Source organism: Eptesicus fuscus, chromosome 8, assembly GCF_027574615.1.
Source record: "Eptesicus fuscus isolate TK198812 chromosome 8, DD_ASM_mEF_20220401, whole genome shotgun sequence".
In the NCBI taxonomy this organism is placed as follows: Eukaryota; Metazoa; Chordata; class Mammalia; order Chiroptera; family Vespertilionidae; genus Eptesicus; species Eptesicus fuscus.
This window is the reverse complement of record NC_072480.1, coordinates 102897594-102967561: the sequence shown is the minus strand read 5'-3', so window position 1 is coordinate 102967561 and position 69968 is coordinate 102897594. Positions and strand designations below refer to the sequence as shown.

Genomic DNA, 69968 nt, shown 5'->3' with positions numbered 1-69968 from the left:
ACGTGTGTGCATGTGTGGATGTGTGTGCTTGTGTGTAGGTGGCATGTGTGCACGTTGTGTGTTTGTGTGTGTGGTGTGTGTGAACATGTATGTGGTGTGTGTGCAGGTATGTGTGCGTATGTGTAGGGTGTGTGTGTGTGCAGGTGTGCCTGTGTGTGAATCACTCACATGGCTTGCACACTCTCCTAACCCTCTTGGATTTATCTGTTGTCATAACAAACCTGCGTCTTCTTCGTGAGGCTGTTTCTCGCTGTCAGGCCTGTTAATCTTAGATTTACTTCTTCCTGATGCGACGCCGTCTGTGAACTGGCATGCTCTCCTGCATTTCATGAGACAATGTCTTCTTCAAATACGACACAAGCCTACCTCCTGCTACTGACATCCTTCTCCCGAGAAAGCCACAGGATAACATGCAAACTACATACCACTTGGTATGGTGTCTTCTCTGGTCCGTGTCTCCCCCGCACTTCGGTGGGACTTGGACACCTTCATGCCATATTGGTATTAGGGACATTTCAAGATTAGTGCCTTACCTAGAATGAAGTGTGACCTGTGGACATTGTAAGTCAGTCACAGGCTGGGCGGGCAGAGTCAGGGACCCTCCCCCACCTCCGTGCCAGCTCACTCACCTCTGGGCCTCAGGACTGGCCACGGTCCCTCACCCGGCACCGCGTTCCTTTCCTGGCTGGTTATGGGCCCTGGGCACCCCAGCTCCATTTCCACAGTGAAGACCGGCAGAGGTAGTTCTGCCAAATCCAGTGACCTGACTGCCTTCTGTGCTGGCTGGTGTGCGTTGGCTGGTGTGTGTTGGTTGGTGTGTGTTGGCTGGTGTGCGTTGGCTGGTGTGCATTTGTTGGTGTGTGTTTGTTGGTGTGCGTTTGTTGGTGTGTGTTGGCTGGTGTGTGTTTGCTGGTGTGTGTTGGCTGGTGTGCGTTGGCTGGTGTGTGTTTGTTGGTGTGTGTTGGCTGGTGTGTGTTGGCTGGTGTGTGTTTGTTGGTGTGTGTTGGCTGGTGTGCGTTTGTTGGTGTGTGTTTGTTGGTGTGTGTTGGCTGGTGTGCCTTTGTTGGTGTGTGTTTGTTGGTGTGTGTTGGCTGGTGTGTGTTGGCTGGTGTGTGTTGGCTGGTGTGCGTTGGCTGGTGTGTGTTTGTTGGTGTGTGTTGGCTGGTGTGTGTTGGCTGGTGTGCATTTGTTGGTGTGTGTTGGCTGGTGTGCGTTGGCTGGTGTGTGTTGGCTGGTGTGCGTTGGCTGGTGTGTGTTGGCTGGTGTGTGTTTGTTGGTGTGTGTTGGTTGGTGTGTGTTTGTTGGTGTGTGTTTGCTGGTGTGCATTTGTTGGTGTGCGTTGGCTGGTGTGTGTTGGCTGGTGTGCGTTGGCTGGTGTGTGTTGGCTGGTGTGCGTTGGCTGGTGTGTGTTGGCTGGTGTGTGTTGGCTGGTGTGTGTTGGTTGGTGTGTGTTGGCTGGTGTGTGTTGGCTGGTGTGCATTTGTTGGTGTGTGTTGGCTGGTGTGTGTTGGTTGGTGTGTGTTGGCTGGTGTGTGTTGGCTGGTGTGCGTTGGCTGGTGTGCATTTGTTGGTGTGTATTTGTTGGTGTGCGTTTGTTGGTGTGTGTTTGTTGGTGTGCGTTGGCTGGTGTGTGTTTGTTGGTGTGTGTTGGCTGGTGTGCGTTGGCTGGTGTGCGTTGGCTGGTGTGTGTTGGCTGGTGTGTGTTGGCTGGTGTGCGTTTGTTGGTGTGCATTTGTTGGTGTGTGTTGGCTGGTGTGCATTTGTTGGTGTGTGTTGGCTGGTGTGCGTTGGCTGGTGTGTGTTGGCTGGTGTGCGTTGGCTGGTGTGTGTTGGCTGGTGTGCATTTGTTGGTGTGTGTTGGCTGGTGTGCGTTGGCTGGTGTGCATTTGTTGGTGTGCGTTGGCTGGTGTGCGTTTGTTGGTGTGCGTTTGTTGGTGTGTGTTGGCTGGTGTGTGTTGGCTGGTGTGCGTTTGTTGGTGTGTGTTGGCTGGTGTGCATTTGTTGGTGTGCGTTTGTTGGTGTACATTTGTTGGTGTGTGTTGGCTGGTGTGCATTTGTTGGTGTGTGTTGGCTGGTGTGCGTTGGCTGGTGTGCGTTGGCTGGTGTGTGTTGGCTGGTGTGCGTTGGCTGGTGTGTGTTGGTTGGTGTGCGTTGGCTGGTGTGTGTTGGTTGGTGTGTGTTTGTTGGTGTGTGTTGGTTGGTGTGTGTTGGCTGGTGTGCGTTTGTTGGTGTGCGTTGGCTGGTGTGCGTTTGTTGGTGTGCATTTGTTGGTGTGTGTTGGCTGGTGTGCGTTTGTTGGTGTGCATTTGTTGGTGTGTGTTGGCTGGTGTGTGTTGGCTGGTGTGCGTTGGCTGGTGTGCGTTGGCTGGTGTGCGTTTGCTGGTGTGTGTTGGCTGGTGTGCGTTGGCTGGTGTGCATTTGTTGGTGTGTATTTGTTGGTGTGCGTTTGTTGGTGTGTGTTTGTTGGTGTGCGTTTGTTGGTGTTTGTTGGTGTGTGTTGGCTGGTGTGTGTTTGTTGGTGTGTGTTTGTTGGTGTGCGTTTGTTGGTGTGTGTTTGTTGGTGTGCGTTGGCTGGTGTGTGTTTGTTGGTGTGTGTTTGTTGGTGTGCGTTTGTTGGTGTGTGTTTGTTGGTGTGCGTTGGCTGGTGTGCGTTGGCTGGTGTGCGTTTGTAGGTGTGCGTTTGTTGGTGTGCTTTTGTTGGTGTGTGTTGGCTGGTGTGTGTTGGCTGGTGTGTGTTTGTAGGTGTGCGTTTGTTGGTGTGTGTTTGTTGGTGTGTGTTTGTTGGTGTGTGTTTGTTGGTGTGTGTTGGCTGGTGTGTGTTTGTAGGTGTGCGTTTGTTGGTGTGCGTTGGCTGGTGTGTGTTTGTTGGTGTGTGTTTGTTGGTGTGTGTTTGTTGGTGTGCGTTTGTTGGTGTGCGTTTGCTGGTGTGTGTTGGCTGGTGTGCGTTGGCTGGTGTGTGTTGGCTGGTGTGTGTTTGTTGGTGTGCATTTGTTGGTGTGTGTTGGCTGGTGTGTGTTGGCTGGTGTGCGTTGGCTGGTGTGTGTTGGCTGGTGTGTGTTGGTTGGTGTGCGTTTGTTGGTGTGTGTTGGCTGGTGTGTGTTTGTAGGTGTGCGTTTGTTGGTGTGCGTTTGTTGGTGTGTGTTGGCTGGTGTGCGTTGGCTGGTGTATGTGTCTGTTTAGGAGCAGCCCAGCTGCAGGGTCTTTGTGAAGTTCCTCCTATTTAACTGGCATCTGGCTGTGTAAGTGACTCCCCCGCCTTGAGTTGTGGTTGGAATAGTGATGCATTTGTAGTGAAAGGCACGTGGAGTTGCGCCCATCGCTCACCAGCTGTGTGGCTTGTGCCTTGTGGTTGTGAGAATGGACAGCTTTGACCTGGAGCTTTCTGTGATGTTCGGTCGTGGGCTGCTAAGACCGGGTAACAGGGTGGCCTTCACTCTGTCCTGGGTGCCCAGGGGAGGCGCAGGGACTGAGGCTCCCTCCCAGGCCAGGCCTTCCCCGGCACAGGCACCCCAGGCCCGGGCTCAGCCGTCTCTGGGCCAGGCCCGCCCCACCGGGGACTCGGTTTGGGGTGCTGCCCTTCCGGAGGGTGGCGAGGTGCTGTGCCTGCCCTCTGTCCTCCACACAGGCCACCCGACACTACAGTTCACCGACAGGTGGTCCCAGGTCTCCACAGGCCGTGAGGTCGCTCCCCGGGGCACACCAGGCCCTGTGGGGACATAGTTTCGTCATCATGACGATGGAGGGGAAGCCACTCCTGGGGTGAAGCCTAGTTGGTGGAGACCACGGATGCTGCTGAGCAGCTCATGGTTTCTCCTGCTGTTTGGTTCTTGTCACACACGTGAAATCCACATGTCCTATTGCTGCATATTGTATAGTGTGTGCATGTGTGTGCACATGCATGTGTGTGCACACATGTGTGCATGCATGTGCATGCATGTGCACGTGTGCGCTTTAAACTGGTGCTGTCTCCCTGGAGATGTCTTCTCGCTGCAGCTCATACCTGTTCCCTGATTGCCAACATTGGAGACATAGTATCTTGGCGAGTGGGGGGCAGACCCACCCTGTTTAGATGCCACCCTGTAGCAAGTGGAAAGTTAGGGCACACTCACCCCCTAAGCCCACAGTCTCCCTTCCCCGAATCGCCGGTGCGGCTGAGGGTCAGCCGCGCGGCTCCGGGTTCAGAATGTTCTGCATGACAAGGTGTGGCGAGTCCCGTATGTTCCGTGTTTCCGCTCTGAGTGCGGCCCCTTCCTTGGCTCACTGCCTGTGTTTTGCGTGTTCTTTTTCAATCTCTTGCCATCACCCGCACCGTTTCCCATGTCCTCCTCTCTCTCTCCCAGGATACATGTTCCCTGCACGGCCTCCCGGGAACCCCTCCTGCCCACCCGTTGGCAGGCGCCCCGCCTCGCACCCACCTGAAGGAGAACGGAGACCAGGCCGGAGGGCTGGGTCGGCAGAGGGAGGGAGCAGCCAGCTCTTCGGTCGGGTAAAGAGTTTATTTTACTTCAAGATGGTGAGCGAGGAAGGGTTCAGTATTCGTTCTGATGCGTTTTCTCTGCATACACAGTGTGGTTTTCACAGCATTTTGCGTGGTGGGTTTTTATAAATAACTTCTTATTCCCATTCCTCTCTTGGCAACTTCCCATTAGTTCGGAGCCTGATAATCTGCGTGGCGACAGGACATTAATTGGGTTATGCTGATAATGCATTATTCATGCAGCTCCTTTGAAAGGAGAGTGGAATTCATAAATAGCACCCATTTATTAAAAGGAGGCTGTGTACACAAAACCAAACACAAAACATTTTTAAATAAAATTATTGGAAACCAAACGCTGGTCCCATTTTCTTTTCTTCTGGGAAGAAAACATTTCGTTGCCAGTCAGTCCTTGTTCTTCCCACGTCATTTCTAGCAGGTTCTAATGTCACTACACTTACTAATAGTAAATGCTGTCCTAGCTTTGTATCTTGAATGTTTAAGCCAAGTCAGTGTAACTTAATATATTGTCTCCTAAAGTTTGAACATTATAGCTCAGTTATGGTTTCTACCTTTTCTTTTTTTAAATAAACTTTTTATTGTTGGTAGTATTACAGATATCGTCCCCTTTATCCCCTCCTACCCCCTTTCCCCCATCCTCCCAGCCCCTACCCCCCCCCCCATGTCTTCCCTCCCCTATCTCCTGCGTCCGGGGGCCGTGCAGATGCGTATGTAAGTGCTCTGGCTTACCTCTACCTTTTCCACTGCATTCAAAGTACACGTGGCCCAAGATTTTGAAGGCGGGGTCTGATTTTTAATGGCAGCTGGTGGTTAGAAATCACAGTGTGAGCCCAGCCGGTGTGGCTCAGTGGTTGAGTGTCGACCTATGAACCATGAGGTCACAGTTCGTTTCCCGCTCAGGGCACCCGCCCGGGTTGCGGGCTCGATCCCCAGTAGGGGGCATGCAGGAGGCAGCCGATCCATGACTCTCTCTCTTTATGGATGCTTCCATCTCCCTCTCCCTCTCCTTTCCTCTCTGACATCAATAAAAATATATATTTTTAAAATGTTTTTAAAAAAAGGAATGGAAGCGCGAAGCTCAGGAGAGACCCCTAGGTGAGGCCGGGCGTGGGGCTCCACAGCGCACGTGTGGATCCCGGTCGGAAAGGCGTGTGTGACTCACAGGCCGCCGGAGGGTCCCGCCACGTGCCGTCACAGTTGGCCTCCCGTGCCTGGCACGCCCCCACGGGGACGATCGTTGCGATGGTGGCTGAGAGATGCCCCTCTCTCTGTGGACAGGGAGGTCACAGGAGGCCTCGGTGGCTCCGGGGTGGAGGGTGGCAGGCAGTGCTCAGATGTGGGTGCCGTGGGGCAGCGGGCAGCGCTCGGATGTGGGTGCCGTGGGGCAGCGCTCAGATGTGGGTGCAGTGGGGCAGCGGGCATGGACCACGGGCCCAGCAGCTCGCCCACGGGAGGAGGAACAGCAAAGGGCAGGGCTGTCCTGGTTGCTCAGGCGGCCGTAGCAAAACGCCACCACCCGGCGGCTCTTCAAGGACAGATTCAGCCTCACCCTCGTGGCTGGGAGCCCCAGATGGAGGTGCAGGGGTCAGGTCTGGGGGCCTCAGATGGAGGTGCAGGGGTCAGGTCTGGGAGCCCCAGATGGAGGTGCAGGGGTCAGGTCTGGGAGCCCCAGATGGAGGTGCAGGGGTCAGGTCTGGGGGCCCCAGATAGAGGTGCAGGGGTCAGGTCTGGGGGCCCCAGATGGAGGTGCAGGGGTCAGGTCTGGGGGCCCCAGATGGAGGTGCAGGGGTCAGGTCTGGGGGCCCCAGATGGAGGTGCAGGGGTCAGGTCTGGGGGCCTCAGATGGAGGTGCAGGGGTCAGGTCTGGGGGCCTCAGATGGAGGTGCAGGGGTCAGGTCTGGAAGCCCCAGATGGAGGTGCAGGGGTCAGGTCTGGGGGCCCCAGATGGAGGTGCAGGGGTCAGGTCTGGGGGCCCCAGATGGAGGTGCAGGGGTCAGGTCTGGGGGCCTCAGATGGAGGTGCAGGGGTCAGGTCTGGGGGCCCCAGATGGAGGTCACGGCCCCGAGAGGGCAGAGGACGGCGGCCTCCAGGCCGCGGGGAAGGCTGGCCGGGCGCAGCGGGAAAGCAGATTTCGTGGGTTCCTCAAGGTGCCGCCGGCTGGGCAGGGAGAGGGGAGGGGTGGGCAGCAGGGAGAGCGCTGGCGCTGGGGCGGGGTCTGTGCTGGAAGGGAACCGGAAGGGGAGACGGAAACCACTGGGGAGCCTCGGGGGCCGCCGGGGCCTTCGGAGGTTGGGGATTTGGGCACAGCTTGGGGGTGTCTTTAGCTTTTTCAAAAGGGGGACAGTTACAGAGAAATAGGAGGCAGGTTCCTCACGTCTAAGTGGGGGGGAGGACGGTGTCACCATCTGCGGCCGTCACACCAGGGTGTCCGGCCCTCCCTCCGGGGCTCTCAGCCACGTCTCCTATGAAACCTCCTCCCCCCTCCTCACTCCTGCGAGGGCCGCGCTCACTCCCACGCGAGCTCTCGGCCGCCGGGCCGTGAGGAAACAGCCTCTCCTGGGCACAGCCTGGCTTGTGGGGTGCCCCTCGCTGAGCAGTGGAGCGGACGCCCCGCACCGCGCTCCGTGCACACGGGCACAGATGAGAATCGCGCACCGCGGTGTCTGCCTCCGGGCCGCGCACAGCCCTTCTCACGCTGTCCTCCCCGTCTGGGTCTGAAACAGCCCACGTCCACGCACCTGCACCCACGGCCCGGGCAGCCTCGGGTTCCTCCGGTTCCGCAGCCACGGCGTCCGTGCGCCAGCACTGCCTTCGGTCTTCCGGAAGCAAATCCACAGGAAAGCTGTCTGTACAGACACGTAGAGGCTGCGTTCACCCTTGGCACTGCCCGCTGAGCCACACGCAGAGGCCACGCCGTGGAAACAGTGAACACCCTACACGGAGACAGACTGGGAGACGTGAACAAACTGAAAACATCGAAGGCACTTCTGGCGCATTTCCCGTCCTAAGGAGGAGTTGAAACCCACGAAATAGGACACGTGCCCGGGCTGCGGACTCAGTCCCTAGTGGGGTGCATGCAGGAGGCAGCGCCAATCTACGTTATGCTCTCACACCAACGTTTCTCTCTCTCCCTCTCCCTGCCTCTCGCTCTAAACACTCAATAAAAAAATATATTAAAAAATAAAATAACCCATTTACCACCATGAAAAGAGAGATAGAAACTAAAGCTACCCCTTTAAGACATGTAGGCAAGAGGAGACGAAAAGCCACCAGCTGGAAAGGGCAGCTGCCTCCCTCCGAGCGACGTGTGGAAAGGAGAACACGCGTCTGAGTCACAGCCCAGGAAGGGGGGACCTGCGCGAGAGGGGGGTGGCCCCCGGGCCTGAGGGAACCCTGCTTAGAGAACCGTGGTCGGGCCACGGGATGGTGCTCCAGGGATGTGAGTGGAGGGGGCATGAGGAATGAGGGGCCCACCTTATGGATAATGGGATGGGAAATGGCCCGGGATGGAAGCCGCATGTAGAGCCGCAGCGGGAAACAGCCCGCGTGCCCATCAGCAGATGAGGGGGGCTGAGGGGGACTGTGGGACATCGACACCATGGAACACTATGCAGCTTAAAAAAGAAGGGTCTCTGGCCCTTTAAGACAGCATGGAGGACCTGGAGAGCATCGTGTTAAGTGAGAAAAGCTAGTCAGAGGAAGACAAGTATCACATGATCTCACTGGTATGTGGAATCCAATGAACAAAGTGAACTGATGAACAAAATAGATCCAGAGGCATGGAAGCAGGGAACAGACTGTTGGACCTCAGAGGGAAGACAGGGGAGGGTGGGAAGAGATCAACCAATGAGCTTGTATGCATGACCCAGGGGCACAGACAACAGGGTGGTGAAGGCCTTGGGGGGGGGGGGGCGGGGCTAGAGGGAGTTAATGGGGAAAAGGGGGGAAATGTGTAATATTTTCAACAATAAAGACTTTTAAAAAATAAAACACAAATATATCGTTAAATTACACAATAAAAATAAATAAAGCCAATCACCTGGCCCCTGAGTTAACTAACTCGCTTTCTGGGGTTACTACGTGGACAATGATGTCAGAGCGCCCCCTGGTAGCCCGGGTTAACCGGCCTCCTGCCCCTCCTGGCAGCTGGGTGTCCATTCGCCCAGGGCCCCTGCGCGCTCACGAGACACGGGTGCAGCAAGCTGCCCGATAGACCCTGTGGCCTCCAACCTGTAGGAGCCGTGCAGACGCGTCCTATTCCCCAAGCCCAGTGACTGATGGCTGCTGTCTCCTCCTCCCTCCTTCCCATCCATCAAAACCTTAAAATGAAATGAAAATCCAGCCGCCTCATCAGAGAGTTTCTAATGAGTTACCCAGACCCCACCCTCCGGCACCTTCCACCTTCCGTCTTCAAGCCACGCTTGACTCCTGGGGACGACAGGCCGACGGCGTGATGGGTGACACTCGGGACAGAACAAGGTAGGAAATCGGCCCTGAGATGCCAGACCTAAGCCTGGGCATCATGGGACTGTGCATCCCAGGAGGGAATGTTCTAGAACAAGTCGACTCACCTGGAAGGATAGCGAGATGGTTCTCCTGGCCCGTGCTCCCAGCCGCACAGACTCACCCCTGAGCCTTCATCCCCACGGTCCTGTGTGACCGGGACGCACCTCCCACGTGCCCTGGGGGACCCCAGGCTCCCCTGAAGCTCACGGTGGCCCCGGCCAGGGGCACCCACAGACCCGGGGCAGACAGACAATATGGCCAAGGCCTCGAGGATCCTCACAGAAAACCCACAACACAGAGACATGACGCTCCCAGCGGGAGAGTTTGCTCATCCGTGTGTTTTGTTCTGAGTGAGATCCCGTGAGAGTGATCAGAAGGTCAGAGGGCCGTCGGATACTGAAGAGCATTCGTTATCGAAAGCGTTTACAGAAACAGGAGAGGGTGGTTAGCGCATAAAGAAGGACGTGTGATCGAAAGACTAAAAGCATCTGACAAAAATACAGATGCCAGTCGAGCTACTGATGCTGGAATCCGAGTGGAGGCGGCGAGAGGTGGGGCCTGTGTTGCTTCTTCCAGGACCATCACGAGTCCTTTCGCGATGGGAGGTGGGCAGCGGTCCCTGGTACGAAGAGGGCGGAGCTAAAACAACCAGCCTCGTTTCCTGGTGGCAATCTCCTCTTCAGAAAGTTCAAGACGAGCTCAACTGAAGCTGTCATGCTGTTTCAGAAAGAAAACAGGGAATGGTCTGCAGGTGAGTTTTAATGGAGAGGGATGAACAACATACCGTGACGTGAAGAAGTAATTCTGCCCTGACCGGTGTGGCTCAGTGGACAGAGCGTCAGCCTGCGGACTGGAAGGTCCCAGGTTCGATTCCGGTCAAGGGCGTGCGGGAGGCGGCTGATCGATGTTTCTCTCTCGTCGATGTTTCTAACTCTCTGCCCCTCTCCCTTCCTCTCTGTGAAAAATCAATAAAATATATTTTTTTAAAAAGAAGTAACCCTGAGTTTGACATGACTGCACCTGTTCCCTCTGGGGAAGGCCGGGCCTGGGTGGGCGGCCCCAGTTCCCGCTCACCCCGTTCACGCTGGAACTGGACGCGGGTTGGAATGTGGAACGTCCTCATCAACGCGAAGATGGCCGTGCGGGACGTGGCCCGGGGCTGCTGTGGGTGCAGCCACCACGCCCCGGGCTGACTTCAAAGCAGAGCCCGCCCCTGGCCCGCGACCCCACCGGGACGCGCCACCGCCACAGGACGGGGTTCAGCAGGCGTGACGCACGGATGTTTGAAACAGGCGCCCCTGACCGTTCAGTCAGGGCTCACGCACCTCTTTCCCTTCGACCGCCCTTAACACGTGACCGCCGCCAAGGCGGCAGCCGTCCGCGCACGAGTCACGGCGTGCCTGCTGTTGGTCAGGTCAGCGGAAGCGTGTCTCTGGGGTGAAGCGGGATGTGGGGCATAGTTCATGTGCAGTGAGATGTTGAGATGTACGAGCCTGAAACCCCGCTGCAGGAGTTTGTGGGGCCCTGAAGGTAACCATAGCAACAGCAGCAAACCTCACACCCCCGAACTAGACTCATGCCGACCCCACGCCAGGCCGAGGACAGGGGCCGTGGCAGGCGCTCAGACGCCCCGGGCGCTGTCCCGTGCAGCAGGCACGTCTCTGACGGGGGGACGGGCAGGGGAGGCGAGAAAAGCAGCCACTGCCGAGCGGCAGAGAAGCAGCAGGAGACGAACCAGACGTGGCATCGAGTGCTGGGAAAGAGCCACGGGAAGAAATGCCACGTTTAGAGACAAGGGGTGAGGACCACGGCGGGCTCTGCGTCCGGAACCCTATGGCCAACAAGACAGCGAAGCTACGTTTCTTAAAATTGATGTGAGAGAGAGGGAGGGGGGGAGGGAGGGAGGGAGGGAGGGAGGGGGCTGAACATTGGTGTGAGGGAGAATCACGGATCAGCTGCCTCCTGCACGCCCTCCACTGGGGACGGAGCTGCAAACCGGGCCTGTGCCCGGACCGGGAATCGAACCAGCGACCTGTTGGTGCATGGGACAATGCTCTACCACTGAGCCACACCGGCCAGGGCACTAAGTTACAAGTTGAATGTACTGTGCGAATAAAAGCCATTGCCCCAAAGTCTAGGCCCAGACGAAAAGGAAAAATATTTTAAAAGGAGAGAATTCACGTCCAGGGGAAGGAAGCCTCGTCTGTAAGAAACGTTAGCGGACGCTCTGGGCTGACGGACGAGCCTCCTGAAACGTGCGTCTCCCCAGGGAAACGCAGGCGCGGAAATGGATTGCATAAAAGTAAAATTAAAGTTACTACAGCTCTCACTTTGAAATGCTCTCAAAGACCACTCTCCCAAGCCGAAACTAGTAGCGACAGCTCGTGTGTGTGTGTGTGTGTGTGTGTGTGTCTGTGTGTGTGTGTGTATGTCTGTATGTCTGTGTGTGTGTGTTGTGTGTGTGTATGTGTGTATGTATGTGTGTGTGTGTGTATGTGTGTGTATGTGTGTTGTGTGTGTGTATGTCTCTATGTCTGTGTGTGTGTGTGTGTGTGTATGTGTATGTGTGTGTATGTGTATGTCTGTGTGTGTGTGTGTGTATGTCTGTATGTCTGTGTGTGTATGTGTATGTGTGTATGTCTGTGTGTGTGTGTGTGTAGTAGAGGGAGTGAGAAGATAGTGAGACACTGGGAGGGAGAGGGTGGGGATGTTGTGGTAAAGTCTTGGCAGGGGACTGGGAGGGCCCAAATAATTCACAATGGATATTGTCGCCCGAGCGATCGACCGAAAAAGTAGGTAAATACAACATGTGCCAACAGCAGGTCCCTCAAGAAGAGAGAATGGATTCAAAGCTAATGTTTAATTAAAATAAGAAAAGGAGGAAAGAATAAGATAGATCAACAACATCAAACAATAAAAAAATGATTGATTTTAAAACAAGCATCTGAGCAATCCCAATGCGTGAGAATGGAGTAGACACGCCACTAAAGTAAAGCCAGGTTGGGTGACAAAAAGACTGCATGCTGCTTCCAAAGCCACTCTAAATGCAAAGAGAGGGTAACGGGGGTGAGGAAGCGGGACGTCACTGCACACGGGCTGGGGGCTGAGGCCTGGAGGTGCTGTCTTATTAACAGCAGAATAAGGTCAGAGCCAGGGTTCGTTAGAATGTGTGTATGAGTGTGAGAATGTGTGTGTGAGAGTGATAATCTGTGTGTGTGAGAGAGTATGTGTGTGTGTGTGAGTGTGAGAATGTGTGTGTGTGTGTGTGTGTTAGAATGTGTGTGTGAGTGTGAGAATGTGTGTGTGTATGTGTGTATATGTGTGTGTGAGAATGTGTGTGAATGTTAGAATGTGAGTGTGAGAATGAGTGTGTGTGAGAGTGAGAATGTGTGAGTGTGAGAGAATATGTGTGTGTGAGAATGTGTGTGAGAGTGTGAGTGTGTGTGTGTGTGTGTGTGAGAGAGAGAATGTGTGTGTGAATGTTAGAATGTGTGAGTGTGAGAATGGGTGTGTGTTAGAATGTATCTGTGTGTATGAGTGTGAGAATGGGCGTGTGTTTGGATGAAGAGAGAAGGGAAGGGAGGGGCGAGAAGAGGAAGCACATTTCTGAGTCTGAACCTGGTTCTGAGTCTGTGACCTCTCTCACTGTCACGGTAACTTTGACGCCTGTAAAATGACAACAGAACATAAAGTCACAGATGGAGGGAACCGTCAGAAGGACCGTCTAACCCAGCACGCACAGCCCACTCGGCGCCTCCCCGGCGGTGACGGGATCGGTGACGGCCCCGCGGAGCAGCGTGCCGAGTGACGGAGCAGCAGGCCGGCTGGTCATCTGATGGAGCGGGGAGGGCTCTAAGGCCGACGTGAAGACCATCGACGGCAGAGGTTCCATCTGGGCATTAAAAACGCAGCCGCTAAGAGGGGCAAATACTGCTCCTGGTGAGCCGCCTGTCGGGCGGTTTTGAGCTTCTGTCTCGCTGGCCTTGGACACACATGTGAGTGGACACCCGGCGTTTCCTCTGTGGCCAGGCTGCGTGTTTCCCGGCTTCTCTCCCAGCACACCCACGTGTCCTCCACCTCGGCCGCCCCCGTGTTCGCTGCTTATTTGCAAGCAGAGGGCGCGTCTCGGCTGAGTGTGACCTTACCCCCTCCGATGGGCCATTGTGTCTCCTCGCTCTCCATTTCCTTCTGTTTGCGATGCGACGTGAAGGAAGCCCGGATCCGTTATTTACAGGAAATCAGCGCCTTTGTCCGGGCGCAGCGGGAGGCCCGGGAGAGACTCAGCCATGCGCATGTCTCTGATCGCACAGGCACGTCTTCATCGGCGGGGCGGCCAGGGGAAGCAGCACCCTCGGAACCTAAAGCAAACCTCGCCTCTGACCCTCTGGGCTGAGCAGAGGTACAGAAGCTCCCACACCTCACGCCCCGGGAGCCCCGCTTCTGTGGAGAGGCCGGCGGAGCTCTGGCCCCGAAGCCCCGGGCGGCTGCGTCCTGCCAGCTTTCCGGCCGGGAAAGCGGGTGTGGGTGTCCTCCGACGTCAGGCCCTCGGGCGCCCACAGTCGGGCATGCGACGAGTGAGGAGAAACGGAAGGTCCTTGCCGAAGCCATCACAGAAGAGCAGACACGCCGCGTGCACACCTGCAGACCGTCCTGGCCACGGGGCAGGAAGAGGGAAAAGCTGGAACAGCCGCGTGAGCAGAGCTTTCACCGGTCAGAGACCGCCTGAGAGCCGGACAGGTGCCTAGGGGAGGGTGTGAGCACGGGCAGGGCTCCCCGACCCCTTTTCCTAGGAATCACCCAGGTGTCACCCCAGGCCCCGGGCGTCCGCCGCGGTGAGCACCGGAACAGAGGTCCCTGCGCGGGCTTGCTGGCGAAGGTCAGTCTTCACCATGTCTGCAGTGGCCACGGGAAGTTACACAGAGACACCAGGCCAACAGCAAACACGGACGCCCCAACTCCCCACCTCCCGAACCTAGCTGACAGGGAAGTGGTGCTCGGACTTCCGGGGCCCACGCCGCTCTGCATGTTTGGAAACACGTCTCAGAATGCTTCACACCTTTGCTCTCACATGGATGATGTTCTAAAATGGGTCTCTTCTTTACACAGACTTGTTAACGTGCCCTCATCGGAGGCCTCCATGGGTCATACATCGTAGATAAGAATGCAGTGTGGGCCGAAACCGGTGTGGCTCAGTGGATAGAGCATCGATCTGTGGACTGAAAGGTCCCAGGTTCGATTCCGGTCAAGGGCATGTACATTGGTTGCGGGTACATCCCCGGTAGGGGGTGTGCAAGAGGCAGCTGGTCGATGTTTCTCTCTCATCGGTGTTTCTAGCTCTCTGTCCCTCTCCTGTCCTCTCTGTAAAAAGTCAATAAAGTATATTAAAAAAAAAAAAAAAGAATGTGGTGTGTGTACACAGAAAAGGAACGCCTCGTCCGTGGGCACAAGAAACGTACAATTAGGAGAAATGAGACACGGAAATGATTACAATAGAACAGTGGTCAGCAAGCAGCTCTTTGGCCCCTTGAGTGTGGCTCTTCCACAAAACACCACGGCCTGGGCGAGTCTATGTTGAAGAAGTGGCGTTAGAAGAAGTTTAACTTGAAAAAATTTGGCTCTCAAAAGAAATCTTAATCGTTGTCCTGTTGATATTTGGCTCTATGGACTGATGAGTTTGCCGACCACTGTGCATGACCCAGCTAGTGATGAACCCCACTTCCGATTCTTGTCTCCAGTAAAAAGCCAACATCATCGTGTGGTGGAGAGAACGTTTCTGTGTGAGCTCTCAGATAGAAATCGCCATCTATGATCCACTATACATACACTGGAGGCCCGGTGCACAAATCCGTGCACAGGTGGAGTCCCTCAGCGTGGCCTGCGGGGATTGGGCCGAAACTGGCAGTCCAACGCCGCCTGCCGCTCCTGCCTGCCCGCGCTCCCGCTCATCCCGGCCCCACTGCGCCTGCTGCAGGCTCGCGCCCAGTCAGTCCTGATCGGGAGAGGCTCGTGCCGCCATAGTGGTGCTCGCCAGCCATGAGCCCTGCGTCTGGCGCCCGTCCCGAGGTGGGGAGGTGGTCCAGGAGGCAACCAGCCCTCTGGGCGGGCAGTGGGACTCCCTCGCCAGCCCAGGGTCCGGATCCATCCTGCTGATGGTCGCACCAGTTGTCGGGAGCCACCTGGCGGCCACTTTTATATCCTTTCTTCCTTGCAAAGCGTCTAGGGAGGGGAAGCGGCCATGATGCCCGAGGTCGACTTCCAGGAGGCCAGCGGCACTGTTGGGATCGTGCCGGCGACGCCAGTCTGTCAGTGCCTGGCCCGTTCTCCGGAGATTGGACCTGCAGGACTACTGAGGGAGTGAGTGGCTGCTGCCTGGCTGCTGGGCCACCAGGAAGGCGCTCAGCTGAGCAGCACTCCTGCTGTGGGAGCACACTGACCACCAGGGGGCAGCTCCTGCATTGAGTGTCTGCCCCTGGTGGTCAGGGTGCATCATAGCGACCAGTCAACCGGTCATTCCGTCATTCGGTCGCTTAGGCTTTTATATATAGACTAGAGGCCCATTGCTCAAAGATTCGTGCAATAGGCCTTCCTTCCCCTGGCTGACGGCACCCGGGACCCAGGCCTTCGCTCTGGCCGCCGCCTTCCGTCTTCACTTTGGCCGGAGCCTTCTGTCTTCTCTGCTTTGGCTGGAGCACCGCTCCTGTGGCTCCCTCCGCCCCCGCCCTCCTCCTCATAGCAGGCGTCCTGCCCCACCCAGCTGCTTCGAGCCTGCGTATGCAAATTAACCCGCCATGTTTGTTGGGTTAATTTGCATATTCGCTCCTGATTGGCTGGTGGGCATTGCGGCGGTATGGTCAATTTGCATATTCTCTTTTATTAGTGTAGATAGGCCAATAGGACACACCGACACATTAGAGCTCTCCTTAGAGGATGGCAGTGTTGTCTACCCCTGAAGCTAACGTTCTACTGGCCAAGGGACGTGGCTTGTGACCGTGAGTTAGACATCCACCCTCTAACACTGTCCTCACCTGCTTTCTGGGCACCAGCTCCTCCCGGCTCTCCTCCGGGCACACGGCTTCCACCAGGAACCCCCGCGGCCACGGTCTTCTTTCCCTCGCCTCTGCATGTTGCATTGCTCAGCTTCCTCATCAGAACCCCTCTCTTTCCTGCTGGTCTCTGTGTCCTCGGCGATCTGACCCAGCTCCATGGTGTCTGCGGCCACCTGCATGTGAGCACCAGGACCTGTGACTCCAGCAGGGACTCCGAGCGCCTGTGGTCTCCCGTCCGCACGGTGCTGCCAGGGGCTACGCCTCATGAACGTCGTCCTCCGTGCAGCACCCAGAGCCTCCTGACCTGCCCTCCCTCAGGCAGAGAACGGGTCTGCACACCCAGCCCCCGAGGCCTGAGCCACTTCCTCAGCTAACATTCCCCAAACGTGTGCACTGAACAACGCAGATAACGTCGCCCACCGCTGGGCTTAGGTCTGTGGTTGGCAGGTGCTGGCAGCGGGTGCTGTTTTGAGTCTTTCCCGTCTCCCATGGAGGTCGGTGTCTTCTGTGCTCCTCCAGCCCCTCTCCCAGCCCCTCTCCCATCCCCTCTCCCATCCCCTCTCCCGGCCCCTCTCCCAGCTCACCATCTCCACAGACCGCCTTCCATCGGAGTCCCGGCCTCTGTGGGGGCAGAGACAGGCCGCGTCCCCTCTCCCTCGTTCTGTCTATCTATCTCCTTCTCTGTCTCGCTCCCTCTCTCCCTTCTCAGTGGACGTGGCTCTCCACTTGCTGAGTTTTTTAAATGTTAAGAAAAAAATCACTTGCACAAAAAAGGCAGAAACTTGACTTTTTATATGTAAACGTGTTGATTGACAAAAACATCTGGAGCTGACCCAGGCAGTGGGACGGCTCCTTCCCTTTGTTAACCGGAGGAGAGCACCACCCCTGGGAGAACACTCACCGGAGGGACGGCTCAGCGGACGGGAAGCCGGAGCATCGCTGTCTCCTGACCCGGGGCGGCATCAGCTGCTGTGGGAACTCGGCTGCTCTGGTCCTTTCTGCCCCGCGCACTTCATCCCCGCCGCGACCCGGCCCACGGGGAGGCCGGAACCGAACCTCAGCCGATGCTCATGGCCCTTCTCGGTGCCGTCCAGTCCGGCTGCTCCTGGAACGGCCTCTGTCACGCAGGTTAACGGTTTCCCACGGGCCTCCGCCTGGCCGCCAGGGGGGAGATTTGGACCGGAACCGGGCCTTGAACTCCGGGCCGGTCCTGTTCGCTGTGAGAGGGGACAGCCCAGCACGGCCGGTCACGGAGACAGACACGGGGTGCGCAGGGGGCAGGGCGCAGGGCCGGCTGTCTCCGGGGGCCTCTCCCCGCTCCAGGGGAGGGCTGAGCAGTGACCTTCAGCCCGTGACCCACGACCCCGCAGAGCAGACGCGGGTCGGACACGGCCTCTCCGCCTCCTCTGCGCCCGCGGGGAGGTGTCCCCGGGCCACCGCCGCCAGCTCCTCGGACCCACTGCTGGGGTCAGCGACTGCGTCACGGCGCTCCTGGCGTCACGGCGCTCCTGGCGTCACGGCGCTCCTGGCGTCACGGCGCTCCTGGCGTCACGGCGCTCCTGGCGTCACGGCGCTCCTGGCGTCACGGCGCTCCTGGCGTCACGGCGCTCCTGGCGTCACGGCGCTCCTGGCGTCACGGCGCTCCTGGCGTCACGGCGCTCCTGGCGTCACGGCGCTCCTGGCGTCACGGCGCTCCTGGCGTCACGGCGCTCCTGGCGTCACGGCGCTCCTGGCGTCACGGCGCTCCTGGCGTCACGGCGCTCCTGGCGTCACGGCGCTCCTGGCGTCACGGCGCTCCTGGCGTCACGGCGCTCCTGGCGTCACGGCGCTCCTGGCGTCACGGCGCTCCTGGCGTCACGGCGCTCCTGGCGTCACGGCGCTCCTGGCGTCACGGCGCTGCTTGCGTCACGGCGCTGCTTGCGTCACGGCGCTGCTTGCGTCACGGCGCTGCTGGCGTCACGGCGCTGCTTGCGTCACGGCGCTGCTGGCGTCACGGCGCTGCTTGCGTCACGGCGCTCCTTGCGTCACGGCGCTCCGGGCTGGGCGGGTGCCATCGCCTTCCGCCTGCAGACACCCCGGCTCTGCACGCGGGAGCCCCACGGCGCCCAGCAGCTGGGGACGCCCTGAGCCCCTGTGCCCTGTGGGGGGAGGGTGAGGGTGTGGCTCTGGGGCGGAGGGGTCCCCTCCGGGGCTGGGGGTTTGGGGGGGGGAGCCTGTCACCCCGCACTGTGTGGGCGGAGAAGGCAGCAGGCCGGGGCAGGGCCGCCAGGTTCCCAGGGGAAACTGAGGGCTCAGCGCTATTTCTGCGTTTGCTTTTTTTCCTTTTAAATAATTTAAAGGCTCATTTAATTCTGATTTTTAAAGCCAGTTTTGGGTCCGAGTTCCATTTCCATCCAGGTCTGCCCATCGCCCCCTCGCGTGTTCCAGCCGCCACGTCTCTCCTGGAACCCGGACTCGGCCGCTTCCCGCTCCGGCGCCCCGCGCTGGAGGCCCCTGGGGTCCGGCCCGGGACACGGCCTTTGACCCCGAGGCCAGGGCCCCGCCCGGCCGTCCGCACCCCGCGAGGCCGCCGCGCTCACCCTCCAGGCACCTGCCCGGCCTGTCCATCTCCTCCATCACGTTCTCTGGGTTTTAGACTTCCATTCCCCTCCTCGTTTCTTGAACTTCCACTGCTGCTTGGCACCCCTCCCGGGCGCCCTCCCTCTGGGGTGCCCTCCACCCGAAGGAGCGCAGGCGGGGCGCCAGGCCGGCCACACGTGTGCCGGGGCCGTGGCGGGCAGGGACGGGGCGAACGGGCTTCAGAGGCCATGGGAGAAGTTCAGTTAATGAGAAGGAAGACGCTCAGCGACGCGGCCCATGGAGTGTGGCCTCCGTCCGCATCCCAGAGGCGGTCTGCCCGGTCAGCCTGGACGGGGCTGCAGCTGTGAACGGCGCTCCTCGCTCAGAGCCGGGCGCAGCGCACACCCAGCCGGACGGGCGCCCAGGGCCAGGGCCTCCAGAGCCTCGGGGAGCTCCACCGGGACGCACACCCAGCGCTCCGTGGGGCAGGCGCGCCATCTAGTGGCGAGTGCGGGATCTTTTCTTTCCTTTTTCACGTGAAAGGGAATTCTGAATGGGGATGTGGCTGCCTCAAAACCAGTTAATTCCAATCTTCTACTGATATGTCGAATAGCAATATCGAACAGTAACAGCAATCCCGAGCAAACCGTGGGACACGTAGGTTCCGGGCACCCAGCCCTGGGCGAGGCCCCCCGAGGAGACCAGCCCTGCCGGGAGGGCCGGGCGCACCCGAGTCCTCTGGGGAAGGACAGGTGTGTGCACCTGAAGGCAGGTACCTCAGTGCGGCCTCAGTGCGTCCCTGTGTTCCCCGCGGTGCTCAGGGCCCTGGGAAGCCGCCCGCCCACTCCCCACGCTGGCACCCCCTTTCCCACGGCCAAGCCCGCAGCCATCCCAAACCTCTCCTCGAGGGATGTGGAGGACCGTGCGCCTGTTTTGTTTTGGGTTGTTTGTTTGTTTTATAATCTTTATTTTTTTAATATACACTGAGTGGCCAGATTATCATGATCTCTGAATGCATAATAATATATATATATTAGAGGCCCGGTGCATGAATTCGTGCATGGGTGGGGTCCGGCCAGCCTGGCCAGGGGGAGGGGACATGGGCGGTTGGCCGGCCTGCCTGCTGGTCGAACTCCTGGTGGAGGGGACAATTTGCATATTAGCCTTTTATTATACAGGATGTACACTGAGTGGCCAGATTATTATGCGTTCAGAGGTCATAATCTGGCCATTGTATATTTTTATTGATTTCAGAGAGGAAGGGAGAGGGAGAGAGAGAAACATCCATGATGAGAGAGAATCGTGGATTGGCTGCCTCTCGCACGCCCCCTACTGGGGATCGAGCCCGAAACCCAGGCATGTGCCCTGACTGGAATCAAACCCGGGACTCTTTGGTCCGCAGGCCGACGCTCTGTCCGCTGAGCCACACCGGCCAGGGCCGTACTCCTTGTTGTTGAAAGCATTACAGATGTCCCTTTTTCCCCCCACTGACCCTCCAGCCCGCGCCGCCCCGCCCAGGCCCTCCCCCAGGTGTTACTCTGTTGGGAGGTACACAGACAATAGACGCAGATGAAGCAGATGCAGCAGCAGATGAACTGGTGATAGTCACACTCAGAGCCAGGCCCCGTGCTCTGCGTCTGGAAGTAGTCAACGTCCCGGCAAATGAAAATAACACTCGAGAGCACACACCGCACCCACCCCCCCGCCCTCCGCTCTGAGAACGTGCTGTGATTGGGCTCCTCGTCCAGTCTAAGTTCCTATTGCCTCCTGGAAACCACTGTTCAGTCATATGTTCACCTGGTACCTGAGCACCGGGGCCTCCTCCCAGGACGGCCAGGCGGCGGGCAGGCGGCTCCTCTCGTCCGATTTGCAGAAGCAGCGTCAGAGGCTGGCGTGACCTCGGGGCAGGGAGCCCGTGGGGCTGTGTGACCTCGGGGCAGGGAGCCTGTGGGGCTGGGGTGACCTCGGGGCAGGGAGCCTGTGGGGCTGTGTGACCTCGGGGCGGGGAGCCCGTGGGGCTGTGTGACCTCGGGGCAGGGAGCCCGTGGGGCTGGGGTGACCTCGGGGCAGGGAGCCTGTGGGGCTGGGGTGACCTCGGGGCAGGGAGCCCGTGGGGCTGGGGTGACCTCGGGGCAGGGAGCCCGTGGGGCTGGGGTGACCTCGGGGCAGGGAGCCCGTGGGGCTGGCGTGACCTCGGGGCAGGGAGCCTGTGGGGCTGTGTGACCTCGGGGCAGGGAGCCTGTGGGGCTGTGTGACCTCGGGGCAGGGAGCCCGTGGGGCTGGGGTGACCTCGGGGCAGGGAGCCTGTGGGCCCGGGTCCGGCCGGGGCTGGGCACAGCCTACTCCTGGCTGGTGGCCTACGGCCCGTGTGCCACAGGCAGGGCCGTGCCCCAGGTTAACTCCTCGCAGCACACGCTGTGTGCACCTGGGTGAGTTAACAACTTTTAACAACTGGAGGCAAGCCCGGCCCGTTTGGCTCAGTGGCTAGAGCGTCGGCCTGAGGACTAACGGGTCCCGGGTTCAATTCCGTTAAAGGGCACGGACCTCAGTTGCAGGCTCCTCCCCGGCCCGGGGCCTTGATCAGGGCTCGTGCAGGAGGCAACCAATCGATGTGTTTCTCTCGCATCGATGCTTCTCTCTGTCTTTCCTTCTCTCTTCCACTCTCCCTAAGAATTAATGGGAAAATGTCCTCACGTGAAGATTAAAATAATAATAATATTAACATAATAATAAAATAAAATTGTTGATTAAAAAAAAACTGGAGGCAAAATCCCTCTCTGTGTGGAATTCATCATGGGATAAATGAACTTGGGGAAATTAATTCAAAAGAGGTTTTTTCCCAAGAGTGAAAACTAAAGCTCAGCCCGGGCCTGTTTTCTCAGTGGTTGGAGCATCGTCCGAGGACCACAGGGGCCCGAGCTCGACCGGGGTCAGGGGCATGCACTTCCGCTGCAGGTTCAATCCCCAGTCCTGGTCTAGGCTCGAGCAGGAGGAAGCCAATAGATCTCTCCCTCTCTCTCTCTCTCTCTCTCTCTCTCTCTCTCCCTCCCCCTTTCTTTCCACTCTCTCTGAAAATCAATGGAAAAAGTATCCTCACTTCTCAGGTGAGAATTAAAAATATAATAATCATCCTATATAATAAAAGGCTAACATGCAAATTGACTGAACAGTGGAACAGCCAGTCACTGTGATGCACACTGACCACCAGGGGGCAGACACTCAACGCAGGAGCTGCCCCTGGTGGTCAGTGCGCTCCCACAGGGGGAGCGCCGCTCAGCCAGAAGCCGGGCTCACGGCTGGCGAGCTCAGCAGTGGTGGCGGGAACCTCTCCCGCCTCCTTTGGTTTAGGTCTGCCCCCCCGCCGTCAGTCAGACCTCCCCCGAGGGCGCCCGGACGGCTAAAGGGCACAGGACGGACTGAGGGGATACCTCCCACACACCCCCCCCCGCCACACCCCCAGTGCACGAATGTCGTGCACCGGGCTTCGAGTAGGAAAGAACGCTGGACGGTCTCCATCCTAGGCAGGTCCTCAGACACCGCGCTCAGCTCCGTCAGGGAAATCTTTCCCGGCCTCGTGTCCGATGTCTGTCACCGAACTTCCCTCTGGGTCCACCCATTTACTCTTTTATAAAATCCCAGGAAGTGCGTGAGGCAGGGTTTACCTTAGACAATGTGTGTGTGTGTGTGTGTGTGTTTTGACCACATTATACTGTGTCTATAGCTCTTCCGGCTTCCACTTGGATGATTACCGTTTCTATACTATTGACTATGCTGTCTTCTTTTTACATTTACTTGCAAACTCATACATTATGTATAAAAACACAAATTATAAAGGCAACCGTCCTTAAAATATAAGTATTCCAATTGACTCAATTATAGATCTGTTATCTAAATACAGAAATAGTAACTTAATAACATATGAAGGTGGTCCAACACCAGACCCCCAGCCGACCGCTCGCTGCCAGAGCGTTCTGATACGGCGGCAGAGCCAGCGCGGGTTCGAGCTGCAGCAGCACCACGCCCCTCGCAGGTCTTCCTGTGGGCGCCGCCGGCGGGTTCCGGGCGGGGTGTCCGCCGCGGGGCCCTGGCCTGCGGTCTGAGGAGGAGCCCGTGTCCGTGCTCATCCGGGTGTTGGCAGACCCAGTTCTTTGGACGCGGCTCTGGCAGCGAGCGGTCAGCTGGGGTCTGGTGTTGGACCACCTTCATGTGTTATTACGTTATTATTTCTGTCTTTAGATAATTCATGGCGACGGCCCGCAGGGGCCACAGCCCTGCTCCCCGGTCCCTCCTGCCCGTCCACAAGGACCTGCTGAATCCTCCTCTCACCCCAAGCTTCCTGCTTCCTGCTCTTCCACCTGCAGAGGGAACCCCACCTCTGCAGGGAGAACCCCACCTCTGCAGGGGGATCCCCACCTCTGCAGAGGGAACCCCACCTCTGCAGGGGGAACCCCACCTCTGCAGGAGGGACCCCACCTCTGCAGAGGGAACCCCACCTCTGCAGGGGGAACCCCACCTCTGCAGGGGAACCCCACCTCTGCAGGGGGACCCCCACCTCTGCAGGGAGAACCCCACCTCTGCAGGGGAACCCCCCCTCTGCAGGGAGAACCCCACCTCTTCAGGGTATCCCCACCTCTGCAGGGGAACCCCCACCTCTGCAGGGGGACCCCACCTCTGCAGGGGAACCCCACCTCTGCAGGAGGAACCCCACCTCTGCAGGAGGAACCCCACCTCTGCAGGGGGACCCCACCTCTGCAGAGGGAACCCCACCTCTGCAGAGGGAACCCCACCTCTGCAGGGGGAACCCCACCTCTGCAGGAGGAACCCCACCTCTGTAGGAGGAACCCCACCTCTGCAGGAGGAACCCCACCTCTACAGGGTATCCCCACCTCTGCAGGGGAACCCCCACCTCTGCAGGGGGAACCCCCACCAGCAAAGTCTCGTTCCGACTGTTCACTGCAGTGTCGTTACACCGGTCACCCGTGCACGGACAGCTGGCTCTTGCCCTGGCTGGTGTGGTTCAGTGGATAGAGCATTGGCCCGAGGACTGAGGGTCCCAGGTTTGATTCCGGTCAAGAGCACATACCTCAGTTGCAGGCTGATCCTCAGGCAGGAAGCAACCACTTGGTGTGTCTTTCTCACATTGATGTTTCTCTCTGTCTCTCTCCCTCCACTCGCTCTAAAAAATCACTGCAAAGATATCCTCGGGTAAGGATTAACAAAAAAAGAAAGAAGAGCTGGTTCTTGATCTTAGTTATTACAATCCTAAAAGTTTCATGCTTAAATAAAGACTTCATTCTTATTGTTCTTTTGTTAGCATTTCACATATACATATCTATATACATAAAAGGCTAAGTGACCGATCAAGTAAACGACTGGTCAACCGGTTGCTATGACGTGCACTGACCACCAGGGGCAGACGCTCAATGCAGGAGCTGCCCCCTGGTCGTCAGTGTGCTCCCTCAGGGGGAGCGCCATTCAGCTGACCCGCCCCGGCGGCCCACCGGCCAGGCGGCAGCCACTCCCTCCCTCGGTAGTCCTGCAGGTCCAATCTCCTGACAATGGGCCAGGCACTGACGGACCAGCACCACCGGCCCGATCCTGACAGCACCGCCAGCCTCCGGAAGGCGGCCTCGGCACTGCTGTCACTTCCCCTCCCTAGACGCTCCGCAAGGAAGAAACGCTATAAAAGCGGCTGCCAGGTGGCTCCTGACAACTGGTGTGAATGTCAGGAGGACGGATCCTGATCCTGGGCCAACAGGGCGTCCCACCGCCCACCCAGAGGGCCGATCGCATCCCAGCGCCCCACCCCCACCCCCGTGGGGACAGGCACCAGACTCAGGGCTCACGGCTGGCGAGCGCCGCTGCAGCCTCACGAGCCTCCCCCGATCTCACCTGACTGGGCATGAGCCCACGGCAGGCACAGTGGGGCCGGGATGAGCGGAAGTGGCAGGCAGGAGCGGCAGGCAGCCTTGGACTGCGGGTTTGGGCCCGATCCCCGCAGGCCGCCCCGAGGGACCCCACCGTGCACAAATCCGTGCACCGGGCCTCTAGTGTATAAATACATACGAAAGGCAAAGCCCTTATCAACTCAGATCATCATTGCTTTTATTTGTGACAATACTTCTGAAATACTAATTACAAGTTTAAAAATGTTGATTTCTACCTCTGATGACATGTATTAATCATGTAATTAAAAAGCTCATCTTTCATCTTACCTGATTGTGTGATCTGTGTGCCTTCTGCACTGGTGTCTAGCATTTCCTTTTATTGGAGACTGACAGGCATCGGAAATGAACCCCGGGGAGATTTTCAAACTGCAGCTCCCTCGGTGGAATGTGACTATTTGCCCGTGGGACGGCAGTGAGGCACAGAGTGCTACCTCAGCACAGCCTCTCGCAGAGGGGGCTCCAAGGTGTCCTTTTTATGGTAAATGCGTCGAAATGGTTTCATTAATTTCAGGCACAAACTCAGTTTCCTGGGTGAGGTGCAGCGCCCACCAAGCCCTTAAGGATTCGGAGACGCCGCGTGGATGGCGCTCTCCCCCGGAATGAAGAACAGAAGCTGCAACATCACAATCTAAATGCAATTTTGTTTTTTAATCACATTATTATTGAGCATATAATGAAAACTAACGCATTCCGCGTGGGCTAGCTTCATCAATCCGAGGGCTTGCCTCGGGCCTGATGGAGTTTTCCCTAAGCAGCCCCTGCCTGATGAGAATTCTGTTTATAATCAGATTACCCCGTCGCCGCTCTGAGTGGAGAAACTATTACCGCCACGCCGCATGCATTTTTATTTACTGTCTTTTCCTTACTCCCGTTAGTCCCTTCTCTGAAATCCTGAAATGGCAATCTATATTTTCACTGTTTATAAATTATTTATATAATTATAAATTATATTTTCACTGTGTATAAATTATGACAATTAGTTAAATATTTTGAGTCTTCTGGAACATTTATTTATGTTTTTAAATCTTTATTCTTGAAAGTATTACAGATGTCCCCTTCCCCCTTACCCCTTCTAACCCGCCCCAGGCCCCCGCACCAGGCCTCCGCCCCAGGCCTTCACCCCAGGCCTCCGCCCCAGTCCCCCTGCCCCAGGCCTTCGCCCCAGGCCTCCCCCCCAGCCCCTCCCCCCCACTGCCCCAGGCCCCTACCCCAGACCTCCACCCTAGACCCCCACCCCAGGCCCCCACCCCAGGCCTTCACCCTCCTAGTGTCTGTGTCCATGGACTATGCTTATATGCATGTAAGATCTTTGGTTACTCTCCTCCCACTCCCCCTCCCTCTTCCCTCTGAGATTCATGTCTGTTCCATGTTCCCTGCCTCTGGTTCTATTTTATTCATTAGTTTATTTTGTTCATTCGATTCCTTATCCATTTATTTTTATTTTTAGATTCAATTGTGGAGAGATATGTACTTATTCCCATTTTATGATTCATATTTTTTATATTTATTTTTCTTCCACTTCTTAAAGAATACCCTTCAACTTTCATGTAATCCTGGTTTGGTGGTGATGAACTTCTCTCCTTTGCTGTTCATCACTTTGAGTATTTCATGATGATCCCATCTGGCCTGCATAGTTTCTGTTGAGAAATCAGCTGACAGTCATATGGGTGCTCCCTTGTAAGTAATGAACTGTTTTTCTCTTGCTGCTTTTCATATTCTCTCTTTGTCTTTTGCTCTTGGCATTTTAATTACGATGTGTCTTGGTGTGGTCCTCTTTGGGTTCCTCTTGTTTGGGGTTCTCTGTGCTTTCTGGACTTGTAAGTCTATTTCTTTCACCAGGTGGGGAAGTTTTCTGTCATTATCTCTTCAAATGGGTTTTCAGTATCTTGCTCCCTCGCTTCTCCCCTGGCACTCCCATGATGCGAATGTTGGTACACTTGAAGTTGTCCCAGAGGCTCCTTACGCTGTCTTCATATTTTTTGATTCTTTTTTCTTTTTGCTCTTCTGATTGGGTGTTTTTTGCTTCCTCACATTCCAAATCACTGATTTTATTCTTGGCATCCTCTACTCTGCTGATGATTCCCTTTATAAAAGGAACGGTCAGAAATGAAGGGTACGCCATCGTTTTTCTTTCCGTTTAATCATTTTATAATATAAAGCATTGGTACCAAATATCAAACTGGGCCTGGCTGCAACTAAATATTGTATGGCTGAACCTAAAACCGAGCCCTCAATTTCTCCAATTCCCAGTAAGGCAGTTCCTGATACGGAGGGGCTCTTGCTGTTCATATGGCTTTTATGCGCTAATAAAAATAAAACCGGGCATTAGGAGACCACCACTCACGGGGTTTACACTGTGTTATGTCCCGTCCGTCTTCCTCAGTGTGGTCACGGGGCACCGAGAAGGGGTGACAATGTTATACCGTTCATGGAGAGCGCCGCCTTTATCCGGGGTCTTTGGAAAAGGACAAACGGGTTTGCCAGCACAAAACATGACAGCTGTGATGGGTCTGAGGAGCCGTTTTATGAGGAAATAACCCACTTGTACTCTCAGGACACAGACCTTGGCCTGGGACTCAGACACCATCCACCCCGGAACTGGGTTGTTCCTCATGAAACAGTGCGGAGGCCCTGCTGTCACTTCATGTAAAGCAGGGCCGCTCCGGCTCCGTTTTGCTTAGCTGTTTCCAGAAACTCCTAGGTTTACTGCCCTTCCTCTCTCAAAAGAAAAAAGCTGTTCCGGTTTGACCGCACACGTGTGCTTCGGTGTCTCTGGCGCACCCCGACTGACCCGCCCCGTCCGCCTCCCCCGTGGATCAGGGCTGCTCCCGGCAGCTCCCCTTCCCCGGAGCGTCCCCGTCGCACGCTGCGCTCCGTGACCCCCGCCCAGTAGCATTTTGAACCGGCCCCCGGCCCCAGGCTGCGTCCTCACAGGCTCCTTGGGAACCTGGCCACGTCTCAGCGTCCCCCGTGAGGATGGTCGTCCTGGAGGCGAAGAGCAGCAGCACCCCCCCCCCCGACATCCGCGCGGGCGCAGAGGTGGCGCTCAACGCCAGGTGACCCGTGCGGGGCCAACGGCCACCCCTGCGCCCGGTACTCACCGCAGGAGGTCCTCACACGAGCCGCCGTGGACAGCGAGGGGAAGTGCTTCCTGCTCTCCGTCTCAGAGCAGGTGTGCCCCGGTGTGCGCCCCGGTGTGCGCCCATTCGCACTCCAGTACCGAGGACGCGGGCGTCATGGAGGGCAGCGGGCGCCCACGGGGTCCACGGGCCACTGGGGGTCCGTGAGGTCCGGAAGGTGGGCGCCCGCTCCCTTAAGGAGCGCCCTCCCGTCTTAGAGACACGCTTGAAACGGTGCGGGTTACCTACGCCCGTGGCTGTGTGCTGGCCCCATCCGGACAGGATTTCTAACCAAACCATGTGAGTAAGGGTTTGGGAGGGAATTTAAGGCATTTGGGGGGGAGAGAAGCGGAGGCGCAGACCTGAGGGGCTGGGTTCCCGAGGAAAGGACAGCAGGGAACAGCGTCACCTCCCCCCGGTCACCCTGGCCTGGGGACACTCGGCCCTGCAGCCCGTGTCTGAGGGGCTCCGGAGGTACCGACCCCCGCCCCTTTGCCTGCAGGGTGGGGGACGTCCCTCCCTCACGGGAGGCCCTCAAAGGCAGCCCCTGCCAGGGCATTGGGGGAGGTAATGGAATGTCCGAGCACACGGAGAAGCTGACGTTTTTACTTTGTATTCCGATGGCCCTCGAATGAAGGTACGGCCCCACCCCCGGCTTCCAGCACATCACACACCTGTCCCCTGGGCTCCCTGCGGCCACACGTTCAGTCTCCGCCGAAGGGTGGCTTCCCTGCACACGACTCCGCCTGAGCCTGGGTCGTCTTGTCTGCGGGACGTTGGTTGTTAGGCTCGGTCCACGTCTGACGTGCTTGCCTGTTTGCCCACGTACACCCGCATCCCGGACATGAAGTCCCGCGGCCCCGAGCGGACGGCGTCTGACCGCCCTCAGGAGCGGCGGGCCTGTTAGCGAGAGGACAGCGGCGGCTCCTTCCCCTCCCTGGAGGACGGGCCTCGGGAGGCAGGGCCCGGCTCTGTAGGAACCGGGAGTGTGGACAGGAGCGCAGAGGACTCTTCCCTTGTTGCCATGGGTTCCACATAGAAATCATTCCCCCAAACGTCAGCGGTGTCTCACAGCGCTAACCCCTTGCTCAGCGATAACATGCATTTTCGAGGGAGCATTAAGCACACTGCCTTCCCCGGCTGGAACAGGCCGCCCAGATCTCCTTATCTCCCCGGGGACATCTGGGCGGCTCTCCTCCCCCCACTCCCGGGAGGCCGGCGGGATACAGCGGCCGCTTAGCCGAGGGCGGTTTCAAAGAGGTTTTCTTTTAAAGTTGCACTGGGACCTCCTAAGCCTTTCCCTCGTTTGTCTCGGTATTTCTGGATTACTGCCGTTTCGGAAATTCCATTTTCTGTTACACTCTCCACACACGTGACTTAGCGATTCCAGCGGGGCGTCCGTCCAACAGCGAGCCGTGGGCGAGGCCGAAGCAGAGCGGGAGGCAGTGGTCATGAACAGGGGGGAGGGGGGAGAGGGGGGAAAGGGGGGTCCTGGAAGCCGGCCCATGCCCCAGCTCCTCTGGCAGCACTTTTTTTTTATTCCTAAACGTCCTTCGCAGCTCTTACAGTGAGCAGATGAGGTCATTGGCGTTCGTTTATAATTTTGTCTAACTACATGCTTATAGAATGCTGGAGTCATCGAAAGCTGTACTCTTTCTGAGTCAAAACATTTCTCCCCGTAAACCTGAGCTGCGTGCACACAGTAATAATGCTTCTCAGCGTGAAACAGCATGGAGCCGCCTGGAACAGCATGGAGCCGCCTGGAACAGCATGGAGCCGCCTGGAACAGCACAGAGCCGCCTGGAACAGCATGGAGCCGCCTGGAACAGCATGGAGCCGCCTGGAACAGCACGGAGCCGCCTGGAACAGCACGGAGCCGCCTGGAACAGCATGGAGCCGCCTGGAACAGCACGGAGCCATATGGAACAGCATGGAGCCGCCTGGAACAGCATGGAGCCGCCTGGAACAGCATGGAGCCGCCTGGAACAGCACGGAGCCGCCTGGAACAGCATGGAGCCGCCTGGAACAGCACGGAGCCGCCTGGAACAGCACGGAGCCATATGGAACAGCACGGAGCCGCCTGGAACAGCACGGAGCCGCCTGGAACAGCATGGAGCCGCCTGGAACAGCATGGAGCCGCCTGGAACAGCACGGAGCCATATGGAACAGCACGGAGCCGCCTGGAACAGCATGGAGCCGCCTGGAACAGCACGGAGCCGCCTGGAACAGCACGGAGCCATATGGAACAGCACGGAGCCGCCTGGAACAGCATGGAGCCGCCTGGAACAGCATGGAGCCGCCTGGAACAGCATGGAGCCGCCTGGAACAGCACAGAGCCGCCTGGAACAGCACGGAGCCATATGGAACAGCATGGAGCCGCCTGGAACAGCATGGAGCCGCCTGGAACAGCACGGAGCCGCCTGGAACAGCACGGAGCCATATGGAACAGCATGGAGCCGCCTGGAACAGCATGGAGCCGCCTGGAACAGCACAGAGCCATATGGAACAGCATGGCCATATTGTGGTGGCCATCTTGTGTCCACATGGGGGCAGGATCTTTGACCACATGGAGGCAACTATCTTGATCTTGTGGGTTGGAGTGATGGTCAAGCTGCATATTACTCTTTTATTAGATAGGATAGAGGCCTGGTGCACTGGTGGGGGCCAGCTGGTTTGCCCTGAAGGTTGTCCCGGATCAGGGTGGGGGTTCCCTTGAGGCATGGGGCGGCCTGGGCGAGGGGCCTGTGGTGGTTTGCAGGCCGGCCTCGCCCCCTGGCAACCCAAGCAAAGGCCCTGGTATCTGGGATATATTTATCTTCTACTATTGAAACTTTGTAGCCTGGAGCAAAGCCAAGCCTTCTGCTCGCTCCATGGCAGCAGCTATTTCTGTTTGGATTTGTTTACCTTCTATAATTGAAACCTTGTAGCCTGGAGCGGAGGCCTGGGCAGGCCAGGGCAGGTGGAAAGCTTGGCTTCCTCTGTTGCTGGGGGCAACCCTAGCCTGCTCTCCACAGCTCCGGGGCTGCCACCATTTTGGGGGGGGATTTAACTTCTATAATTGAAACTTTGTATCCTTGAGTGGAGGCCTTGGCCGGCCAGGTGTGTAGAAAACTTGGCTTCCTCCATTGCTGGGGAAACCCAGGCCTCCCTCCTGTTCTCTGTGGTGGCAGCCATCTTGGTTGGGGTTAATTTGTATACTTGTTCTGATTCCCCTCTGTCCCTGGGTGAGGAAGGGGGTCCCTGGGTGAGGAAGGGGGTCCCTGGGTGAGAAGGGGGTCCCTGGGTGAGGAAGGGGGTCCCTGGGTGAGAAGGGGGTCCCTGGGTGGGGAAGGGGTCCCTGGGTGAGAAGGGGTCCCTGGGTGGGGATGGGGGATCCCTGGGTGGGGAAGGGGTCCCTGGGTGGGGAAGGGGGATCCCTGGGTGGGGAAGGGGTCCCTGGGTGGGGAAGGGGTCCCTGGGTGGGGAAGGGGGTCCCTGGGTGGGGAAGGGGTCCCTGGGTGGGGAAGGGGGTCCCTGGGTAAGAATGGGGTCCCTGGGTGGGGAAGGGGTCCCTGGGTGAGGAAGGGGGTCCCTGGGTGATAAGGGGGTCCCTGGGTGGGGAAGGGGTCCCTGGGTGGGGAAGGGGTCCCTGGGTGGGGAAGGGGGTCCCTGGGTGGGGAAGGGGGTCCCTGGGTGGGGAATGGGGTCCCTAGGTGGGGAAGGGGGTCCCTGGGTGGGAAAGGGGTCCCTGGGTGGGGAAGGGGGTCCCTGGGTGGGGAATGGGGTCCCTAGGTGGGGAAGGGGGTCCCTGGGTGGGGAAGGGGTCCCTGGGTGAGAAGGGGTCCCTGGGTGGGGAAGGGGGTCCCTGGGTGGGGAAGGGGGTCCCTGGGTGGGGAAGGGGTCCCTGGGTGGGGAAGGGGTCCCTGGGTGAGAAGGGGTCCCTGGGTGGGGAAGGGGGTCCCTGGGTGGGGAAGGGGGTCCCTGGGTGGGGATGGGGTCCCTGGGTGGGGAAGGGGTCCCTGGGTGGGGAAGGGGGTCCCTGGGTGGGGAAGGGGGTCCCTGGGTGGGGAAGGGGGATCCCTGGGTGGGGAAGGGGTCCCTGGGTGAGGAAGGGGATCCCTGGGTGGGGAAGGGGTCCCTGTGTGGGGAAGGGGGTCCCTGGGTGGGAAGGGGTCCGTGGGTGGGGAAGGGGGTCCCTGGGTGAGGAAGGGGGTCCCTGGGTGGGGAAGGGGGTCCCTGGGTGGGGAAGGGGTCCCTGGGTGAGGAAGGGGGTCCCTGGGTGGGGAAGGGGTCCCTGGGTGAGGAAGGGGGTCCCTGGGTGGGGAAGGGGTCCCTGGGTGGGGAAGGGGGTCCCTGGGTGGGGAAGGGGTCCCTGGGTGGGGAAGGGATCCCTGGGTGGGGAAGGGGTCCCTGGGTGGGGAGGGGTCCCTGGGTGAGAAGGGGTCCCTGGGTGGGGAAGGGGTCCCTGGGTGAGGAAGGGATCCCTGGGTGGGGAAGGGGTCCCTGGGTGGGGAAGGGGTCCCTGGGTGAGGAAGGGGGTCCCTGGGTGAGGAAGGGGGTCCCTGGGTGGGGAAGGGGGATCCCTAGGTGGGGAAGGGGTCCCTGTGTGGGGAAGGGGTCCCTGGGTGGGGAAGGGGTCCCTGGGTGGGGAAGGGGTCCCTGGGTGGGGAAGGGGATCCCTAGGTGGGGAAGGGGGTCCCTGGGTGGGGAAGGGGTCCCTGAGTGGGGAAGGGGTCCCTGGGTGAGGAAGGGGATCCCTAGGTGGGGAAGGGGGTCCCTGGGTGGGGAAGGGGTCCCTGGGTGAGGAAGGGGATCCCTCGGTGGGGAAGGGGGTCCCTGGGTGGGGAAGGGGTCCCTGGGTGGGGAAGGGGGTCCCTGGGTAAGAATGGGGTCCCTGGGTGGGGAAGGGGTCCCTGGGTGAGGAAGGGGTCCCTGGGTGGGGAAGGGGATCCCTGGGTGGGGAAGGGGATCCCTGGGTGGGGAAGGGGTCCCTGGGTGGGGAAGGGGTCCCTGGGTGGGGAAGGGGTCCCTGGGTGAGGAAGGGGTCCCTGGGTGGGGAAGGGGGTCCCTGGGTGGGGAAGGGGTCCCTAGATGGGGAAGGGGGTCCCTGGGTGGGGAAGGGGTCCCTGGGTGGGGAAGGGGGTCCCTGGGTGGGGAAGGGGGTCCCTGGGTGAGGAAGGGGGTCCCTGGGTGGGGAAGGGGGTCCCTGGGTGGGGAAGGGGTCCCTGGGTGGGGAAGGGGGTCCCTGGGTGGGGAAGGGGTCCCTAGATGGGGAAGGGGGTCCCTGGGTGGGGAAGGGGTCCCTGGGTGGGGAAGGGGGTCCCTGGGTGGGGAAGGGGGTCCCTGGGTGAGGAAGGGGGTCCCTGGGTGAGAAGGGGTCCGTGGGTGGGAAGGGGTCCCTGGGTGGGGAAGGGGGTCCCTGGGTGGGGAAGGGGTCCCTGGGTGAGGAAGGGGGTCCCTGGGTGGGGAAGGGGTCCCTGGGTGGGGAAGGGGTCCCTGGGTGGGGAAGGGGGTCCCTGGGTGGGGAAGGGGTCCCTGGGTGAGGAAGGGGGTCCCTAGGTGGGGAAGGGGGTCCCTCGGTGAGGAAGGGGGTCCCTGTGTGGGGAAGGGGTCCCTGGGTGGGGAAGGGGTCCCTGGGTGAGGAAGGGGGTCCGTGGGTGGGAAGGGGTCCCTGGGTGGGGAAGGGGTCCCTGGGTGTCAGGGCAGCGGATTGCCTGGTGTCCTCCCTGCACAGAACATTCACGCTGTGAGTCGCATCTTCTGAGCTCCTGTCTGCTGTGAGGCGGGGTTACGTCCAGTATTTCCTGATGCGTCCCTTGGGGTGCAAGTACCCGTGTCCGTGGGTTTCCTGGGGGAGGTGGGGTGCTGCTGGGCTCTGTGCCTTCTGTGTGAGCCGCCACCGGGAGCTGCAGGGCGCTTCGTGGTGAGGAGGCCCGATGGAGGGTCCCTGCGGTGCCTTCGCCTCTGAGGGTCTGCGATTCGGGCTGGAATTAGGGGTGAAGCAATGGAACAAGGGCCAGCACGCGGCCAGCGGGGACTCCGCGTGTCCCGGGGCCTGTCCGTCCCTGTGGCAATTCGCATGCTGCCCGGCTGCGTGTGTCTGAGGAGACGTTAGCCCCCCATGAATCTCTGAACCCCCCTAACTGACAGCATTAAAGACGCAGCATTCACGGCGGCTGTCAGGCCGCAGAGCCGCGTTTTATTTCACTAAATTATACTTCCATCCACTTGACCAATTGTGATTTAGAGCGGCTAAAAGCCAGGAAAATTACCCTTCTATCAAACTTTACGATGAAAAATAACATGGCTTAATCTTCACAAATAAAACGTGTCACGAGCCACAGCGTAACCTTTCCATGTGATATTTGAAAGAACAAAGATGCCATGTTAACACGGCGTGTTGGCAAACAGTGGTTCTGTAAGAACAAAACAGGAACGCCCCTTTCAGTCCCCCCCCTCCTGAGCCCCACCTGCCTCGGGGTCCGGGAGGCCCCGGCCCCCCCGGGCTCTCTGTCCGGCTCCCCGTGCGGGCGGCCCTTCCTTAGCTCTCGGTCTGGGACCAGGGAGCAGGTCCCTGAGAGCATCCGTGGGCTAGTCCTTTCTCCTTTCCCTTCCCCGCCGCTCGAGGAACCTTCTGGACCCCCGTTCCCTACTCTGCTGGACCCCCGGGCAAAATAGAGCCCAATAAATCCCACCGACTCCCACCCCCTCCTCTGCCCCTCACGAAGGAGTGAGATGCCCCTCACAGCAGGAGGAAGCCAGAGCGATGAAAAAGTCCCTCCCTCCCGTAGCCCGAGGCCAGAAGTGCTGACTTCCCACCCAGGCACCCCCTTCAGGAACCGCTCCACTCCCAGCTGCGAGCCCGAGTGGCCGCTGAGCCAGCTGCACCTCGCTGGGCTGTGAAGGGGAGGCAGGGCCGCATTCCCTGGGTGACTGACTCTCCACCTCCACCGGGCTCTGAGTGCGAGGGCCTGTCTGGAACGTCAAAATGAGCCAGGGACCCCTTTCTCACCCAGGGACCCCTTCCTCCAATCCTGCCGTGTTCACCCCGGCCTCTGCTCCGCGGCTCCAATCCTGCCGTGTTCACACGCAGCCCGAAGGCCCCGACACCCCCTGTGCGGCCCGATCCAGCCAGCCCCCCACGCTGGCCGACACCCCCTGTGTGGCCCGATGCAGCCAGCCCCCCACGCTGGCCCACACCCCCTGTGTGGCCTGATGCAGCCAGCCCCCCACGCTGCCCCGACATCCCCTGTGCGGCCCGATCCAGCCAGCCCCCCACGCTGTCCGACACCCCCTGTGTGGCCTGATGCAGCCAGCCCCCCACGCTGGCCGACACCCCCTGTGTGGCCTGATGCAGCCAGCCCCCCACGCTGGCCGACACCCCCTGTGTGGCCTGATGCAGCCAGCCCCCGACGCTGGCCAACCTCCGGGGGCGGTGGGTGCCTGGCAGCGAGAGAAGGCAGGGCCCTGGGGGACGCTGGGGCTCGGTCGCTGCTCAGGCAGGAGCGGTGTCCCCACAAGAGCTGTGTGGGAGCCCCCCTCCCAGAGCCCCCTCAGTCCCTGGTGGAGACCAGGGCTCCAGAGAAGTGAGGGCGCCCGGCTGAGTCCGCGTTCCACTGGCACCGCTGGGGGCTCAGGAGCAAAGAGCTGCCTTCCGGGTACCGCCTGGAGGTCTTTCCAAAACACACAGAGGCCTCCCAGCAGCGCCCTCTCGCCCTCGGCCAGCACTCCCTGCGGGCGGCGCCCCCCCAGTGGAAGTTCAGCCAGCAGGCGGGAGGAAGCAGAGGGGGACGCGGCTGCGCGTGGAGGTTTTCCGTGAACAGCTCCGGGTAAACCGCGCCGCTCCGTCAGTGATGTCAGTGATGTGACGCCGAGAGAGGAGAGGAGAGCAGGGGGGTGAGCAGACCCCGTGCAGAGGCCCCGCGGGGGATGGGAGGACTGCCCCCGCCTCCGTCACCTGAGTCCGGGGATGTCATGGAACTCACCTGGGTCAGAGGCAGGCGGCTGCTCTGACAGATGCCGATTTGAAAAAACTGGCTCAGCTCCTGTAACTTTAGCCTCGTAAACCGTTCAGTAGGCCGGTGATTGTGTGGGGCGCTTTTTCATTTCTGGGATTGTTAACGGGTTTTTATTCATTTTAGAGAGAGGGGAGGGGAGAGAGAGATAGAAACACCAATTGGCTGCCTCCTGCATGCCCCCCGCCCCCCGGCTGGGCATCGAGCCCACCACCCAGGCATGTGCCCTGACTGGGAACCGAACCGTAACCAACTGGTGGACGGGTCAATGCTCAACCACTGAGCACTCTGGCGGGCTGGGATCTTTCTTGAAATTGTGGGTGTTAAACGTGTTATAAGCACAGTCACGTGACCAATGGCTTCGTTGCCTCTATGATAAGGTGACCAGATCGTCCCGCTTTTGGCGGGACAAAACCGATTTTTAACAATTTGTCCCGCGTCCCACAGCGTTTTTAAAAAGTCCCTATTTATCTTTCCAAAAATAGGGACTTTTTTAAAACACCGTGGGACGCGGGACAAATTGTTAAAAATCGGTTGTGTCCCGCCAAAAGCGGGACGATCTGGTCACCTTACTCTATGAGCAAGTGGTAGGACCTCTTCCCAGCAAACATTCCGGCAACCCTTCCCCCCAGAGGCGGTGTAAGAGGTTTGAAAAGTTAGTGTGAAAGTCTTATCTTACCCCCGCCCCCCCAAAACACCACTCGCTCGCTTCTAACATGACGTTATTCTCAGAGGAAAATGCACCCACAAACACAGCAACTGTGGTGATCAGAACGCAGCCCCCAAATTCACGCACTGGAAGAGGGAGTTCAAACAGGGACATTTTCCTTCTCTTTGGCCAAAGTAAATCAATGCCGGGGCTTCTCACGTGTGCGCTCCCAGGGGCGGCTGGCTGTGCGGGGCGGCGATCACCCACGCTGGGTGTGCGGAGCGGCAGACGCAGAGCCGTGCAGACCCGGCCGGCCTGGAGGTCGGCAGCAGGCGCCCGGGGCAGCTGCCCGGAGCGGCACAGGCCCAGGACCTGCCTCTGTGACCTTTAACCCCTGGGGTCACTGGGAGAGTAGGCGCTGAGCTAGACCTGCTCTATTGGACGACTTGTTCTAATTCTATTCGTTAGTACCACGGGTTAGCGTTTACAAGGGAACACGTATAGGCAGCTACTAACGCGGGCTTCCCGCCTCCTTCGGACCGTGTTGTGCCACAGGAAGTGTGAGGCGTCGGTACAGGAAACGCATCACTGACCCCTAAGTCTCCTCACGGCAGCTGCCCCGGCGGCCTCTCGTCTGGGGCTGTGGTTGGATCCACCCGAGAACCCAGGCGCCAGAGGCACGTCTCCAGCCCCGTCTGCCCACAGCTTTCCTGGGCGTTTAAACTGGCTTTTCAAATTTCGTGTCCCTCAGATTTTCACTCCAGAATCCTACGTGGAAGGGCAGGAAAAAGGTCTTTTTCTTTTCCTTGCTGTGGCCTTCCACAATTTATGAGAAGCCCCTGGCAGTGAAACCCCAAGATGGTTGGCCCCTCTGGTTCCAACAGCCCCTCTGTCCAAACTGCAAGATGAGCTACTCTCAAGGCTGCATTCCTGCATCCCCCTCCTCCCTGCTGTTTCCAGGACTCAGGCATGTGCCCTGACCCCTCACACCACGGAGCCTCCAGGTAGGAGGACCTGACCTTCCCAATCCCTTTCAACCCAGGCCTCCCCCTTTTCGAGTTCTCTGTAACTTTTGCGCTAAGCGTGATTCAGGCTGGGGAGGAGCACTGATAGGACACCTCCTTAGGACATCTGCAGACTAACTTGGACAACCCCGGTATCTGCTCAACCACAGCGGAATTCCCCTCCCTCCCTTGCTGCTTAGCAACAGACTCTGTCAAAGAGCAGGCTGCTCTTTGCTCCCCGTCCGGTATTAACTAGCAATACACCAGCCCTTTCCCTCCGGGGAAAGTAAAATAAATGCCCTCCCTCCATCTACCTTCTCTCAGTCGTGAATTCTTCCACAGCCAGCCTCGCCCGCCAAACCCTAACACTGTGTCCACTGCCTGCTTGACATGTTGCTTGGATAGAGCTTTGCTCCAATTCCTGGGTTTGCTGATATCTCTGTAAAATTAATATTTGGCCAGCCCATCTTCCCCCAACCCTTGCCCCCTGCGCTCAGTAGCCCCCCTCCTGGAACCCAACAGTGGCTATTTTTGTTTTTAAAGAGCTGCAGCCGTCTTAAACAAAACTGCTTTGAAAAGACCGGAATCCCACTTCAGATGACAGGACATGGGCGTCTCCATGGTTATTGTCTTTATTGGGTAATAACGTTGCTTCACACTCAAACCCTGTTTTCCTGGGCCAGGCGAGCCCCTGGGTCTCCCTGCGCCTCGGGGACTCGGGTTAGACACTCCGCCACGATTCGAGCAGCAGGAACACGGAGCGCTCCCCGGAAATGACATGGAAAGGGCAAACAAGACTGGTTTTCTGGAGACAGGGAGTGGGCCAGCCGGGTCAGTTTCCAAATGTCTCTGCGAAAAACAGAAGCAGTCCCCGCCGCGTCCACCTGACGATGGAGCGAGGAGCGGCGGAGCTTTGCTCCCACTCCCCGGTTTCCTCCCTGGTCACTCGGACGCGGCTCCACAGACGCCTCGCTGGGCCTCGTTAGGAACTCGCTGTTGTCCGCTGTGCGAGCGTGAGCACCGGCCGTGGGGCAGGAGAGACGTGAAGCTTCTCTCTTACACAATCTTAGAAGCAAAGGTCAGTGGGGAGCGCTTTTCCTAATGGCGCTCTGAGCGGAGGGTGGTAATTTTGTCCACATTAAGGGAACGAACGGGAGGCGGGAGCCTTCGGGGAGCTGAGCTCATTAGCGCCTCCAAGGCCGAAACGCCAGTCACCTGGTCACGTCTCCCTGACCTTCCCGAGATCCGGGTCCTTTCAACAGTCAGGTTAGAGCCACAGCCACGGAGACACGCAATGACGTCGCAGTTCCTTGTTAGGGGACAGGTCGAGTGTTACCCATTTTATCTGTGCGGTTGTCTTTAAAGCCATTGTTTTAAGCCAAAGCCAATTCAGAGTGTTAACATAAAAACATTCAAACCTGTAAAGAATTTTGTGAGTTTATTTGAGCCAAATTGTAGACAACTGCCGGGAAGCAGTGTCTCAGCGGACTGGGATAGTGCTCTGGAGAACGGCGGTTTTTCATCTATTTTTTTTTTAATATATTTTATTGATTTTTTACAGAGAGGAAGGGAGAGGGATAGAGAGTCAGGAACATCATTGAGAGAGAAACATCCATCAGCTGCCTCCTGCACACCCCCGACTGGGGATGTGCCCGCAACCAAGGTACATGCCCTTGACCGGAATCGAACCCGGGACTCTTCAGTCCGCAGGCCGATGCTCTCTCCACTGAGCCAAACCGGTCAGGGCTGTTAACAAAAAAAAAAACCATTGAAACCTGTAAAGAATTTTAGTGAGTTTATTTGAGCCAAACTGTCGACATATGCCGGGAAGCAGAACCTCAATGAATTGAGATAATGCTCCGAAGAATGGCGGGTTACATCTGTATTTATACATTGCCATCAAAGGAGGGACATAGGTGGGCTACATGAAATCCATTGGTGACGGATTAAGGAGGTGGGATAAAGTCAAACAGTGGGAAACCCCTGGGATTGGCTAAAAAGTAAAATGATGGACACATACTTAGGTGGGTGCAGGAACAATTAACATGATAATGAAGGAATTTGAGGCATCTGTCCTGGCGCCCACCACATTTGGTTGTGCCCCAGGGGCTCCAGCGAAAGAGGAAGTTACAAGTTACCCAGACATCTCACAGATATGTTATCTTAGAGGCAAAAAGGCAGATGGGCTCAGGAAAGATCTAAGTTGATCTTCGTCAGGGAAAATATCGGCCTAGGACATGACTGCCCACTATAACCTGTTTGTAGTTCAATATTTAATTTTCAGACCATCTTTTGTGGTGACTTTAGGTCTCTGAGTTTGCAAGACTGCCACGCAGGCCTCCCCTGAGCTTGTCAGGCCAGCAGGTGGCTTCTTTCCTTCACACGGTTCTCTGCTGTAGAGCCTAAGACCATCGGAAAGCACAGATATTTACATGACGATTCATAACAGTAGCAACATTACAGTTGTGAAGTAGCAACGAAAACAATTTTATGGTTGGGGGTCACCACAACACGAGGAACTGTGTTAGGAAGGTTGAGAACCACTGATCTGGAGGCAGGAGAGGCCGGGAGGGGAGGCTGCCTGGGGAAGGAACGCATCCGTGAGGACGGGCCGCTCCAAGCCACCCGGATGTTCATCTTCCCGGAGGAGGGGCAGCGCCCGCTGAGCGCTGAAGCTTGGAACGGAGACCAGGCAGGGAGGGGGGGGGACACCGGCCAATGAGGAGAAAGCCGGGGGACATAAAGGGAGGAAGGGCATGGACAGCAGCTGCGAGCTCCGATAAACCCGAGACCACGCGGCTCACTGGGTCCCCACCTGGGGACCTCTCCCCGGGCGGGAGTTTGAGCACGCCTGCAGTAAGTGTTCACACTTTTGCTTAAAATCTTTTAGCCCACGGTTTTCGTTCCTCAAACTTCATGGGACAAGCACCCAGAAGGGGACTCCAGCTCGCCGTGCGGGGAACAGGTGGCGCGGGACCTGCTCACCGTATTGTGTGCCCACCAACCACGTCGGATCTGCTCTGTCACCCTGTGCTTGACCCCTTGACTGAAGCATTGTAACCTCATCCACATCATCTCATCCACATCATCTCCTCACCATCATCTCACCCACATCATCTCATCGCCTGATGACTAAGGACAATAGCTGATGTCCATTCCCAGCCCCTTCCCCTTTATAGTCCTGTCCCCTGCACCTGCTGGGAGGCAGGATTTGATGCCTGTAAGCGCCCTGTCTTCTTGGTGGGCTGGCCTCCTCAGTAAACGCCTTATAGGATGCAACCCTGCCTTCGTGACTGGACACAGCGACAGGCAGCCCGAGCCCACCTGGGGGTTCCCGGGAACAATGAGAGCAGCTGCCAGGCCCTGGGTCCCTCACGTCCGCTGTGGAGACTGCTCCTGTGCCCGTGGCCTGGCCCGGGCCGACCAGGAACCCCACACCCTGTGCACGTGCTCCTGGAGGTGGCCCTTCGTGCTTTGAGTCAAGGAGCCTCCTGGGTGGGTGACACGCAGAAGCTGCTGTCAATCAAATATGTACAAATATACTTTCTGATTGTACCGAGAGAAGTCAACAAGGTATCAATTATCCAAATCTCTTTCTTTTGTACAGAAATTCAGCCCTTCCATCAAACCTTCCACGGTGGTTTGGCTTCGATATCTCCAAAAAATCAGTTTTCTTCTAATTAAGGCGATAATGATAGCTTTCCTCTGAGATACGTTCTTAATGAGCAAACTAATTTACGCATTCACGCTGCCCGCAGGCCTCTTTTCCCGGATAAACGCAATTACCTGGCCTCTGGTACCCGTCTCTCTCTTTAATTTACCATTTGATTCCCATGTAATTTAATACTAAACATTGCTTTGGCTGGCAGAAATATTTAAAATGAATTTGTATTGATTAGCCTGCTTCTCTGATAAGCAAACTTTAATTCAGTTTCAGAATGGTAGGAGAATAAAACCCCACCTCGAAGTCACTGTATTTTGCCCTGGCAGATCTGTTTATTGTATTGTGTGCGTTTTGGTTGAGCACCTTTCCAATGCACCGAAAGGTCTCGGGTTCATTTCCCGGTCTCGGGTTCGGTTCCCAGTCAGGGCACATACTCAGGTTTCGGGTTCGATCCACAGTCGGGGTGTGTACAGGAGTCAACCAATCGATCGATGTTCCTCTCTCACATCGATGTGTCTCTCTCTCCCCCTCTCTCTTCCTCTCTCTGAAATCAATAAGAATATTTATTTAAAAAAGAGAATGAAATCTATGGGAAATATTTTGCAAATGTGAAGCTCCACAGAAATGCTAAATCCTTCAGCAGACACCGTCAACCTGTCTCAGGGATCTCATGGATCCTCAGGACGCGTCAGCCCTCCCCTCGCCAACCCCAGCGGCTCTTCCGTCCACAAGAAGAAAGCGCCTCCTCCCCGCTCCCTCTGCTCCGACCCTGGCCTGGGCCTCCACAGGGCCCCCCCACAGCGCCCTCCGGGGGAACCCGCCATCGGCCATCCCACTCGGAATCACAGAGCGCGGAGCTGTTCCCGGCTGGGCTCCGGCACCCACAGACAGGGCCGCCCCCGGAGAACGGAATGGCAGACACACAGGTTTGAAATTATCCAGTAACCAATTAAAAAAGAAAACGGGACCAATAACTCTAATAATATTGTTGGTTAAGCTAATTTGTCCAGAAATAATCATTCCATTGTGTACCCAGTCGCCACGCACTGATGAGCTCTTTTACACGATAGTTTGCACTGAACGTTCTGAATTCAGGGTGCGTCTTACACCTACACGGAAATAACAAAAAGCAGCATCTCCACCCCGGCAGGCAAACCGTTCTTTAATTACGCATCACAGCGTGGAGGGAGGCCGGGGTCATGTCTCCAGAAACGAAACGCGGGCACCACAACCTCCGCGTGATTAAAATGCTAAGGAGGCGGGCGCGGGCTCCCACCACATAAATCAGGCTGCCCTTGACGCGCTCACCTCTTGGGATGACGGCGAAGGGAGAGAGCAGAGCCGCCTAATGGTGTGTGACAGGCAAGCGCATACATCTCAGCCTTCGCAAAACCGAAGTGAAAATCAGGAATCCTTCCTGTTTCAAAAGGTCATGCTGCTTAAAAGGTCAACTTTAAACGGGAAAAGAGAGAGAGGAAGAAGAAAGACACAAAAAAACTTTAAACTTTCAATACAAAGGAGCGAGAGCTAGATACCCGTAGCTCTAGGTCTGGCATCCCACTTAGGTCAGTCTGCATCGTGGTATCTAGATGGAGACGCATCTGGATGGAGGTAATCTGCATAGACATCTAAACCCGGGGGAACCAAAGAACTTACATACTTACTAGAGGCCCGGTGCACACGATTCGTGTACTGAGGGGGCGGGCAGTTCCTCAGCCCAGCCTGCACCCTCTCACAGTCCGGGAGCCCTGGGGGATGTCCAACTGACAACTTAGGCCCACTCCCCATTGGACATCTGGCAGTCGGACATCCTTAGTGCTGCGGAGGTGGGAGAGGCTCCCACCATCACCACTGCACTCGCCAGCCGTGAGCCTGGCTTCTGGCTGAGCGGCGCTCCCCCTGTAGGATCGCACTGACCCCCAGGGGGCAGCTCCTGCAGTGAGCATCTGCCCTCTGGTGGTCAGTGCGCATCATGGCGACCAGTCGTGCTGCCATTTGGTCGATTTGCATATTAGCCTTTTACTACATAGGATATACATAGCCCATGGACATGGGACTAGGAGGAAGGGGAGGAGGGGGAGGAGGGAGGGAATGGGAGATATCTGTAATACTATCAACAATAAAAAATGTATTTAAAAAATAAAAATAAATAAACCTAGGTAGATATAGAGATGATGATAGGTAGGTAGGTGTAGATAGATGATAGATATATAGATGATAGATAGATAGAGATAGGTGATGGAGACTAGAGGTCTACACAGATGTGGACATCAATAGCTATCTCGCTGGCAGGGCCGGAGGGCGGGGGGGAGCTGCACAAAGGAGAAGGGACCCTTCCCAGTCTGCCTCCAAATGCGTTCGGCCCGAAGACTGAAGGCCCCGCGTTCGACTCCCTCAGCCAGGACCTGGGCGTCGCGCTGGGCCCCGGGCACGGGGATTTCCCACCCGAACTGAAGGGTCTGCAGGGTCTGAGCGGACAGGGCTGCAGGGTGGACAGAACCATCCTATCCTGTCGCTGGTGCTCATGGTAAGGCCCGGGCCAACCGCGGCGTCTCCCAGGGAGGCCAGCACGGACTGACCGCGGCGTCTCACAGGGAGGCCAGCACGGACTGACCGCGGCGTCTCACAGGGAGGCCAGCACGGACTGACCGCGTGTCTCACAGGGAGGCCAGCACGGACTGACCGCGGCGTCTCACAGGGAGGCCAGCACGGACTGACCGCGGCGTCTCACAGGGAGGCCAGCACGGACTGACCGCGGCGTCTCACAGGGAGGCCAGCACGGACTGACCGCGGCGTCTCACAGGGAGGCCAGCACGGACTGACCGCGGCGTCTCACAGGGAGGCCAGCACGGACTGACCGCGGCGTCTCACAGGGAGGCCAGCACGGACTGACCGCGGCTTCTCACAGGGAGGCCAGCACGGACTGACCACGCGTCTCCCAGGGAGGCCAGCACGCACTGACCGCGGCGTCTCCCAGGGAGGCCAGCACGGACTGACCACACGTCTCACAGGGAGGCCAGCACGGACTGACCACACGTCTCACAGGGAGGCCAGCACGGACTGACCGCGGAGTCTCCCAGGGAGGCCAGCACGGACTGACCGCGGCGTCTCCCAGGGAGGCCAACACGGACTGACCGCGGCGTCTCACAGGGAGGCCAGCACGGACTGACCACGTGTCTCACAGGGAGGCCAGCACGGACTGACCGCGGCGTCTCACAGGGAGGCCAGCACGGACTGACCGTGGCGTCTCACAGGGAGGCCAGCACGGACTGACCGCGGCGTCTCACAGGGAGGCCAGCACGGACTGACCGCGGCATCTCACAGGGAGGCCAGCACGCACTGACCGCGGCGTCTCACAGGGAGGCCAGCACGGACTGACTGCGGCGTCTCACAGGGAGGCCAGCACGGACTGACCGCGGCGTCTCACAGGGAGGCCAGCACGGACTGACCACGCGTCTCACAGGGAGGCCAGCACGGACTGACTGCGGCGTCTCACAGGGAGGCCAGCACAGACTGACTGCGGCGTCTCACAGGGAGGCCAGCACAGACTGACCGCGGCGTCTCACAGGGAGGCCAGCACGGACTGACTGCGGCGTCTCACAGGGAGGCCAGCACAGACTGACCGCGGCGTCTCACAGGGAGGCCAGCACGGACTGACCGCGGCGTCTCACAGGGAGGCCAGCACGGACTGACCACGCATCTCACAGGGAGGCCAGCACGGACTGACCGTGGCGTCTCACAGGGAGGCCAGCACGGACTGACCGCGGCGTCTCACAGGGAGGCCAGCACGGACTGACCACGCATCTCACAGGGAGGCCAGCACGGACTGACCACGCATCTCACACGGAGGTCAGCGTGATGAAGGTGCACAGAGTCCTGCGAAGGCGGTGCCTCTGGGAGGGCGCGGCCTCCTCCCCGGAGTTTCTGTCCCATCGACAGACACAGATGCCGCCCCTCCCCCGCCTCCCTGGCGTACGCGTTACAGGGAACGGCGCCCTTTCCGTTCGGAAGAGGGAACATCACTTGGTGCGCACAGTCAGCTTCTGTTCTGATGGAGAGCCTCCTCTGAGCTGGCAGGGAACTGCCCCACCCCCACCCCCGCCTTCCGACGCTCTGCCCAGGCTCTCCGAGCTCCCTCGCGGTACCTGCTTCGGAGCCAGGTTTGCAGAACTATTACTTTTTCTCTCTACAACAAAGCACTATTGCCAAGGGCTTATCTTTTTCTCAAATTCATCAGTTCTGACCCTGAACACTTCTGTGCCATGACAGCCCCAGGCACCAACGCTGCAGAAGCCGCCCCCCGACCAGTGCAGGGCCTGCGTGCCCGGGGCCACCCGCAGCCCACGCAGCGTTCCCCCCACTGACCGTGCGGCATGGACCGGGTCTGTGCGGCGACGGCTGTGCCCTCCGCGGCCTCGGTCGCCGTTTCTCGCCAGTCCGTCTCTCCGGGGAAGGGGGCAGGCTGTCTGAGACTCCGTGGGCGCTCTGACCCGAGACTGGACTTGCCCATGTTTCTTCATCACGGTGACGGGCTCTCCGCTCACGGGCCCTAATCGATAACAAGCGCCATCACTTACTTATAAGCTCGTGCGGGATTCCCCTGGAGCACTTAGAGGGCCCGCGTGCAGATCGGGAAAGACGGATGGCCGCACTCACGTGTGGAGACGAACTGTCCGTCTGCTAAATGGAAGCTGTGAGGTCCCGGAGAACAGCCTCCCGTCTCCAAACCGAGGTCGGCCCGGCTCTCTCCATCAGGCGCCTTCTCTTTCCTGCATTTGTTGACCTCAGAGAGGAAGGGGGAGGGAGGGAGAGAGAAACATCAATGCAGAGAGAGAGTCCCGGATGGGCTGCTCCTGCACGCCCCCTGCTGGGATCGCGCCCGCCACTGGGCGTGTCCCTGATGGGAATGGCACTGTGGCCCCTGGTTGTAGGTCTAGGCTCAGCCTGCACCCTGAGGTCCCTCCCATGGTAACGCCAGGGTCTGCCTTCACTGCAGCCAATCAGGAGCAGGACAGAGCACGGACGGCCCAACGGGACGTGTCTCGTGAGCTGGGCTTGGACGTGGCGTGAATCCCCGAGACCACATCCCATCGGCCGGCTCGGCCTGCGGCGTCACCCGGGGGCCAGGGGAGCAGCCCCTCTGAGCCGCCCCAGGCACGGACACCGGAACAAGAATCCCGCGTGGACCATGAGTCCCTCGGCCCGGTCTCCCCTCTCCCCCGGGCGCCGCCATCCGTGTCGCTGAATACTTTCATTCGGAATGTTTAACGGTTGGTAGACAGGCCAGGAACTTAGCTGAGGATTCCCAAGAGTATATCCGGGAAGACAGGAACGATCGGAGCGCAAACGATTTTGAAAAAGAAGAATAAAGTGGGACGAAGGAGTAAACCAGCTGCTGTGTTTCAGGTCGTATCGCTCAGGAGCTACGCGGATCCGACTGTGGTGTCCACCGAGGAGCCAGCCCGCAGGTCAAGGGGGCAGAACGGAGACGCACAGACACATCCGCACAGACAGGCCGTGGTTTTCCTCCCACGTGACGAAGTGACCGATGGAGGAGAGATCACCCTTCCCGCACTCCCCTCGAACGAGGCTGGGACAGGGGACGGCTCCGGACCGCGTCTGCGTGCCCTCGCCTCGGCCTCAGCCTTACACGCGGTTAAACCAACGCGGATCACCGATTTCGCTGCAAAATGTCACCCCACAAACTTGGCGGGGGGGGGACCTAGGACCTAGGAGTCCGACAAAGTGTTCTTAGCCTGGACACCGAGAGCCCAGCTGATTAAGGAAAAACGACAGTGAACCTCACAAGGTCGGATGCCTTTCCTCTCCGAAGCCCTGGGCACAGGCGAAGCCCCGTCACAGACGGGGGGACGTTCGCCAGCCGCCGCCTGACCGGGGACGAGCCCCAGCGCCCAGGGCGTGCACGCGTCGCCAACCAGAGAGGCTGCTGTGGACGCTAAGAGGCGCGGGCGCAGCCTTCCGTTTCACACCACGGCCCTGGTCATCAGGGGAAACAGAAAAACGAGGACACAGCCTCGCCACGCTGCGTCGGCCACGATCTGCTTTAACCCGTGCCTTTTCCTCTGTGTCCTCGACACCCGACACCCGTGGAGCCTGGGGAACCCACTTCCTCATTCTCACTCTGGAGCACCTCTTAGGACTTGCCCCGCAGGCTCATGCCGCCTTCCGGAACCGCTGGCTGTGACGGGCTATGGCTGGGCCCGCACACACGGGTGAGTCCACCTCCAGGGCAGCTGGGGGGGCGGGGAGGGGGGTCCTGATTCACTGCAGAGAAACACCCTCTGGTTAGACGGAGGGGTTCCTGCCCTGGGAGGCACGAGCCTGCGTGTCTGAGAAACAGCGCTCTCACACAGGACTTTTCCTGGGGGCCGTATGTGCATACATTTCCCGAGAACATTTAATTCAGCACATGCTCCACTCATATCAGCCTTCACGCGGAGCAGGAAGACACTCCGAGGCGGCTGAGCTTCCCCGGGACGGGGCTGTGCAGGGTGGGTGCTGGCCCGGCCTCTGTTGCTCGGCCCCGACCCAGAGGGCACAGGGCCCAGAGCAGCCGCGCGTCCTGGTCCCCCTGAGATTTACAAGCGCGTCCCTCCCTCGTGGAAGGAAATGCAGCGGCCACCACTGCCACCGGGACCCTTCCCCGCCCAGCTCCTCACCAGGAGCGTCTTCGGGTCTTCACTTCTTTTCAGAAAGTGCATGAGCCGCCTGGCCCCAGACTCACGTTTATAACAGAGAGTCAGGGAGGTCCCCCCAGCTCCTGTCCAGGGGACGCCCCGCCCCCTCGGATAGGCCAGCAGGCTCATCGGCTCGTCCAGTCGTCCATGCGCCCGGTCCAGCCCTGCTGACCCACGCGGCCCCCGGACGAGGAGCCCGAGGGTGAGGCTCTCCAAGCCGGGGTGCTCCCCCACCAGCACCCGCGTGGCCGCCGAGCCCTCAGAAGGCCCTCCGTCACGGCGCACGCGGCCTGTGCCACGCTGCTGAGGGCAGAGTCCATGCCACACGAAAGGGCACTCGTTAAACGAGAGGTAAGCATTGGGGTGCACAGTTAGGATGGGGGTGAGGGCGCCTTCCGACGGGACTGAGAGAGGTTAGAGAATCACTGCATTATTGTGGGAATATCACACCATTTCCCGTCATGCCAGTTGATGGGAAGCTAAGGAAAGTGCCCACAAAGCCTCCCGTATCGTCCAAAGTTCCCTGGTGAAGTGCCTCCCACCTTCATGTTCTCGTCCTCCAGTCACTACTGAAAACTATACATTTGAATTTAAAACTGAAATATGGGCACATTGAGTACTATTAACAACTTAATTCCCCAAAATAAGATACCATGTTTCCTGCACACGGACCTCCCCCCGCCCCCCATCCCACACACACAGTCACAGCCGTGTCCAGTGAGTACTAGTATGTGTGGACATCGAGCCCTGTGCACATCGACACAGTGCGTGTGAGGCAAATTCCAGCAGGTCATAATTATGCAAGAAGTTCTCAGAAGGCTGATGGACCTTGGGGCTTCAGCAGGGCTGAAGATCTGCATATTGTTACCTGCTGCTGAAACAGCCGAAGGCAATTCCCCTAATCAGATAATCTTTTCCTGTTTACCAAACTTTACCTTTGATATGTATATCTGCTTTCCTAAAGGGCCAATGTGTTTTCCAGCAAATAAAAAGCCATGGGTCTGGAGATTCGGGGAGCTTAGTCACTAAAGCTAAGTTTTCGTCTGGCTCCCCCAAAACGCCTTCCAAATTTATCTTTCTTGTCTAGTCTCTATTCATTTATGCGCAGCCCTTCTCCAGATTCCCGAACCCCAGCTGCAGAAAGACTGTGGCAAGGCGTGAGCACAGACAGACCACACAACCCAGGGAGCTGTGCACGGACCAGTTTGCAGGCAGGAGGCCTGGGGTTGGGGTGCATTTCATGATTCACTAGTCATACAACCTTCCTGGACATGGTTTTCACCAGAAAAAAATGGGCACAGTCGTTAGGGCCTCATGTACAGATTGTGAACAATTCTTTTAAAGACAATGCATGTTTTCTGCAAAGTATTCCCCTGGTATCATGTCATGTTGTCACTGTACTTACTGGGAAATGAACTTTATCCAATTCCTCTCTCACTTATACGTAATTCCAACTTATTTTAGTCATTTTGTCCTATAATCGCCTAAGTGATTTAATCTGTCTTTGACATTGACTAATACAGTGAGTCGTTCAGACACAGGTTTATAAGATTGATCGCTAGGTAGCTCATAAATAACTCTCGGCTTGCACTCCGCTTGTGTATCCATTATTTATAGACCGCTCCCCACATCCCGGCCAAGTTAGCGCCGATGACACCGCCAGGCCTCCTTGCCAGGCTGACACGGCCGCTGCAGCCTTTTCCATGGCAACGTGGGAGCGGCCTCACCCCTTGTCCCTATTTCACTGAACGCTCCTTGATCGGCTGGCCCACAGCTGCTCCCAGGCAGCTGTTAGTATTTTTTTAATTCTTTATTGTTGAAAGTATTACCTATGTCCCCTTTTCCCCCCATTGACCTATCCTGGCTGAACCCCGCCCTCTGCCCCCTAGCCCCCACCCTTTATCCTCTGCCCCCGCCCCCGGCCTTCACCCCCTATTGTCTGCGTCCAGGGGTTACGCTTATGGACATTAAGGTCTTTGGTTGATCTCGACCGCCCACCCCCGCCTTCCCTCTGGGTTACCAGAGTCACAGCCTCTTGTGGGATCGATCCCTGGAGCATCGTGACGTGGCCGCCGTAGCTGTGATGGCCTCCACGGAGGTCTGTGTTGTCCGATGGGAGCCTGGCGGCCCAGCTGCCTTTCCCATCTCCGTTTGCCTGCGGATCTGCTCCCCCGTCGCTGCCTGTGTGAGCCCTTGGTTCTGAGGGGCGTCCAGTCAGACGTCACCACTGCAGCAGGCCCAGCTTCATGGCAGGGACGCTGGCGGGAGCGGTGGGAGCCGGCCTCGGAGGACTTGACCTGTTCTCACCGGATGTGGTGGAAGCAGCCCTGGAGTTCCCGTCCCACCTGCCCTCCGAGCCCTCGCCCGCGCCCCCAGAGCCGCGCCGTCCAAGCACGTGGCCACGGCGCTCCTGGCTGGAGGGCGCTGCGGTGCCGGGAGGGGCCCAAGGGACCACCACAGGCTGCCAGCCGCTCGGGGGACAGCGTCAGCCTCACCCGCTGTGACACCCGAGGGAGGACTCAGCCTGAGACGCGCGGGCCGCCTTTTGTGTGGGAGCGAATCTGTGAACCGGAATTCAAATTCAGAGAGCGCGCCCGTGGCCGCTTCACATCGCCATGGACGCCCCGGGGCGTCTCAGACACGCGTCCCCACCCGGATGGTTTTCCCGCTGGTTCTCTCCAAATTGTCCTCCGGTTTGCCCCTTTCCATGACCAGCCACCCACGGGCTCACTCACCGGAAACCCGGGGCTCATCCCTGCGTCTCCTTCTCGCCCTCACACACACCCGTGTCACCAAAAACTCCTCCCGGCCGGCGTGGCGCAGTGGTGAGCGTCAACCTAGGAACCAGGAGGTCACGGTTCAATTCCGGTCAAGGGCACAGGCCTGGGTTGTGGGCTCAGTCCCCAGTGGGGGGTGTGCAGGAGGCAGCCAGTCCATGATTCTCCCTCATCGTTGATGTTTCTATCTTTCTCTCCCTCTTCCTCTCTGAAATCAATAAAAATATTATTATAAAAATAAAAAGAAAAACAACCCCTGATTCTGCCTCCAACGCACCCTCCCCACCCTCCACCCTCTGCCTCGGAGACCAGCCTCGGTGTCCCTCCGACTCACAGAACCATCTCCTGACTGTCCCACTTCCCTCCCTCTTCTCGGCTCTGCTCCCAGCGGGACAGGCAGGGCGAGATTTTAGAAAAAGTAATAGAGTAAGATTTATGAATATGTTTTTATTGATGTCAGAGAGGAAGGGAGAGAGAGAGGAGAGAGAGAGAAACACCAGTGATGAGAGAGAACCATCAATCAGCTGCCTCTTGAGGTCCCCAGTGGGGGGCGTGCAGGAGGCAGCCAGTCAGTGATTCTCTCTCATCGTTGATGTTTCTAACTCCCTCTCCCTCTCCCTTCCTCTCTGAAATCAGTAAAAAGATTCTTTTTAAGCAGATTCTTTAAAAACAAAACAAAAAACAAAGAAAGTCTTCCCAGCAGCACCCGGACCAGCGTTTGGACGAAGCCCGGGCACCGTAGCCCGAAAGGACACCTGAGCTTCGTCCTCAGCTGTCTGCGCCCACCCCGGCGGTTCTCCTCCCCGTCCCTTCCTGGGAAGACGTGGAATCGATGTGTGGCGACCACGGGACCCTGGCGTCAGGGGAGGCGCGCGGTGCCTTCGCCCTCCGCACCGTCAGTGCTGGGACCCGCTCGCAGGGGCAGAGCTCCTGCCTCCGTCTCCGTCGGGGGCTCCCGAGAGGACATGCCCCTGGTATTAAGTGTCATTTCCCAGGAGCGAGGGGGAATGGGAATCCAGGAGCAGAAGCCCACGCCTCGACGGCGAGGACCCGGGGGGTCTGGCTGCAGGGCGGCCTGCGCAGAGGACCCGGCTCCCAGCAGAGGGTCAGACGCTCGCCTTCCCACGGACGGACGCATCAGAGGCTCTGGAGCCAGATGGAGACGAGCCGAGACCCTGGGCCCTGCGGGGACGCGGGTGCAGGCGCTGAGGGCATCCCGCGCTCCGAGGAGAGGATGGGGGCCTTCTCAGGAAGCGCGAACGTTACGCTTCTCTGTGGACGGAAAGGAATTAGATGCCGACTCAGCTTCCCCGAGCCTATCAGTGAAATACATGAAAAGCTCCTTCCTTAGCCTCTTAGAAACGAACAGGATTTGGTTCCTTTGAAAGCATGTGTTTGGTTTTTAAATGTCCGTATCTTTAGTCGCACATTTTAACCGTGTGACTTCATGGGCGTGTGGCTTCCTGCTGGGGAGGGATCAGCGTCAGCCCCGGAGGGAAGGAGCCGCCGCGGCGTTGGACGGGGTGCGGGGCGGGGACGGTGAACCTTCCCTCCGTTAAACAGGGACGTCCCGAGCGGTGGCGGTGTCAGGGACGCCTGTCCGGGACGTGACTCCACGCACACAGAGGTCTGCGTTTCCCTCATTTACGGGTGGGGCTTCTCCCTCAAAAACATATTTTTAAAAATTGATGTTTAATTCTTTTCTTTGAGAAGATAAGCCTTTAAAAGGAAGGGAAACAATAGCACGAGAACATCTGTCGTTGTAAACCAGTGATGGCGAACCTACGACACGCGTGTCCGCACTGACACGCGTAGCCATTTCTGGTGACACACGGCCGCATGCCGAGGATGAAACATTTGCGACTAGAGTCTTGGAGTTAGTTTTTTCCTCAAAGGGACACACTACCCGAGTTATGCTCAGTTTTTTGGCCAAGTCTGACACACCACGCTCAGAAGGTTGCCCGTCACTGGTGTAAACATTCTTGCCTTCGATCTGTCTGAACAACGTTCTGCCCGGAGAAGACGAGTAAGTCATTGGACCAGTACCTCAGGCACGGTATGTCAGCAGAAGGACCGCCCGGCCGGAAGCCGGGCTCACGGCTGGCTGGCGAGGGCAGCGGGGTGCAGGAGCCCCTCCCGCCTCCACGGCAGTGCTAAGGATGTCCTACTGACGGCTTAGGCCCGCTCCTGCATTGAGCATCTGCCCCCTGGTGGTCAGTGTGCGTCATAGCGGCTGGTCGATCTGCAGTTCGGTCGATTTGCGTATTAGCCTTTTATTATATAGGATGATTCCCTGGCTGGGTGGCTCAGTTGGTTGGGCATCGTCCTGTACACCACGAGGTTGTGCATTCAATCCCTGGTGGGGGCAAGTGCGGAGACAACCAATCAATGTTTCTCTCTCTCTCTCTAAAATAATAAAATAAAAACATATCCTCCAGCCAGGCCAGCGTGGCTCAGTGGTTGAGCATTGATCTATGAACTAGGAGGTCAGGGTTCAATTCTAGGTCAGGGCACATGCCCGGGTTGCAGGCTCCATCCCCAGAGGGGGGTGTGTAGGAGGCAGCCGATCCATGATTCTCTCTCATCGTGGATGTTTCTACCTCTCTGTCCCTCTCCCTTTCTCTCAGAAATCAATAAAAATAAATTAAATAATAATAATAAAATACCCTCCGGTGAGATTTTAAACAATGAGCTATCTGAGCATGTGGTTTCTAACAGTAAGCACCATGTCTGCATTTCTCTAATACGTTAAAGAACTAAACGAGCCCATCGCCCTGTGAGGGTCTGTTAGGATTTAAAATCAAAGCCACTTCAGCCTCTCTTGTTACAACATTGCAATGATCTGATTGAAAGTTATAATTGGGTTGAAAGTTATGTTAAGAGCGCGCCCCCCCCCCCCGGCCCGCACCGTCCTTCAGTAACAGAAGCTGCACCCTGGCCTGCCTGCGGGCCCCCACCCTCCCAACTCCTGGAGGAGGGAAGAGGGCAGGGGCAGGCGACGCCGTCAGATACCTTAGCGATGTGTCCGCCACGTGTCACTGCGTGATGGTCACCGGCCGGGCCTGTCAGGGAGGCGGGCGTTGTGAGCAAGGACGTGCCTCGGTCAGAAGTGATGTGAGTGCCCAGAGGGTGTGGCTCAGGTGGAGCATGGACCCATGAACCGAAAGGTCACCTCCCAGGCCCGGTGCAGGCTCGGTCCCAGCGGGGGGCGTGCAGGAGGCGGCCGGTCAATGATTCTCTCTCATCGTGGATGTTCCTCTCTCTCCCTCTCCCTCTCCCTTCCTCTGTGAGATCAACAAAAGCATATTTTTAAAAATATCCCAATTCTACATCTAATATCCCAATTCTACATCTACATTTCTATTTGTGGTGACGTGTCAGAATCCTGTGCGGACGGACTCGTATTCCCGTAGAAGCGAGTGCCACGCTTCGCGGACCCGCCTGATCCCCTGCGGACGGCGCTGGCGGCTTCCACGGTGTGGCGACCGCGCTGGGGGCTCCGAGCAGCCAGGTGCTCACGGTGACGTCGGTCTGTGTCTGCAGACCAGCCGTCCACGCGAGCCCGGGAAACGAGAAACAAGGCACCCACACCGGCAGGTCCATCCCAGGAACGTGTCTCCTCACGCCCACAGTCCGTGGGGTTCCAGAGGGAGAGGGGAAGGGGAAGAGCCCCAGCGTGCCCCACAGGCGGTAAAACACCCTCGGTTCGCTGGCAATGATGAGTGATCGCCCGGCAAAACGGGGAAGCCGCGTTTAAGAGAAAGGCTTTCGGGTCTCGACTGTAAATCCGCCCCCTCCTGCCCCGTGGACCGTCCTCAGGCCCCGCCCCGCCCCCAGCGCGGCCCGCCCTCGGCAGCTGCGGGGAAGGCCGCTTCTAAGGCATCTGAACTCACTGTGTCCCCCCACAGCATCGAGGGGACACAGGGGACCCACCACGTCTCGATGGAGACGGTGTTTCATTCGTTTTCACGGTCACGCTCTCTAACGCTCTCACTGAAAAGTCATCGTTAAAAACCACGTCTTTTCCCGTGAGTGGGCTGCTGTTCTGTGCCGCCCGCATCGATTTCGCTTTGTTTCTAACAGTTTGTTTCTAACAGTTTGTTTCTAACAGTGCTTCCCCTTAAGCGAAGGGCAGCTCCTGTCAGCGTCTGCCGCTGGTTTAACGAGCAAACCTCAGAGGCGTGGGGGGGGGGGGGGGGGCGGAGAGTTTGAGATTTGGGGACACCGACCGTGAACTATGCCAGGGGGCGAGGTTTCGGAGAGCCGACCTGCGGGCACAGCCCCGTGGAGGGCTAACTGTCCTCATCGGACACGGAGCAACCGGGACACAATCGGGCGTTGGAGCCACGAGCCCTTCCCAGGCGGCCCCGGGGCCCGTGAATCAGCCTAAACACAGCGCTGCGCCCCCGCGGGCGTGGGGGGGGGGGATGCTGGGCATCCTTTATGCCCAACGTGAAGACACACGCCCCGCTCCCAGTCCGCGCGAGGAAGAAAAAGCACGTGCGTTCTGCCCTGAAATGCTTTCTGGTTCGGATCATTCAAAGCCAGCTCCACGGTCACACTTTTTATGAGTGTAGCGTGCAGCTCAATCCTCAAGTCCTCATTTTTTTGGTACAAACGTCAGGAAAACGGCCATTGACTTGTCACAAGCACGTGTCCCAGTGGAGGCTGTCTGCCTAGATTTCAAACTGAGCTCCACAGCGAGTCCCCTTCCATCAGGGCGAGGGATCACCAGCTTTCTGAGCCCGAGCATAGAAGCATCCTCTGATCTGGTCAGAGCTGGCGCCGACTCCTGGCCCACGTGACCGCACGCGCTCTGTGGCCTGCAACCTCAAGCAACGTGATAACCCCAGACAACGGCTCCACACACCAATGGAATCAGATTTATGGGCGAAATTCTAATTAAAATGGACGCCCGGCCGGCGTGGCTCCGTGGCTGAGCGTTGACCTATGACCCAGGAGGTCATGGTTCGATTCCCAGTCAGGGCACATACCCGGGTTGCGGGCTCAATCCCCAGTGTGGGGCATGCAGGAGGCAGCCGATCCATGGTTCTCTCTCCGCATTGATGCTTCTCTCTCTGAAATGAATAAAAATATATTTTTTAAAAATTAAAATATAAGACAGTCACACTTGGCTGAGAAATTGAAAGTCAATGAGTGAATAAAACTGTAGTCCTAGAGGGAACGTGTGCACTGCTCATTTGTTTATACCCTCCGGAGGCTCTGGCTCGTCCGTTCGTTTGTCTGTCTGTCTGTCTGTCTGTCTGTCTGTTTGTCTGTATGTCTGTGTCTGTCTGTCTGTCTGTCTGTCTGTTTGTTGTCTGTCTGTCTGTCTGTTTGTTGTCTGTCTGTCTGTTTGTCTGTCTGTCTGTCTGTATGTCTGTGTCTGTCTGTCTGTCTGTCTGTTTGAAGGAGCCTGCTCAGCACCCTTCCCGGAACCAGCCTTCCACTCCTGTGAGCCCGCGAGCTGTCCACGCCGGGACCTCCCCTCCTCTCGCAGCTCGCCACGCACACTCTGTACGCGAGGGGCCCACACACACCTGCGGTGACCTCGTCTCCTCGGCATGCGCCTCCCCTCAAGTGCTGGGTGCCCAGCACCCTCTCCTGCCCTCCTGCCAGGTGGGAACTTAACCCTGGTTGCAAGTGAGGTCACGTCCCATCCCGGCGCCCGGCCTTGGGGCGCTCGGAGAGCCGCGTGTGGAAACGGGCTCTGTAAGCCCTCCTCGGCAGAGGCCGCTTTCCGTGGAGAAGCTAACAGCTTGCGCCAGTCGGTTCTGAGTTCTCCGGGGCAAACAGGACGCAGGGAGGAGGGGGCGGGTACGAGAACGAGGACCTGTGTGCTGCCCAGCAGCCCGTGTTCCAGGAAGACCCGCCGCACCAGACAGAGGGCGTGGAGAGGAAGAGAAAAGGCCTCCGCCCGCTTTTTCCAATAACCCAACGGGAGACGTGAGGCCTGGGCGATCGATGTGGGGGGGGGGGGGGGGGACTGTCTACCCCCCAGTCCTCAGCCAATGAGGAGCCGGGGGAGGGCTCTCGCGCCCTCGGATAAACAGCCGGGGAGCCGCTCTGCGTGTGCCTGTTCAACTGGACCCCGATCTTGAAGGCCGCATCCAAAGTCGCGTTTTCCCCACACTCTGTGTCTCGGGTCCGTTATTTGAATTCGGACAGGGCAGCATTTCTCACACGTGTCCCCGCTCTGAGCGCCTGGCACCGGGTCTCCTGCCTCCCTGGGACAAGCCCGTGGCAAACAGCGTCACAGGTAGCAGTGGTTTCACTCCCTCTCCCTCTCCATCCCCTCCCCCTCCCCCTCCCCCTCCCCCTCCCCCTCGCCCTCACCCTCACCCTGGCCCCCCTCTCTGAGCCTGTTTCCATGGCCCTGCTGTGGCTCCTCAGGATGCAGCTTTCATTCAAGTGACCGGTCGGAGACGGTCCAGGGCGAGGTGGGCCCCGGGGTGTGCTCCAAGGCATGAGCCCAGAGGCAGCCAGGTCACCCTTAGGACAGATGAAGGGGGGGGGGGGGCAGCAAATCGGGGCAGAACTGGGAAGAGGGGAACAACCGTGAGTGAGAGGGAGACGAGGGGGCCACTGTCATCATGACACCCCAGCCCCCCCCCCCCCGTCCCTTCTGCGAACAGAGGGCCTAGGCCCAGTCCGCACCAGCTCCGTGGACCCCGCAGCCCCCACGCGGCTGTGGCTGGCGCCCCTCCGCCTGGGACACCCCTCACCGTAGGCTTTGAGGATCATGCGTCTGTCCCAGTACCTCACCTTGGCCTTGTCCCGAGAGAGCGGCCACAGACCGCGTGTCAGAGAGAGGAGCAGCCGCCTTCCCCCTGACGTCGGAAGGCGACATGTGACCTGGACAAAGCGCGGGTCAGGGTAGACGGTGCTCAGGGGTGTGAGGAACCGCCCTGCCCGCTGAGCCCTGCCCCTCCCGTCTTTCACGCAGCCCGCTGCCTTCCAGGGCGCCTTCCCGCTCTGCCCTTCCTCGCACCCCGTCAGCTCACGGCTGCCTGCAGGCCATCGTGCCGGATTTGGGGGGAACGTGTCCTGAACCTCGTCAGAACGTGTCAATAAACAGATTCCACGGCCACTCTCCTGCATGCGCCCTCGTTTCCCGTCAGTGGAAGGAGCTCTCAGGCGGGCATCCCGGCACAGGGCCTGGCACACCCATCGCCCGGCCTGCGCCCGAGGACATGGGGCTGTGGGAGCCCCGCAGGGAGGCCGCGCCCCACAGTCTGGGTGTCGGGCAGAGGAGCGCCTCCCAGAGCCCAGGTCTCAAACACACAGGCCCAGGCCCCATTAGGGAGAAAGAACTCGTCTGAGAATATAGCTGAGGTTCCGGTGTGAGGAACGCTGACCTACGGAGCTAAAAATATACACAAATATACACAAAAATAAACATTGCAAATCCCTCCCCCAAGGCCTCTCCTCTCCACGGCTGGAGCCCATCACCAAGAGGCAAGCACGGGGGGGGGGGGGGGGGGAGCACCCTCACCACGCACCTGGTCCCTGAGGTGCATGAACAGGACGCGGGGAAGGCGGGCACTGGCGAGGCCCTGCTGAGAGGAAGAGGAGGGGGGGTCCTTCAGGACACGCGGCCTCAGGGAGGGGAGGGAGTTCAGTCAGCGAGAGGGTCCCCGTTCCTGCTGACTCGAGCCCAGCTCCCCGGGAGCAGCGTCTGCCGGGTCTGGGGCAATGAGAAGAGGGACGGGTCGCTCGGTCGCCCCTGACCCCGAGGCTGCCGGGCTGGAAGCACTGTCCCTGGGACGGCACCCAAGACCAAGTCTCTCAGTGACCCCGAGACACGCGGGCCGGGACAGTCACCCTCTGAGGAGCAGCAGGACCCGCGCCCCCAACACGTCTCCTGGGCACACAGACAACGGGAAGGTGAGGGTGCCCAGGAGCGGCCGACCCGGAGAACCCCCTAAAGGACGAGGGGGAGGTCGGCTTCTGGGGGACGTTCAGAGAGAAAGAGGAAATCTCCGTTCGTGAGCGTGTCCCTCTCGGTATCGGGGGAGAGGCCGCGTCTTACTCGTGAGACACATCCCTGGAGGAGACGTGATTAAAATCTGGGAAGAAATCTCGCCTCGGTGTACCAGGCCTTCCCTGCTCACCCCACAACTGGCGCCGGCTCCACGGCACGCCCCCACCCCTTTCCTTCTCTTTAGCCGAGGTAGGTGGAAGCTGGTGGCTGGGTCTATCCTGGGGGCCCTCCGTCCCCTGGGCCTCTCCCAAGTACAGGGAGGCATTGCTGTTACTACCACCCGGTTTGTGGTTCCCTTGCCGGTCTGTCTTTCACCCCAGGGCCCTCAGCCAAGGACCTGGAAGGGTCGTGGGAAAATGGTTTTCCTCCCCGCACAGGAGCCGGTTCCCTGAGGAACTCTTGTCCTGGAATTGACAGAATGCAGACACTGGCAGAATAATTCTGCAAACACTCGCTGAACTCCCACCGTGGCAAAGTGTGGGGTGGACAGAGATAAACAAAAACCCTTCTCTCCAATGACGAGCCAAAGCCCAGGCCCGTGTAATTACTCTATTTCCGCCTTTTCCACAGTCAGACAAGCGTGAAGCTCACCGTGTAGAAGGGAAATGACACCGCGCCACACACACACAACCCCGGTCCTGATCATCCCTGGGCCGGAAGCAGGAAACGTGTCCGCAGGGCAGGAGGCGGGAAAAGGCGCGTCCGACACGGTGTCCCAGCCTGGTGCCCGCCGCTCTCAGACGGCGACCCCGCTCCCCCTGATGGGAGCAGAGTCCTCTGTCCGTGGCCACACACTGGTCATGGCGTCAGGAAACACACAAACTGCTCTTCAGGCAGCGTGACTTCGCCACACAAAACTGACCGGCCTCCCTTTCAGCGGTTCAGACATCTGACTCCCACAGCACCAGCCTCTGCAGGAATCTGCAAGCTTTGCCTTTCTTTTTTTTTTTAAAAATATATTTTATTGATGTTTTACAGAGAGGAAGGGAGAGGGATAGAGAGTTAGAAACATCGATGAGAGAGAAACATCCATCAGCTGCCTCCTGCACACCCCCCACTGGGGATGTGCCCGCAACCAAGGTACATGCCCTTGACTGGAATCAAACCTGGGACCTTTCAGTCCACAGGCCGACGCTCTATCCACTGAGCCACACCGGTTAAGCTTTGCCTCTCGATTCCGTGTCAGTTAGAAACATCAAGGAATGCGTAGAAACACCCAATGGCATCACTGACCTGGCTCATCACAGCAGCGACACAGGGCCCGCCGCGTGGCTCTGTGGCTGAGTGACGACCTCCGAACCAGGAGGTCAGGGTTCGATTCTCCGTCAGGGCACAGGCCCGGGTTGTGGGCTCCATCCCCAGTGGGGGACGTGCGGGAGGCAGCCGATCCACGATTCTCTCTCATCGTTGATGTTTCTCTCACTCTCCCTCTGCCTTCCTCTCTCTGACATCAATAAAAACATATATTTTTAAAAAAGAATAATGACACAGCGACCAGGGTTCTGTGCCGGCACCTCGCTGACGAGCCGTCGGGGCTCTGAGGGACGCCACGTCCTCGCTCTCTCCGGACCCGTGGGGACCCCCACGCCCACAACGCCCCTGCACATCGGCCTTCCCGCAGCGGTAACTGCTGAGGAGAGTCTGGGGGGACGTCTTACAACAGGGCCAAGGGGGCGCCTGCATGCAGGGCTTGGGGGCTCTCCCCTGGGAGCTGCAGGTCCATCTCGTCACAACTCGGCACCGTGTTGGCAGGCGGCGTGCACTGCCGCTGCGGCCAGGGGCCCGGGGAGCCCCCGTCTCGGGGCCTCCTCCCCCTGAGCAGGAGTGCCGGGTACCCTTCCTATGGGACGGTGATGCGGGGTGGCGTGTTAGCATGACAACCCCGCCTCCAGACCGCACAGCACTGCCTGCTTGCTGCGCAGAGGAAAGAGCTACGACCTGGTGCGGACGCCGGGGGCGCTGTGGCACAGCCCCAGGAAGGGCCCACATCCTGGTTCTCAGGGCCCCTCGGGACCCGGCAATTCCATAGCTCAGTGAGTCCACGCCTTCTCCACGCCGACCCGGAGCCACTCGGCAGGCGTTTCTGGACGCAGTGACGAAGGAGAGCGGTCACCGTTTGAGTCCAGGGCAGTCACCCCCCCCCACCCCCGTTACCTGCTGATGGCTGTCCGCCTCTCCCTTCACGAAATAGTGACTTTTCAACCTCTGCTCCCATCTCTCGTCTCACAAAGGGGGGGAAAGAACAGGTTTCGGGGGCACAGCCCGTGCTGATTGAGGACTTAATGGCAGCAGAGTAAGCCGCACGCTTCTCCCGGCCTGAGGCGGTTCCACAGCACCGTCCCCGTGCCGGCCGTGAGCCGCGAACCCTCTGACATCATCACCCACAACTCCTCAGCCCCCTTGATTTTGCTTAAATTTCTTCAAAGAAGGATTCCTTCTCAAAGGCCCGTTTTAATAAGTACAGGGGAGGACACGGTTATTCCTTTACACGCAGAAGCAGGAAGGCACTCCAGCGGCCGGGGCCTTAGACAGAGGCACTCTGAGCGCCGGCTGCTCCTGTGGCCCGTGGGCGGCTGCCCAGAGCAAGAGCGGCTCCCCGCTCCTCGCCCCTCGGGGTAAGATAATGTGCACGATGCTAGCGAGGTGCTGGGGGGAAAGGAAGGAGGGAGGGAGGAAAAGTCTAAATCCCAGCTGAAGTCCCTGCCCCAAGGCTGAGCCCATGGCCATGACCGTGGCCATGAAATGTGGAGCCACAGCGCCCTCTCGTGGCGGATCGGCGGTGGCGTGGGTTGCAGTGAAGGTTGAGCTGAGTTCTCTGCGGGGCTGGGATGGCAAGTCCTGGCCAAACAGCCCCTCCACCCACCGGCGATGCCCCTGGTGCCACCCGTGGCCCCGCGCTGACCGCGTTGCCGTGGCAACCTCTGAATTATGCCCCGATGTCACGCTACCACCTGCCACGGCCATGCCCTACTCCCGGGCGGTAAGAGCGTGTGCGTTGTACTAACTGCCTTCGTGTGGGCCTGGAGCCTGGTTAGAGAGCCTGGCACCCCGCAGCGGCGAGGGGCCCTCCTGCCACGGCTCCTACCGCCTTCCAGTCCACGCAGCGCCTCACAGTCACGAACCCCCACGGCCACGGTCTGATCCCCAAAGGTGACGGCGCTCCCCACACGCAGCCTGACGAGGGAGAGGGCGCCTGTCTCCCTGAAGAACGGAGCGGAGGCGGCCGTCCCGGGTGCTCTGTCCCTGGGGGTTAGCGGTCACTGACCTCCGCCCGCCCGGGCGGTCCCACAGTGTCTGCGGAGGAAGCCAGACCCACTGCCTCTATCAGACAAGAGCGTCCCGCTTCCCGGAATGGCGAACCCCGGGCGGAGCGGCGGCCAGGCCCTCTGACAGACAGGTGGGCCCTTCCTCCCTCCTGGGAACAGCCCGAGGGAGCCCTGCTCCGGCTGGGAGCCCCGGGGGATGGAGGCCCACCGCCCTCAGACCCTCCTCAGGGCACGGCCAGGCCGACCCTGGTCCTCGGCGCGGTGCCCACGCCCGGGGGACTGCGGGCGGCGCCTGCTGCATCCGACCCCCTGCACGCGGGCCCCGCGCTCCCCGCCAGGCAGGGTGGGCAATCCGCAGCCTCCAGGGTGTTTGCTTGAAAGAAACAGCGATTCTGAGAAGCCCGGGCGGCCGATCGCCACTGGGCACCCACCGAACTCGGCATTGTCCTCCGAGGTCGACACGGGCACGCAGACCCCGCGGTGGGCGCTCGAGGCCCCGGAACCTGGCTTCTTCCGAACAGCGCGGACCCCAGCACCTCGCTCCGGCCGGGGCGGGAGCCCGTCCGTCCGCTGTCTCAGACTCCGCACACGGACGGGCAGCGGTCCCCGCCCACCGGAGGTCGCGTTCTGGCCGGTAGCTCCCGCACGGAGCTGGCGTCCGCGTGCAGGGACTCACAGCCGGCCCTGGCGCGGTCACCTGGTCGCCTCTGACCTGTGTGAGGCCGGCCCTGGTGCAGAGGCCGGGAGGGGGCCGGGGCCTGGGCGGGCACACCTGCGCCACGGGCTGAGGAAGGCGGCGGCTGAGGTCCCGCAGGCCTCCCTGCGCCCGCACGCGCCCCCCGTGTTTAAAGAGGTTTGCAGCATCTCAGGCTCCAAGGGGGACCGTGGTCACGTTCATGCACACATGGCACAGCTGCATGCGATGGCGCTTTGTTTAACGTCCATAGGAACGTGCCCAGTCGTGTGGCTCCGTGGATAGACGGAAGGTCCTGGGTTCAATTCCGGTCCAGGCGCCTGCCTGGCTGCAGGGGATCCCCAGTGGGGGGCGTGCAGGAGGCAGCCAATCAATGACTCTCATCACTGATGTTCCTATCTCTCTCCCTCTCCCTTCCTCTCTGACATCAATAAAAATATATATTTTTACAAATTTTTTTTAAAAAAGAAAGAAATCCATAGAAGCATGAAAAGGGACCCCCAGGACACGGAGTACGTTTGGGTCCAGGCAGCCGTGTCTGGAAAGAAACTGCGACCCTTGCGGTCAGAGGTCACCACCGTTTCTTACGCAGCGTGCGCCCAGGAGCTGAGGGGCCGGCGGGAAACTGCTGCTTCTCGGCAGCCGGCCTCGAGCTCACCAGCGGCCCGTGGTGCACCCTCCAGCGGCCGTGGGAGCAGGAGCGCTCAATGGAGAGCACACACCCTGCACACGGCTCACCTCCCGCTGCCCTGCGCCCGGAAGGGGGCCCTGGCCTGGGTGTGGCCGCTGGTTACCAGCCCGGTGCACCGGGCGCTCCGGGAGGCAGCCAGTCACCAGCACCGCCCTGGCCTCCACCCTGGCCTCCGCCCTGGCCTCCACCCTGGCCTCACCCTGGCCTCCACCCTGGCCTCACCCTGGCCTCCACCCTGGCCTCACCCTGGCCTCCACCCTGGCCTCCACCCTGGCCTCACCCTGGCCTCCACCCTGGCCTCCACCCTGGCCTCACCCAGGCCTCCACCCTGGCCTCACCCTGGCCTCCACCCTGGCCTCCACCCTGGCCTCACCCTGGCCTCCACCCTGGCCTCCACCCTGGCCTCACCCTGGCCTCACCCTGGCCTCCACCCTGGCCTCACCCTGGCCTCCACCCTGGCCTCACCCTGGCCTCCACCCTGGCCTCCACCCTGGCCTCACCCTGGCCTCCACCCTGGCCTCCACCCTGGCCTCTGCCTGGCCTCCACCCTGGCCTCCGCCCACAGGGCGGAGAGCTTCCCCTGGACCCTCGATCCCCGCCTCACGCCGGAGCTCTCCGAAGGTGAGGCGGCCAGTGCAGCCACGCGTGCAGGGCACGGGGAACCGCACAGACAGAGCTCTGGGTCCAGCCCAGCCCAGCTCCGCGGCGGCCGGGGCCTCGGGACGGGACACGTCTGTCGCCTCGCGTCCTCTTCTGTGACACGAGACCCTACGGTGCGCTCAGGACACTCAGAAGCACCTGGCGCCCGGGAAGCGTCCCTGGGTCCGAAGGAGGCGTGGACTTCAGGAACCTCCCGGTGACAGACCTCGTGCTCCCTGTAAACACGACCTTGAACGGGGCCAGTTCCCACGTCCGTCCGTCCGCTCCGGCTGGGAGTGCGCGAGGAGGAGCCACGTGGACGTGCCCTCACGCTCCGTCCGGAAGGAACGGGCAGCCCGCAGGTGCCTTCAGGAGCAGCGCCCGGTGGGAAAGGCCTGGCCGGACGCCGGGCCATCGACCCACCTGTCATGCATTTTCATGACGGACCTGAGCGCGTGAAAATCAATTTTCCTCCGAGATGAGTTCTCTGGCCTCTCGCCCGGGGTGTGGGCGATGAACACCTGAGCGGACGCCTGTCCTGGGCTGCACGTTCCTACACCGACTGCCCGCGCAGCAGCCGCCCCGGGGTGGAGGGAGAGAGAAAGGGAGAGAGAGAGAGAGAGAGAGGGAGAGAAAGAGAGAGGGGGAGAGAGAGAGAGAGGGAGAGAGAGAGAGGGAGAGAGAGGGAGGAAGGGAGGGAGAAAGAGGGAGAGAAAGAGGGAGAGAGAGAGAGGGGGAGAGAGAGGGAGAGAGAGAGAGAGAGAGAGAGAGAGAAAGAGGGAGAGAGAGAGAGACTATGGGAGAGACGAGACGGGGCTGCCCCTCGCCGCTCTGGCCGTGCGGCTGAACCAGAGACACGGGGACCCACGGGCTCCCCGTCCCGGGTCCTGCTGCACGAGAGCCCGTGCTCCTCTCCCGTGTGTCACCGGGCGGTACAGCACATCCCCCGTGGCCGTGGCCGTGGCCGTGGGCCGCAGGCTAGCAGCACACTGAGCGACGGGCGCTGAGCTGGGACGGCCCTCGCCGGGATCGCCTACGTCTGCGGTCCCCGGGCCCCCGGAGCCGGCGGCATCAGCAACGTCTCTGTTTACCCGGGAGCTTCCCTCCGCCGCGGTCTGTAATGAAACTCCCGTCGCTCTAAGCCCATGTTGGGTTTCTGAATCCATGAAATCCTCTCCCGCCCACAGGGATTATCAGGATCAACAGGTCTCATCTGGTCCTTTCGGGTCTTTATACTCAGGCTGCAGCCTCAGAAATGACAGTGAGTGCCACGCCGGCCCCCACGCCGCCCCCACACTGGTCCCCACACACACCCCCACGCCGCCCCCACACCGGTCCACACCCCCCCATACCGGTCCCCACACCGGTCCCCACACCCCCCCACACCAGTCCCCACACAGGTCCCCACACCTCCCCCACGCCGCCCCCACACCCCCCCACACCTCCCCCACACACCCCCCACACCTCCCCCACGCCGCCCCCACACACCCCCCCACACCTCCCCCACGCCGCCCCCACACACCCCCCACACCTCCCCCACGCTGCCCCCACCCCCCCACACCGGTCCACACCCCCCCATGCCGGTCCCCACACTGGTCCCCACACCCCCACACACAGGTCCCCACACCCCCCCATGCCTTCCCCACGCCGGTCTCCATGCAGCCCGGATAGCGGTGCCCCCTCCGGGCCAGTCAACCACGGCGAGGCCTGTGCTGAGTGTGCACTGCATGTCTCCACTGACACACACACCGCGTGTCCACCCCGACACAAAGCACGCGGTGCCGGCCCTGAGGCTCCGATGAGTCACTTCTGATCACAACCTCAGAAAGCAACGGAAGCCGCATCCCTACAACCGCTGAGGCCGGATCCGGAGGTGACCCCCCCCCACCCCCCCCCCAGCACGGGGCTCCCTGGGGGGGGTGCCCGAGCGGAAGGCCGGTGACCTCCTGCGGCCACAGCTCGACCCGACTCCCGGGGCAGCCGGGGAGCGGCGGGCGCCCTCCGGACGGGCTGCAGCCCCCGGGCCCCCGGGTGCCGCCCCAGGTGTTGTGTTCCCATTATTTTTGTTCCTAAGCAGAGAATTCATCTTTGTTTTATTTTTGACCAATTAAGCTTCTTCATTGCAAGGAATCTCATTAAAATGAGTTTTAATGGCCTCCTCCTCCTGGCGTCTCTTCGTGTCTCTTTGTGACAAAGTGCGCGGTGAGGGCCCGCAGGGAGCCGGGCGGGGACCCCCCCCTCTCCCCGCTCCGCCTCGTGGGGCTGCCCTAACCACTCTGCAGGGAAAGGCGGTTCCCACACGCCACACGCTGGGAGGGCGCCGCCTCTGACGGGCACCGGCAAGCCCCAGCCTCAGAGCGGAAACACGCCTAACAACACGTGTCACGTGTCGTTGCTCAGTCGTGAGCCGCGTGTCTCCCGGGGTGGCCGGTGGGACGGGCGGCACATCTCGGGGTCCTGGTCTCTGACACGGAAGGCAGCCGAGGGGAGCCCGGAATTGCCCCCCGAGGAGCCCCAGTCCCAGGCGACAGCGACCGATGCTTTCCAGATCTCTCTTTCTTTTTGGGGGGCGGGGAGGGGGTTAACCCTCACCCGAGGACACTTCCCCATTGACTGTTAGGGAGAGGGGACGAGAGAGGGAGAGACAGAGAGACACATCGATGGGAGAGAGACACATCGATGGGTTGCCTCCTGCACGTGCCCCGACCAGGGCCTGGGCAGGGGATGGAGCCTGCAACCCGGGCATGTGCCCTTGACCGGAATCGAACCCGAGACCCTTCAGTCCCCAGGCCATCGCTCTATCCACTGAGCCATACCAGCTAGGGCTCAAGCGTGGACTTTTTATTTTCTTTCTCCTAAACTCTTACTGTCCCAGCTGTAATAAATAGATTCTTAAATTGTTTTTAAAATGTGTTACCCATTTGATGGGCATTAAATTATATTGTCAACAGAGTGAGGAATCTCGGAGGGAGGGAGGGAGGGAGGGGGGAGGGAAAGAGAGGAAAGGGGCGGGTGGGGGAGGGTGGGTGGAAGGTCATCAACCAAACACCTTGTGTGCATATATGCACGGCCGTGGACGCAGACAATAGGGGGTGTGGGCCGGGGGAGGGGCAGGCTGGAGGAGGTCGATGCGGGAAAAAGGAGGACATAAGTAATACTTTCAACAGCAAAGATTTTAACAATAAATAAATAAATGAAATGAAGTAAAAATGGCCACACACCGGGCTCCCCTGAGCCCAGCCCCTCAGCCCACGGCCCTCGGGGAATGGTTTGGCCCAGACTGACTCCTGAGGGCCGGCTGGCCCCTGGCCCCACGTGCCCCTCTGCAACGTGGAGCGTTTACATGTCATGCCCAACGCCGTGCACACACACATCACGCATCTGCATGACTTCCCGGCGAGGTGAGCGCCTCGTCGCAGCGCACACGGTGTTTTATTCCTGCTCGCGGGCAGCACGCGGAGACGAGGGGCCACAGGACTGCCTTCCGAGTCAGCGCCTGTGTCCCGGGAACAGCCGCCGGCCGGCCTGTCCTTGTCCCGGGTCAGTAGGAGCCTTTAGTCACCAGGAAGGGAGGATGGAGCTCAGCCCCGTTCTCTCAGCGCCACCTAGAGGCGGCAGGGGTCACAGCGCCCCCGGACGTGCAGCTCAGCGGGCCCTGGGTGAGCTGTGGACTGGGGGTGACCGTGAGGTCAGGCAGGTCATCGCCTGGGGGGGTGATGGCGGGGAGGCCGTGCCTGGGGCGGACGGGGGGCAGGAGGTTTCCGGGAATCTCGACCTCCCTCTCAGTGTTGCCCTTACACTGCTCAAACACTAAAATCTGCTAAAATATCCTATGACTCGAAGAAATGCAAAGCCGTTCCATTCTTCCCCGTGAGCCCCGGATGCCACACAAAAGGGCCACTTCCACGGAAACCGGGCGCCCTGCTTCAGCTCAATTGTCGGATTACAGACGCGAGCCTTCGCTGCCCGGGCCGCCCCTCCCAGAGCAAGCAGCCGGCCCGGCCCGGCCCACGCCTCGGAGAGGGTGCAGGTCTTTCCAAACGGGCTCGCTGACCCCTCCCCTGCCCCTCCCCCGCCCCTCCCCCGCTGGCTGGGCCTCCAGGGACAGACTCAGTGTCAGGGTCCCCTTGGTTACCCGGGGAACACAGAGCACCATCTCGCCGAGCGTGAACGGGCCTTGACGACCTAGAAAATACCCGAAACCAGGGACTGCCCGCCGGGCCGAGGGTGTCTCAAACACGCGGCGCCCGACTGTTTGGGGGGCACTGCCCTCCCCCCCAGACGATCAAGTAAAACGTACGTGACCGCAGCCAGCACACAGCCGTCCGGGGCGAGTGAACCCAACGCACACCCCATTTTTCTTGTCAGAGCAGCAAACACTGTGCTTCGGGTGTGACGCGGCGGTTTCGTCCTCAGTGACGTGTGCCCGGAGAGGGGACGGTGGACACGCGCTGCTCTAAACCACCCTCGCCTTTCCTGCGACAGCCACGCGGTTAGTGCGAAACTGAAACTGCAACGGGGCTCTTACGCCAGAGGAACGTCAGCCGCTTTACAAAGGAAGGAGGAAAACGCTGGAAGGAAGGATGTCCGTTCTTTAAAATTCCGCGGAGACCGAGGACCAGCTGGGTGTTAACTCTCCCTCCACGGCCACGGCGTGGCCACCCCGAAGGCATGTTTTCTTTCTCGTCCGAGTCCCCGCTGACGAAATAACCCTCAGAAAGGACGCTGCTCTCCTTCCGGACAAGGCGGCGGTGTGGATACACACAGGCCTCGTCTCCTCCCACCACCACACCCACATACCACTCTGCTCCAGAACCACCTCCATCCGGAACCGCCTCCATCCGGAACCACCTCCATCCGGAACCACCTCCATCCGGAACCGCCTCCATCCGGAACCGCCTCCATCCGGAACCACCTCCACCTCAGAACCACCTCCATCCGGAACCGCCTCCATCCGGAACCACCTCCATCCGGAACCACCTCCATCCAGAACCACCTCCATCCGGAACCACCTCCATCCGGAACCACCTCCATCCGGAACCACCTCCATCCGGAACCACCTCCACCTCAGAACCACCTCCATCCGGAACCGCCTCCATCCGGAACCACCTCCATCCAGAACCGCCTCCATCCGGAACCGCCTCCATCCGGAACCGCCTCCATCCGGAACCGCCTCCATCCTGAACCGCCTCCATCCGGAACCACCTCCATCCAGAACCGCCTCCATCCGGAACCACCTCCACCTCAGAACCACCTCCATCTGGAACCGCCTCCATCCGGAACCACCTCCATCCAGAACCGCCTCCATCCGGAATCGCCTGGAACCCGGCTGAGCGGAAGGCCTGTCACCGAGGAGGGAATGCAGCAGCAGCCCTGGCGGGTTCGCTCCGTGGTTAGAAGGGCCGTGGATTTGATTCCCACACACGGGCACGTACCTGGGCTGCAGGTTCCTCAGCCCTGGGTGGGGCGTGTGTGGGAGGCCATCAGTCACTGGTCTCTCTCCCGTGGACGTGTCCCTCCCACTCTCTACAAATCAGCGAGGAAAGATCCTCAGGTGAGGGTCACAAAAAGAAAGCAAGCAGCCACCTGGAGGCGGGCAGGAGGGTGGGAGGAGGAACGGCTGGTCCCACGCCCACGTGTAAACATCGGGAGGGGATCTCGGCGGCAGAGGTCCCCCCTGAAGGACGAGGGGTCCCAGCCCCACGCCAGTCCTCCCAGCCCGGGTTCCCGTGTCAGGAAGAGAAGTCCCTTGACTTCCGGCTGTAAAACCCCACAGGGATGAAGGCTGAGGGAGGCGGAGGCTGCTGGAATCCCAGGTGTTCCTCTTAAAGGGCCGGCACATGGACTTACTTGGACTCACTCCCTCTGAGCTCCGGCATTGGGACAGCAGCTCAAAGGGGACACACGGGGAGACGCTGAATTCTCTGGCGTCAGGGTGAGGGCTGGGGGGCAGCGCCGTGTTCCCCTGTGAGCCTCCCCCACGCCCACAGAGCTGACAGGTGGGCACCATATCTGAGTCGCCATCAGCCTGGCTCTCACCGTTTGCCCCACCCTAGTGACTCCCTGAGACCCTGTCCCACCCATGTGCAGGCCCACCCACGCTTATCCATACAAATGGCCTGTCTTGGCTCGTGCTTCAGATTTTCCTAAAATCCCTCAAATAACCAGCATCTGGCCTCCGTGTGCCCTGTACCTCTGGCTACGTGGCCCCAGGCCTGGCACGAGCAGCAGCAGC

The 69968-nt window shown here is 59.3% G+C and overlaps 1 protein-coding gene across 1 annotated transcript; it reads left to right on the top strand.

The window, feature by feature from the left end:
- The first annotated feature begins 29403 nt into the window (after nucleotides 1-29403).
- On the top strand, nucleotides 29404-69066 carry LOC129149989 (putative protein FAM47C). The gene is made up of 2 exons (XM_054719947.1): nucleotides 29404-30194; nucleotides 68547-69066. The coding sequence occupies exons 1-2, from the start codon at nucleotides 29404-29406 to the stop codon at nucleotides 69064-69066; spliced, it is 1311 nt and encodes a 436-aa protein (XP_054575922.1).
- Nucleotides 69067-69968: the final 902 nt, after the last annotated feature.

Excerpts from the sequence above, each read along its gene's own strand:
- LOC129149989 (XM_054719947.1), top strand. The coding sequence starts at position 29,404 with ATGGAGCCGCCTGGAACAGCATGGAGCCGCCTGGAACAGCATGGAGCC. Across the intron at positions 30,195-68,546 it reads TGGAACAGCATGGCCATATT|AACCACCTCCATCCGGAACC; the intron begins GTGGTGGCCATC and ends ACTCTGCTCCAG.